This window comes from Bufo bufo, chromosome 5 (assembly GCF_905171765.1).
Source record: "Bufo bufo chromosome 5, aBufBuf1.1, whole genome shotgun sequence".
Lineage (NCBI taxonomy): Eukaryota > Metazoa > Chordata > Amphibia > Anura > Bufonidae > Bufo > Bufo bufo.
The window spans coordinates 205,638,044-205,710,132 of NC_053393.1; the positions used below are offsets into that span (position 1 = coordinate 205,638,044).

General features: G+C 43.8%; 1 protein-coding gene and 1 long non-coding RNA gene across 2 annotated transcripts; one reads left to right on the forward strand and one right to left on the reverse strand.

Annotated features, from left to right (window-relative positions):
• The first annotated feature begins 3,803 nt into the window (after positions 1-3,803).
• On the forward strand, positions 3,804-5,486 carry LOC121001122. The gene is made up of 2 exons (XR_005778982.1): positions 3,804-3,948; positions 4,416-5,486. It is a non-coding gene; the product is annotated as an uncharacterized LOC121001122 (long non-coding RNA).
• A 139-nt stretch (positions 5,487-5,625) lies between these two features.
• Positions 5,626-38,048, reverse strand: CDV3 (CDV3 homolog). Its single transcript, XM_040432053.1, has 5 exons — positions 37,705-38,048; positions 13,915-13,991; positions 8,088-8,221; positions 7,771-7,930; positions 5,626-6,066 (listed from the first exon to the last, which is right to left on the reverse strand). Exons 1-5 carry the CDS (start codon positions 37,918-37,920, stop codon positions 5,940-5,942), a joined length of 714 nt encoding a protein of 237 aa, XP_040287987.1. The 5' UTR covers positions 37,921-38,048; the 3' UTR covers positions 5,626-5,939.
• Positions 38,049-72,089: the final 34,041 nt, after the last annotated feature.

A 72,089-nucleotide genomic window follows, 5' to 3' on the forward strand; every position in this document is an offset into this window, starting at 1 on the left:
AAGGAGCGTGACGTCATAATACTACCCAGAATGCACTTTTGCTACTGGTGTAGTATTAACTGCTCATATCTAGGTGGCACTGTTGTATAAGCTATAAGCATCATACCATTAAGGGTAAACTCACACATGCCTGAAATTTTCAATATTACACACTTCCGACATCTGGAGTCCTTGTCTCAGAGCAGAGGGACAAACTTTGATACATGAATGTATACTTTGAGGAACATCTAGGACAATTCTCACACTGTGGAATTCATGTTCAGATAGGAAAAACAATGAAGCCTCAGAATCCGAAGGTGCGGTGTATCTTCTAACCGTCTAAATGTATAATATATTGTTACAATAACACTAGCTTTTGAACGGCACAGTAATCTTCTCATGGACTTTGGCCTACATGAAAATCCATACAAAAGAGTGAATATAAATCAACATTGCTCTTAAAGGCAATGAATACCCATTATAACTAAAATAAGTAGATATAACCGTTTACACTTATGAAAAAGCACAATAGGAGGTAGATGCTTCCTCCTCAAAGGGGTATTTCCATTTAAAAGGTCTTTGATATAAATGGCTTCTTATCCGTTTTTTCCATTCCTTCTCTACTACCACTAAAATAGACTTGTGAACTGGGAAACATCTATGCTTCTTTTCCCTCAGACCCTCAAATACAGTGTCCTTCACTGACCTATCCTCCTTGGTGTCCTCTAACGCCAGGGTAGATCTAATAACTCAGTAATTTGTCCGTATCTTCAGCCGGAAAGAGGAGGAATCATCAGAGTCCCCATCTGCAGAAGGAGATTCGCTGTCTTCAGACTCCTGCCTCACCGCTTTTCTCTTCTTTAAGGGACACTTTAACCTCTGACATAAGAGACTTCAAATCCCTCAGAATACCCAGAGTCTCTTCCGCCACAGTTTTTTCAATGCACTGCTGACAGAGCTCCTTAGTATAGGAAGATGTCAGCGAACACTTGCAGATAGGGTATTCTTTATTCTTTTTCTTGGCTAGCACTTTCTTAGGCACCGTCTACGGAGAGGAAACATACCCATATCTAAAAAAACAGCCTTAACCCTTTAAGGACCAAACATTAGAACTCAATACCGGTGGCAGGATCTCAATGTCTGCACTTTCAGACCTCCTTTCTTCCTCCATTATTGTAGGTAACTCTGCATACAATCAATATTGTAAACGATTACCATGTGCCACCAGAGTGCCCCTCTCACCTGAGAGATCCAAAGCATCCTGCAGACCCACCACACCACAGACACCACTGAGACAGGAATTCTGCTGTCTATCCCCAGCAACTTCACTCAGACCCCTCTGGATCGCTGCCATACCTGCTGCCGCTCTTGAACACGCCGAAATTCCGGTCGCCTGCCCGGAAGCGCACGGCCGTGGAACGCATCGACTTCCTGTGATGTCATCATTCTGTGCCCGCGTACCGTGGCGTCCTGGCTGGTCTGCGCTTCACTGGGGCCTTCTGGCCACACCTGCTACAATGGTGTGGTCATCCTCACCTGAGGGACCGACACCTCCTGCCTGCTAGGGAGACCGGACCGCCGATACTCTTTCCTATTCCTTCAGCCCCCAAACCTATAGGAGGGGAACTTGTGGCAGGTAAGAATCTTGCCGTCACTGACCCTCCAGTATCTACCGGGGCTTCCAGGTCATGACAACTCAAACTGCAGGCTTCCCGCACCAGGACAGGAAACCTCACTGAGGTGGGAGAGTGGCTCCACCTTTTTTATGCTGCAGGTTTCCTGTCCTGGGAGCGGAGCCATCTCTCTAAGGTGCTGTCGTGGGGGAGGGGGGAAAACAAATTCTAAAATAAATGGAGGCCCTAAAACTCACAGGGTACTGAGGCCAGTTAGAATTTTGGATAAGTAAAAGCATTCCAGTTATTAACACAAAGTGACACGTGTCAAATCTGACAATGGGACTGCACCTTAAGGTCAAAATAGGCTTTATCCTTAAGGGGTTCAAATCATTGCTGTACATTGCAGGACTCTTCATTGTGTCCTTGGTGCCTTTTGAGCATGTGCCTAACTGGCTAATTACTTATTGTAATCATGTAGTGATTATTTTTTCTTCCATCTAGTAGGGAGAGATGTGAATTAACCATTTTGATGAAATCTTGAGACTCATGGAATGGAAAATTTCTGTAAATTTACATTACCTTTAACTCAGACGTGACTCATTAAATTATTTCAATCATAGTTTTTATTTAGGTTGTCTTTTTGCCCAGTCCGTGCCCAAGACCCTCTTTATGGACCGTCCAATTTTCCATCACACAGTATGATAAAAACCTATATAGATTCACATGTTTTGTAACAATTTCTCTAAAATGGAACCAGAATTGAATTTAAAAAAATGTTTTCTGCTTGAAATATACCATAGGAAAGGAAACTATTGAAGTCTATCACACATTTCACATAAATAACATTTTCAGCTTCTTTATATAAATTATATACCTGCATCAAGGAACTAATGTTTGCTGGCACAAGTTCTGAATGGCAACCATACATTATGCTGTGGTGTCCCTACTTATACTTGTTACACGGTTCTAACAATACTAAACCTTTCAGAAACAAATCAGAGGAGTTCATGAACATACAAGTGCTGTCAAGACTATATCCAACAGTTCCTTAAAAGGGTTCTCACTTCAGTAAGTTGCATTTATCTTGTAGAGAAAGTTAAAGGGAACCAGTCATCAACTTTATGCTGCCCATACTAAAAGGCAGCATAAAGTAGAGACAGGTGAGTTGATTTCAGCAGTCTTTCATTTAAAAGTAAGTGGTTGCAGAGAACCAACATCAGTCATTGCAGACAGGGCCTGGAAAAGTCACGGCCACCTGAAGATTCATGGTTATTCACGAATTCTTGCTCTCCCTGCCCACCTGCTAATGACCGACAGTCTTCTACCTAGTTTTCTCCCTTTCTCTCTAGGAGAGAACTGCCAATCATCAGCAGATGGACAGGGAGTGCAGTTAATTCTGAATAACCATGACTTCTCAGGTAGATTTGACCCTTTTCAAGGCCTAGGATGTAATGATTATAAAGCTGGTTCTCGGCAACCACTTATTAGCTCATGAGTGACACCGATGAAATCAGCATTTCTGTCACTACATTATGCTGTCCTCAGTGAGGTCACCGTAAAGTTGATGACAGGTTCCCTTTAATACAAGCCACTTACCAATATATTATCCATATTGCTTCCTTTGCTGGCTGGATTCATTTTTCTCACATTATAGACTGCTCATTTCCATGGTTACAGACCACCCTGAAATCCATCAGTGATAGTGTGCAAGCACTAGCACAGGAAAAAGCATCAGCCTCTCTGGTGGCCAGGACCATGGGAGCACATATAGGCCAGGCTTTTTCCTATATTGTGCAAGCACGACCACTGATGGATTGCACGGTGGTCTATAACCATGGAAACGAGCAGTGTATAAATGTGACAGAAAAATGAATCCAGCCAGCAAAGGTAGCAATATGGATAATATATTAGTAAGTGACCCGTTTTAACTTTCTCTACATGATAAATGCCACTTACTGAAGTGAGACAATCCCTTTAAGCCACAAAATCTTTTAGGGGATTCCCAACCCTCTGAATCTTTTTTTATAAACAGCTGTCAATTATATAAAACAATGTAAGGAATAATACATTGCATCCCATGCAGACTCTTCCCTTGTTTTTGCAGCTCCAGCAATGACATGTCATCTTAACATGTGATCTTAGTGGTGTCGACAGCTCACCAAAATAACTATTACTCCTTTTATACCTTTGTAAGTGGTTTGTTAAAAAAAAAAAAAAAAATTGGGCAGAAAACCCCCTTTAGGTTGTAAAGCCAGAAACTCATACTACTATTGTGTACAATACAAAAAAAAAAGTGTTATAGCCAAAGTCAAGCAGTTTATGCCAGAGAGACAGATAGAAGGGGGGGATGGAGGTGGAAGAAACAATTAGAGCATGATTTGCATGGGTGGAAGGGGTTTTATGAAGTGTATCAACTATATGAATTGAACATTAATCTAGTGGACCATCTCATTCACAGTTATACAATGAAGCACCCAACAACATGGTAATGTATAAAAGGTTACAAAATTCAATTGTTATGGGGCCACTAAGCCTAGTTGCCACAAATAAAAGATCCACCAACACATCAAGATTCCAAATTTCCATAAAGTCACAGTGCTAAAGATGCGGCCTAGTAGAAGACTTGCAATGAGGGTTACGGCTTCATATCACCAGTCCCTATGAACTCATTAAAATTATGACCATGTATGTGGGTGTTATAACCATATCACCAATAATGTTGGTTAGCAAGTCAAATGTGATGTAACTTCTTTCTAATAGACCTAATACAGAACTGAGGATATGAGAAGCAACAAACAGAGGGGCAGACCATTTATCAAGACCACTGATCACCACAACTAGCCTCTGCCAAGCCTTTAATGGATGCTTACAGACCAACTGTATTCAACTGCATAGTAATGGAACTGTTTTAGGTTAGTACTTTTAATTATATTCCCAATCCCTATAACATACATATTTCTGCTATGATCCCACCCATAGTTGGTAACTGCACTGTACATAACGATCACAGAATGCATATGTTTTGTGGATAAATGCAAGCAGACAATCCTTTAAAATTATAACACCCACAATCAAAAATAGCCATTTCAAGATTTTGTTCAACATGGAACAGGAGAGAATCTTTAAAACCTGACAAAACAAGCATGTTGTCAACTGGAATTCATAAACTCCCATATTTTAAATATTTAGAAGGCTGATAATTCTGACTAAAGTCATACTTTGCTTAAAGGACCGATTTAGTTCTTTAAAATTGACCAGTCTAACCATAGAATAAGCCATCAATATTAGATCGGTGGGAGTCAAAGAATCGACATCTCGGACAACTAGCTATTTAAAGGAGCATGGGCGTTTTAGTGGGCTATATCTGTTAGTGGAGGTGTTGAGAAGATAGGTTACTTGGTTCTTTAAAATTGATGGCCTATCAAGCTAGTTGACATGGTACCTTGCAACTCCTTTTTACCCCCTATAAAGTACAGAGATCCGGTCGTACACTGAAGATGTAAGAGAAGGAAACCTATATATTGAAGCTTCATTAAGATAGTGAAGGGACAAATTATGGTATTGTAATAGTTATCATGCAACTTCCCATTAGTCTGGTAAGCCAATTTGTCATTTCCTTGCTTCTGGAAGGCAATTTTACTCTAAAAAGGCAACAAACTACAGCTTTGCACTAGATTCTATGAAGACCTGTATATCAATTACCCATCTACATAAAAACCATGAGGAAGCCATTAAATGGTCTACACTAAATCTCTTTAAGGTCACTTGACTGATTGACACATGAAGCAGACAATGTAAAAAAAGAGGGGATTTTGTCTTTGTAGGTGTACCAAAACAGAAAGGGGAATCTAGTAACCCATCAACTCCCTGTCCCAATACAGCTATTTTAAACATACAATCTCGGTTGTGTGTAAGATAGTCATCCATGTGGTGTTTACTATGGGAGTAGCAAAACTGAGGTAGTCAACCTTGGTGAAGGCTCAGCATAAAAAGATTTTAATAACCACTGAAAGCTGCTTTTTCATTTTCCATCTAGATGTGCAAGGTTTACAACCATAGGAATTATTGTTGAACTTTCACAGCCTCGCATGTTCCCATATTCAAAAACAAAGAAGCAAGGGAAGGGCGGTGTGTGTGTGTGTCAGGGGGGAATGGGTTGGGTTCATGTAGCAAGAGGGAAAAAAAGGAAAGTTTATAATCTGGAACTTTGGAGGATCGAGTCACATGTTTCATCCAGTGCGCAGGGGAGAAGATCAGACAGTACAGATGATCTCAAGTCCAACAGCTGTAGTTTGTTTTCCTTATGGGCAAGTTTACAAAGTTGTGTTAAATGTTTTTGCAGCTTTATTGTTCACCAAGAACTGCAAACTGGTTGTCTAACTGAAGCTGAAGAGCCTGATTCTTCGTAGCTTCTTCTCTGGCGCGGTTTTTATGTTTTACAATTTCGAATGTCTTCTCCATTTCTTTATCCCTATTTTGTAAAACAAATTAGACAGTTGTCACGGGTGTAAATGCATGATACACAATATCTCAGCAGAAAGGTTCCTTTAAAGGGCTGTGTCACAATTAAATGTTATTTTAATATAATTCAGCATGGAGAAACTAGTTACTTTTATAATTTACTTTCCGTTACAAAAAAGTTCCAGTTGTGAAATTCTCTGTACTTCATTACAATTTCACTCCCTGGTGTTTACTCTGTATAATAATGTGCATGACCACCAACTGTATTGGTCACACATGTTCATACTTCAACTGCCACCAGCCAGCCATATCTATTAGAAGCTGCAACAGTCGCAGGGAGAGCACTGAAGCTGAAACACCCCTCCTCTCCAAGCTGCTATGAAGAAAATGTAAAGTGGCATAAAGTGAAGAGAAAAAAAAAAAAAAAAAAAAAAAAAAAAAAAAAAAATATACTAACCTCCACTGACACCACCCACTGCTCTTCACTTCCTATTCTAGCTCGATGCTACCATTAAAGGGGGTTGTCTAGGCTTTCTAATATTAATGACCTATCCTCAGGATAGGTTATCAATATCAGATCAGCGGGGCTCCAACACCCGGCACCACCGCCGATCAGCTGTATGGGGAGACGGCGCGCGCAGTTTCCATGTGCCATCTTACTTCCTGTCCACTGCTGTAGGTCTATGGAAGAGAAGAGAGTTGGCAAGTGCACACTGCGCTTGCCCTCCCTTCAAGCAGCTGGTTAGCAGGGGTTCCAGGTGTCATACCCCCGCAGATCTGATATTGATGACCTATCCTGAAGATAGGTCATCGATATTAAAAAGCCCGGACAACCTCTTTAAACTGTGAACGACAGTGGCTGGCAATCATGGAGGTGAGTAATCCTTTATTTTTAAACCATGCTAACATTTCATATGGGAGGAAAATGTACGGTTAACTAGTAACCCCCTTGTAGGTAATCATACAACTTTTAAAAGGTGTTGTCAAGACAACCCATGTCCATATTCCCAGCTAGAACTTACGAAATCATGGGGGGTGGGGACCCACACTAGAGACTCTCCTCTATTAGATGGAGGAAACGCATGGAACTTACAAGATTTCCTACTCATTTAATGGGCGCCATGCAAGACCCTTTGCTGGGGAAAGTATGTTCTGATGAAACATGCCCTCACAAAATAGGCTGATTGCCAGGAATACCAGGAGAAGGCCTTAGGACTGCAATACAGTTGACCATTTCAGAAGACCATCATTTCAAAATTGCAACAGCTGACATTTTACTCACATAGTCCTGAAATATTCTGCAGCACTTTACAGACATTATCACTTGCTGTCTCCAATGGAGCTCACGATCTAAGTCCCCATCAGTATATCTCTGGAGTGTGGGAGGAAACCAATGCAAACGTCTTTGGTTGGAGTTGATCGTAGGACCCCCAACACGGTAAGACACAAGTGCTAACTACTGAGCCACCATGTCTGCCAAAAATGTAGTTGGTCAGTTTGTCCAAGTTAACTCTTGGATTTTTCTTAAACATCTCCTTTATCTGCCAGAACCCTCTCACCATTAACATGCAGTGCAAATTGATATATACTTTTCTGGGAAATTCAAAATAACTTGCAATGTATTCATTTAAATCTCTGCTCTTTCTGAGTTCAGTAGACAGATGGGGAGTCTTATTAGTGACTAATAGGAGAGGAATCACTTTTAACTACTTGCCTGCGGGTTTCTATATGCTTGGCAGTGGCTTGTAAAGATGGGAACTGGGTATCACTAAAGATTTCTGGTGGCCCTTGTGGTTTTCGTTGTGGAGCAGACATTCTGGCAGCAGGGGGTCTATATACACCAGAGGGCTGTGCAGGTTCCGGAGTTTCTGTAACTGAAAAGGAAAAAAAAAAAAAAAAAAAAGTATAAATTCAATTTACAGCTACCAATAGTAAGTAGAACCATTATCTGCACTAGTACTCATTCATGAGGTCCAGGCATGTATACACACTGCACATGTTCACGATTTCATGAAGAGGATGCTGTCTTACCAACACTTGCAGGAGGAGGAGGAGCTGCAGTTTTATTCCAGGGACCCGAGGTCTTGTCCGAGCCACTGCCTCCACTCTCTTCCCAGTCCGCACCCTGTTCTTCCTTCTCATTTTCATCATCTTCCTTTTCATTGCTACAAGCAGAAATCCAGGGAGAGCAACATGAAGGGCAGTACATTAAAATCATACTGGCATACAGAATTCACAAGTACAGACCGCTCTTTATGGAAGGCAGTCTAGTTATATGCAAAGCCTTTTGGCATACATGAAAAATGCAAAACAAAAAAGTGAAACTCAAATGTTTCCGACAGGCCAAAGCTTGTTGAAAATGCCTATTGAGGCATACCAATGGTTTCCATTTAATAAAAATTAAGCAAATACATTTTGTAACTTGCAATAGTGCAGAATATTTCACAACATTCGTTTTTGTCTAAGCAGTTTCTATTTGTAATATTTTTTTCTCTGTACAGCCACCTTTCTCTGTGGGCAGCCATCTTGTCTGAGCTACAGTTAATAGTAGCGATGAGCGAATTTCATATTTTGAAATTTGTTGGCACTTAGTTTGCTGGTAAAAGCAGAAATGCGTTATGGACTCCGTTACCACAGACCATAACGCAATTCTATGACAGAATGCATAACGGAATGCCTTTAGAGGCATTCCGTTATTCATTCCATCATAATAGAAGTCTATGGGCTGCAAAACTGATCCGTCCCGTTATGCAGGGGAGTCCTCTCCTACATAACAGAAACGGGACAGATCCATTATGCAGCCATAGACTTCTATTATGACGGAATGAATAACGGAATGCCTTTAAAGGCTTTTACCACCAAATGAAGCATGAACGAATTTTATAACATGAAATTCGCTCATCTAGTTAATAGCATTTAATTGTAATCCTGTCTGTGATTAGAGGACTGTCGAAAAGTGATCTGCACAGAACAGAAAGGCTCAGGGTTTTATTAGGCTTTGTGGTCAGTGTGAAAACTACATTATTTTAGGATTTTTAGTATAGATTTTTGGAATATAATATATATTTTTTAAAAACTTGTTTAACATAAAAACTTGATTTAAATGGGTTCTTTTCGGAAGACAGTGTAGCCAGTTTATCAAGAGTCTCTCAATTTTCTACCCAAGTTTTATTGCATTTAAACAGGTTGTCCAGCCTTGGTGACTACAACCAAAGCCAAAATTTTCTAGCCTCTTACTTGGAGACTTCCCATACTGTTTTATGGCTTTACTGTTGGTATTTTCAGCAAATGCACTATCATATCAGACAGGAATAACAGTGTTGCAAGCTGTGCTATACCTCCTATCAGAACTAAGGATTTCAAATGGAACCCATTATAAGCCAACGGCTTAAGTCTGATGCTGAAGTTATGCACTGTACAACAAAACCAGCCTATGTGGAGGAGGGTTCATAAAAATAAAAAAAAATTGAAAAAAGGAGCATAAGTGGGAAACAACTGGAGGGAATGGAAAGGAAAAGGAAAGAGGGATAGGTGAGGAAGAGAAGAAGGCGCCAAAGGATACCCCAAAGTGTCAGAAAGAAATGGAGGGAGATGCTGCTGCTCGAAAGTCCAGGCAAACCTGACTAGCGGGCCGCAAGGAATAATCAATAAATAGAAAAAAGGAATGATTAGTGGAGCGCCAAGTGATCAAGGTCTAGTGAAGGGGTGGCAGGAGGAAACGTGAGGAGGAGGTGAACACCTCTTCTAGCTCTAAAGCACCCCTATATACCTTGAAGGGAAAATTATGTTTGTGAACCCATGTATCCAAAGGTTGAAATCACAAAATAGTATCATGAATAAAAAAATAAAAAAACTAACATGAGGCTATAGCCTTAAAATCAAGAACTACTGGAGTCTTCAGTAAAAAGAAAGCACAAACAATCTTGTTTAGTACTCAAGTCACCAGGGAGGGTGGTGCAAGATAAGCACATAACACTTGACACCAAACGTGAGGTCGCCTTATAGGTTGGTAATTCCTTCGTCGTCCTATTAAGAGATGACCCAACGGACTTCCAAGGTACGAAGTAATTTTCTTTATTGTTACAAACAGCTCGACACGTTTCGGGGCAATTAAAAACCCCTTCAGGAGCATCAAAGGTTACATACAAAAATACTGTATTTTATAGTCTAAGAACACATTCACACGGGGATTCACTTCCTGTCCTGAAACCCAGAACCGGAAGTGATCTCCATTTGGTGGAACGTATTCAGTATAACCATTTATAATTAGTCTGAGGAAGCTTACGCGAAACGCGCGTTGGGGCTTGTCGGATCACTACTTTGGTATTTATTGATGTTATTTTCTATTTACCATATTGTTCATTTTATTGTCCATGTACATTGTATCTCATGCACTTTAAATGTATGTACTGTATCTGGCTCCAATACCTTGTCCATGGTTGGCGAGGTCATTTATACATGTCCCCCATTTGGGTATTTATTAACTATCTAGTGCCTCCTTCGCCTTGACCATTGTGTTTTTTTCATTTTGTCCATTTTGTGATCCTTTCCCACCCTTGTGTCTATTTATCCACCAGTGTTTTGTATTGTTTGTCATTGTATTTTATTGGATTTTCCCTCCCATTTTGGGAACCATAATAAAGTTTGATATACATTGTTAGTCGTGCTGTGCCTTTCTCTCTTTTTGGTGTTGATGTTTATGGGCTATGGTTGCAAGATCTGATATAGTGGATATAAAAATATAGCCTAAAGTTAATTGAACTAAAATTGCAAACGGAGGTCTTCCCCCAAAAACACACACAATCAAATCTACATGCACAAACTTATGGAATGAGGACTCTAAAAGGAGATCCATCTACGGATGTAGTAAAAACACCAATAAATTTAAGGTGCAAGTATAAACTCCAATTTATAAGAACAAAAGGAAAGGAGGGTGCTAGGTGTAAACCAATGGATGGGGTGGATAGTTTACTTCACATCTGCATAAAAAATATAAGGAAATGTAAAAAATATTAGAATAAAGCGTAACAGAAGGATAAGCGCATGTCTAGTCAGAACTCTAATTCATTATCTGATGCATAACTCATAAATTTTCTCAGTAGTGACTGTATTCCAGGGGTTCTTTCATGCCAAATGGAGCAAGTGTTAAACCTATAGATCCAGTGCATCTTTCCTACAGAGCTGAGAGTAGGATTGGAGAGACTAGATCTATGGGGGGTCAGTTTCAGACCCAAGAAATTGCCCTCGTGTACTTCAGAGAAGTGTTTGGATACTCCATGTTTTAAATACTCTCGCTGAATGTTAGAGCGGTGTTGATTGAGCCGCTCTCTTAATGTTTGGGTGGTGCGGCCTATGTATTGCAGGCCACAGGGGCAGATTCAAAGGGGTATTCCCATCTTCAGTTTTCATACTTCCCTTCGTCCAGCGCGACGTCCACTTCCTGGATTTGGCTGGGCTTGTGACGTCTTCTCCCGGGCTTGAGTGACATCTTCTCCCGGCCAGGTCGCGCAGAAGACTGAAGTTTTTTTCCTGGCCGGGCAGCGCGATGTCCTGAACGCGCACGCATGCCACGCCATGGTGACTTATTCCTGGCCTGTATAGTACAGAGCCGGCATGTGCGTTCGCGGCCCTGTACTATACTGGCCAGGAAGAAGTCATCATGGCGCATGCGCGTTCAGGACATTGCGCAGCCCAGCCGGGAGAGAATCTTCAGTCTTCTGCGCAAGCGTGGCCCGGCGGGATTCGACAGGAGAGGTTGCCGTAACCAGGGGAGACGAAAGACAACAATCAGGTAAGAGGGGACTTATTTTCTCAAAAAGGGTGGGAATTAGGTAATAAAATGTATTTAGAAAAATGATCACTGTCAAATCATTAAGAGATTTAACAGTGATCATTGTGATGGGAATACCCCTTTAAGTTGCACCTTCTGTTACGCTCTATTCTAATTTTTTATGCAGATGTGAAGTTATCTATCCACCCATCCATTGTTTACCTAAGCACCTACCTTTTGCTCTTATCCATTGGAGTTTATACTTACCTTTATATTAATTTATCTATTCATGTATTGACCCAGGGAGTTACCCCTTTTAAGAAACCCTTTGAGGGGGCAGAGAGAAATATTCCCTCAAAGGGTTGCTTAAAAGGGGTAACTCCCTGGGTCAATACATGAATAGATAAATTAATATAAAAGGTAAGTATAAACTCCAATGGATAAGAGCAAAAGGGAAAGGTAGGTGCTTGGGTAAACAATGGATGGGTGGATAGATTACTTCACATCTGCATAAAAAAAAATTAGAATAAAAGCATAACAGATAGAAGGTGCAACTTAAATCTGCCCCTGTGGCCTGCAATACATAGGCCGCACCACCCAAACATTGAGAGGCTCAATCAACACCGCTCTAACATTCAGCGAGAGTATTGTAAAACATGGAGTATCCAAACATTTCTCGAAGTACACGAGGGCAATTTCTTGGGTCTGAAACTGACCCCCATAGATCAAGTCTCTCAATCCTACACTCAGCTCTGTAGGAAAAATGTACTGGATCTATAGGTTTTTTTTTAATTATATTTTTATCTGTTATATAAGAAACATACAAAATCAGACCATCCAAAGATCCATAAAACAATATAATAACATTTTACCCCAAGTACAGGGAATCTCCATTTACCCACTTCCGAAGTATGAGAAGTCTGGCTTGAAATAGTACTTTGCCTAAAACCAATCGTATCTCTTTATTTCATTTAAGATGTTCTGTAGCCCCTAATATACAAACTACTGGGTCTTCAAAGACATGAACACCCAGAAATACTGATATCATTTCTGCAATCTCCTTCCAATACCTAAAAAGTTTAAGGCATCTCTCCAAAAGCAAGGTATTAGATCCGCCTTCTCTCCCTTACATTTGGGCACTTATCAGAAGTTCTTACCCCCATTTTCTTTAACACCCAAGGAGATCGAGCACCTACATTCCCTTTTGGTCTTATCATCAATTGGAGTTTATACTTGCACCTTAAATTATTGGTGTTTTAACTAAATCTGTAGAACGGATCTACCCATGTGTTCTTAGACTATAAAATACAGTTTTTTTTTATGTAACTTTTGATTCTCCTGAAGGGGTTTTTAATTGCGCCGAAACTGCGTCGAGCCGTTTTGTAACAAAGAAAATTACTTCGTACCTTGAAGTCCGTTGGTCATCTCTTAATAGGACGACGAAGGAATTACCAACCTATAAGGTGACCTCGGGTTTGGTGTCAAGTGTTATGTGCTTATCTTGCACTACCCTCCATGGTGACATGAGTACTAAACAAGATTGTTTGTACTTTGTTACTAAAGACGCTAGTAGTCCGTTCTTGAATGGTTTTAAGGGCTATAGCCTCATGTTAGTTTTTTATTCATGATTCTATTTTGCGAGTTAGGTGAGGGCAGCAGCACCATCATTACCCGTCCTGGGGAGGAGGGGCATATCACTGTTTGGGTGCTAGATTAACACCTTGTGCAACCCCCCCCCAAACACCCAGCCTGCCAGTGACAGATTATCACATGGATGTAAACATGAGGACGTGATGGTCACGACGGCAATAACACTATAGTGTTACTGTGAATAACATGTCCCTGTATGTGTGCCCTCTTCCAGTCATTTTAGGGCCTGCCGTAAATGACAGAATCTTGTAACTCCGGTACAAGACCTGTCCACTGACTGCTCTGCTTTACTGTGTGTAGTGAATGCCGTTAAAGGGGTTAACCAACATTATACAACTGCATGCAGGTTTGTAACAATATCCTATAAGCTCTTCAGAAGATACTGACTCGCTCCCATATGTAGTCATAGGTTAAAGGTGAATTTTAGCAAGGCATTACCTTATTTGCAATGAATGAATCCTTAGGCCACTGTAGTCGATTTCTTTTTGCTCAAATTCTTTCCATTCATCATCTACCTACAAAGAAAGATGGGGACACAAATGAACATTACAAAAAACACAAATCCAACAGGACACAAAACATAAATTTCCATCCATCTTATACAGTTAGAGTTGTCTCATCTCATACCTATTGGTGGCATATCAGTAAAATATGCCACCAATGTCAGATAAATGCGGGTCCCACCACCCCGGACCTATGTCCAGAACGTGCCCCCCCAAAGTGAATGAAAGTGTGGCCACCCTACATTCACTCTATGGGAGTTCCAAAAAAGCCAAGTGCTGGCTTGGTTATTTCCGAAAGTCCCATAAAAGTGTAACAGAGAGGTGGTTGTGCATGCGCAGGGGCATTCCTCCATTTACTTCTATGGGCTTTCCAAAAATAGCACTCTTGTTAGCTATTTTCAAACTCCTATAGAAGTAAATGGACAGTAACACGTGGGGCCTGTTCTGGAAACAGGAGCGGGGAGCCATATCAGACATCGGTGGCATAACCAAGCATTATGCCAACAATATCTGAGATGACAATCCCTTTAAAGGGTTCTCTGCTTTTGCTATATTGGTGACCTTCCTCAAGATAAGTCATCAATATCAGATTGGCAGGGGCCCAACTGCCAATTATCTGTATGAAGGGAACGCAGTGCTCATACACTAATAGGACTGAATACGAGTGAGCCATGACTGGGACGGAGGACCTGGAATGACAATGCTCGCCGCTGCAATGTCCATGGGGAGAAGGGGAACATTGTAGAGAACGTGATTGTACGAGCACTGCGTGTCGGCTTTAAACAGCTGATCAGCGGGGATGCTGGGCAATCAATAGGCTTGATCAATAGAGCTTCGGATCATAGATCCAAAGTCGATTCGTTCAAAACCTTTGTAGTTAATGCTGGTGCTGTACAGCATTAAAATTATTGGCTCAGTGGTGCCAAACTTCATCTCGCGAAAAGTCGCGCAAGTCTTAGGTGAATTTACTACTATATGCATATCTGCATATTTTAAAAAACATTTTAAAATAGGAATTCAAAGCCAGCTTTGGTACTGGCTGGTACCTCGGTACCAAAGCCCAGCTTCTGATTCCTATTATAAAATGTTTTTTAAATACAGTTTGATCTTGGAGTTTGATCTCCCGGACCCTCACACAGATAAGATATGTGCAGAGAAGAGGGCAGTAATACTGCATGGTAGGGGTGCACCGAATTCCGGCAGCCGAAAATATCGGCCGAAAATGTACCTAATCCATTTCGGCCGATATTGTTACATATCGGCCCGAAAGATATGGGGGGTGTGGGATTTGTCCACCCATCTGCGGGCCGGGGCGGTTTACTGCATCTTTATTTTACCTTACAATCGTGACGCTCCAGTAACAACTCTGCAGGCAGAGCGGAGGGGCGGCGTAACGTCACTTACTCACGTGACGCTCCTGCTCCGCCTCCTTCATTCATAAAGTGGGCGGAGCAGGTGCGTCACGTGAGTAAGTGAAGTTACGCCGCCCTCCGCTCTGCTTGCAGAGTTGTTACTGGAGCGTCACGATTGTAAGGTAAAATAAAGATGCAGTGAGTGATGCTGTGAGCAGCAGGGCCGGGGCATCGGTCTATGGCACTGCTATGGGGAGGGGGGATCTGTGCACTGCTATGGGGAGGGGGGATCTGTGCACTGCTATGGGGAGGGGGGATCTGTGCACTGCTATGGGGAGGGGGGATCTGTGCACTGCTATGGGGAGGGGGGGGATCTGTGCACTGCTATGGGGAGGGGGGGATCTGTGCACTGTTATGGGGAGGGGGGGATCTGTGCACTGTTATGGGGAGGGAGGGATCTGTGCACTGTTATGGGGAGGGAGGGATCTGTGCACTGTTATGGGGAAAGGGATCTGTGCACTGTTATGGGGAAAGGGATCTGTGCACTGTTATGGGGAAAGGGATCTGTGCACTGTTATGGGGAAAGGGATCTGTGCACTGTTATGGGGAAAGGGATCTGTGCACTGTTATGGGGAAAGGGATCTGTGCACTGTTATGGGGAAAGGGATCTGTGCACTGTTATGGGGAAAGGGATCTGTGCACTGTTATGGGGAAAGGGATCTGTGCACTGTTATGCCCATAACAGTGCACATATCCCCCCCCCCCTCTCCATAACAGCGCCACCCACAGATCCCCCTCTCCATAACAGCGCCACCCACAGATCCCCCTCTCCATAACAGCGCCAATCATTAAAAAAAAATGTATTTTAAAAGTATTTGGGTAAAAAGGCAGTTTCGGTTTCGTTTTTCGGTCAAGGGCATCCTGAATTTTCAGTTTCGGACCAGAATTTTCATTTCGGTGCACCCCTACTGCATGGCATTGTCCTTGTAGTCCAACAAGGCGCTTATGTCACCACAAGTATGTGTATGTAACAAAGAGGCGGCAACATTAAAGGATAACGGTCATATTTTTAATTATTTGCTAGTTTAGAGTTAGGCATGTATACCTGAGTTAGTCTGTCAATGATCGCCAAAAGATCTGAAGTTACCTTATAATAGCAGCTTTCATTAATCCTGTCCCTTTCCACTGCTCCCTTAAAAGACCGTTGCTATGGCTCATCTGTCTCCGGCTAGGAAGACAGAGGGGCGGTCCTTCACACTGCATGCCTGCATTAGGCTTCAGAGTGAGGAGGCGTGTCTCAGTAATCTGATTGGCTGGCAGGAAGCTGCTGGCTACAGCATGTTTGTAAGTGAAGTGAGGAAGGCAGTTTTGGCCTCAGAGAACTGGCAGAGGAGCCATCTTGAGAAGATTCTTATAATGTAGGATTCAAAACAGCTGTAACTAAGCGGAAAACTCAAGGAAAACAGTGGTAAGTGTAGAAACTAAAAATTGCTTTATGCATAATGCTATTTTTTTAATGAAAATATGACAGTTATCCTTTAACTGTTCAGCAATTAACTTCTCGGCATTCTTGTCAGAGGAGTCTGAAACTTTTGTGACTCTTAATGTGAACATGTTTAAGAATAGATTGTGCCTGAAAAGATTTCAAGCAACGCATTGTGACTGGCATAATGTAAGCAATCTCATGCACATGATTATATGCTCATAGGCTTGTTGCAGGGATACAAACTATGGGGCGCATTTATTAACCCCTCCAAGACCAAGCCACATTCTGCAAATCTGAAGTGTTTCACTTTATGAGGTAATAACTCAAACGCTTTTACTTATATAAGCGATTCTGAGATTGTTTTCTCATGACATATTGTACTTCATGTTAGTGGTAAATTTGAGTCAATATGTTTCACCTTTATTTATAAAAAAAAATCCAAAATTTACTGAAAATTTGGAAAAATTAACCATTTTTGAAACTTGAATGCCTCTGCTTTTAAGACTACATGCACACAACCATATGTTTTGCGGTCCGCAAAAACCCAAAAAAACAAACACACGGATTACATTCATATGCCATCCGTTTTTTTTTTTTGCGGATCCATTGTAACAATGCCTAAAACGGACAATAGGAAATTTTTTCAGCGGGGCTATGGAACGGACATACTCATGCGGACAGCACACTGTGTGCTGTCTGCATTTTTTGCGGACCCATTGAAATGAATGGGTCCGCATCCTATTCTAAAAAAAAAAAAAAAAAAATGGAAGGGACACAGAAACAAACAACGTCCGGGTGCATGTAGCCAAAAGCAGATTGCGATACCTCATAAAATAGTTATTGTACATTTCCCAAATGTCTACTTAATGTTGGCATCATTTTGTAAACGTCATTTTATTAGGATGTTAAAAGAAATTCTTAATTTTTAAGAAAATGTAAAAAAAACACTTTAGCGCTATTTGACATGTATACTCGTCATGGAGCACTGCTACTTGGCGCTCCATGACGAGTATACACGTCATGGCATTAAACTGTCACCATGTCTGCAGACATGGTGACAGCACTGGGACCCCGTCTGTTACACACAGCCAGGGATCTCAACTAACCGGCTCAGGACCAATGAGGGCGGTTCCGGGCCGGCAATCGCTCAGATTGGCTAGTCTGTACAGTTCTTTAGGTGAAAAATGTCATAAAGGGGTTAAGGACCAGTTCAGTTATGAAGTGACTTTGTGGGGCTTACATAGAAACCACCCATAAATGACTCCATTTTAGAAACTACACCCTTCAAGTTATTCAAAACTGATTTTACAAAATTTGTTAACCCTTTAGGTGTTCCACAAGAATAAAAGTAAAATGGAGGTGAAATTTCAAATTTTTTGCAGATTTTCCATTTCAATCTATTTTTCCCTGCAACACAGCAATGTTTAACAGCCAAAGAAAATCTCAATATTTATTACCCTGATTCTGCAGTTTACAGAAACACCCCATATGTGGTCGTAAACTGCTGTATCAGTACACAGCAATGTGCAGAGGGAAAGGAGCGCCATATGGGTTTTGGAGGGCAGATTTCACTGGGATAATTTTAAGTTGCCATGTCACATTTGAAGACCCCCTTATGCACCCCTAGAGTAGAAACTCCCAAAAAGTGACCCCATTTTGTAAACTACGGGATGAGGTGACAGTTTTATTGGTACTATATTGGGTTACAAATGATTTTTGATTGCTCGATATTACGGAGTTCTCCTGACAGGATAGAGAACGTGTTGCTTTTATAGAGAAGGTTGATACGGACACAATACCAAATGTGTATTTTTGTTTCAGTTTTACATAATAAAGCATTTTTGAAAACAAAAATAATGTTTGGGTCTTCATTTTCTGAAAGCTAAATTTTTTATTTTTCTGCCGATCGTCTTGTGCAGGGTCTCTTTTTGCAGGAAGAGCTGACATTTTTATTGGTACCATTTTTGGGTTACATAGGATTTTTTTTATAATTTAATAATGACACTTTTTGGGGGCCAGGTGACCAAAAAATATAAAAAAGGCTACTTTGGCACATTTTCTTTTTTTTAACAGCGTTCAACTGAGGTAGATCATGTGACATTTTTATAGAGCAGGTTTTTACAGACAGCGATACCTAATAGGTCTACTTTTTTAATGTATTTCAGTTTTACACAAAAGTTTTTTTTTTTTTTTAAATATGTTTTAGCATCTCCATTTTCTGAAGGCCATTTTTTTTGGGGGGGCGATTGTCTTATGTAGGGGCTCATTTTTTGCAGGAAGAGATGACGGTTTGATTGGTACAATTTTGAGTTGCATATGACTTTGATCGCTTGGTATTACACTTTTCGTGATGAAAGATTAAAAAAAAAATGCAATTTTTTTTGCATAGTGTTCACCTTCTAAGGTGAACACTATAAAAAAAATTAACTGTGCAAAAAAGTCATAATATTTTTATAGATAAGTCATTACGAACGTGGAGATACCTACCGTATTAACACCAGCAACTGTTGTTGAAATTGCGGCAGGGCCCGGTGCAGTCACTGTATTCTATAACACCTGCACCGCACAGCAGTATTCATATGTAAAGTGTAGGCAATCCATATGTAAAGTGTAGAAATCTTCTGTGGTAGGGCAATCCACCTAGTACTCACTATAAAACTCCGATACTAGCAGGCAGGCCACTCCATCATGCACATGCTCCTCCCACTTTATTAATGAGGCAGGCGGAGCATGCGCCTGGCGAAGTGAGTGACCGCCCAGCCTGCCAGTAAGGGATTTCTACACTTTACATATGGATTGCCTACACTTTACATATGAATACTGCTGTGTGCAGAACCCGCAGCACCTCCTCCCTCCCCACTGATGCATCGCAGGTCACGCTGTGCAGCATTGCGGCCCGCGATGTATCAGTTTTAGAGTAAAAATGGCAGCATTTGCCCTTAAGACGCACTGCCATTTCCCCCCCACACTTTTGGGGTATAAAAGTGCGTCTTATAGAAAAATATGGTAATAGGTCAGATTTTTTTAAATTTCAGTTTTACACTATAAAAGCTTTTTTGAAGAAAAAAATCATTTTTGTGTCTCCATGTTCTGAAAAACATTTTATCGTTTGGGCAATGATCCTATGTAAAGGCTCATTTTTTGCGGGAACAGATGACCGTTTGATTGGTACTACATTGGGGTACATTTGTGATGTATGGTGACAAAAAGTGTCATTTTTGGGAGTTAATTTTTTTTATGGGGTTAGGCCAAGTGATATTTTTATAGAGTGCTTGCCATGGACATGCCAATACCTAATATGTATACTTTTTTTTAAATGTATTTCAGTTATACACAAAGCATTTTTGAAGGAAAAAAAATGTTTGTGTCTCCATTTTCTGAAAGTCATTTTTTGGACGATAGTCTTAGGTAGGGTCTCATTTTTTGCGGGAAGAGATTACGGTTTAATTGGTACTATTTTGGGGTACATATGTCTTTTTGATTGCTTGGAATTAGACTTTTTGCTCACTTATTTTTTTTACGGCGTTCACCTGAGGTGGTAGATTATGTGACTTTATAGAGCACGTAGTTACGGACGCAGTGATACCTAAAATGTCTTATTTATTTAAACACTTGGTGAGGGGGGGGGGGGGGGGGGGGGGGGGGGCTTTTTTTTTTTTTACTTGAAACCAATTTTTTATTATAAAAAAACGAAATTAGTACTTACCGGTAATTCAGTTTCCATGAGATCATCACAACGGCACGTTATTCCCTCCCATTTTTTGTTCTGTGCTCTCACTAATCTTATGCTCTTTTTCTTACTCACCACCTTTTTTTACTCTGTGATTTTGGAGAGTAAGAAAAAGAGCATAAGATTAGTGAAGTAAGATATTACCTCATACCTTCCCGAGAGCACAGAACAAAAAATGGGAGGGAATAACGTGCCATTGTGATGATCTCATGGAAACTGAATTACCGGTAAGTACTAATTCCGTTTCTTCCATAGCATCATCACGATATATCAAGGGGTGGCAACCGCCTGAAGGACTTTACGTCCAAAAGACAGATCAGAAGCCCTGGAAAGGTCGAGTCTGTAATGTTTTACAAATGTATGGACACTGGCCCATGTGGCAGCTTTACATATGTCATCAAGGGAAGCGCCAGCCTTCTCTGCTTGAGAGGATGACATGGCTCTGGTTGAATGGGCCCTCAGGTTAACAGGACATGGGAGATTCTGAATCTCATAGCAGAGAGATAGTGTTCTTGATCCATCTGGCCAGAGGATTTGGAAGTTTTCTGGCCTTTGTTTTTCCCAGCGAACAGGACTAAGATTGTCGGACTTCCTGAAATCCTTGGTAGCCTCGATGTAATTTAACACGGAGCGTCTAAGGAGTGGAAGATTAACTCTGTTATTTGAGGGGTTTTGACAGAAAGAAGGTAGGATAATCTCCTGGCTGCGATGGAAGTTGGATACAACTTTGGGGAGGAAACCTGGATCTAATCTGAGAATTATCCTGTCGTCCAAGATACGTAGATAGGGTTCTCTGAGGGATAGCGCTTGTATTTCCCCATAGTCTACGGGCGGATGTTATCGCAATCAGGAAGGCCGTCTTTAGTGATAGATGTTTAATTGAGCAGTCACTTATAGGCTCAAAGGAGGGCAACATCAGTCCTGAGAGTACGATGTTTAGATCCCAGGAGGGAACTCGTGAAGTAATAGTTGGACGAAGTCTAGAGGCTGCTCTCAAACCTTTTAATTTAGCGGTGGCCTGCAATATCCTGATCAAAGAAACAGCCAAGAGCAGATACTTGGACTTTGAGGGTGGAAGGTCTCAGTCCTAAAGTCAAGCCCCTGCTGTAAAAAAATCCTGAATTTTCAGAATGTTGGGTCTTTTTAAATTTGGAGCAACGTCCCCCGACCAGGAACAGAACCGCTTCCATATCTTTAAATAGATTGCTGAGGTCACCTTTCCTAGAGGCTTTCAGTGTATTTATTACCTTGTTCAACAATACCTGTCTTTTCAGGAGCTGAGCCTCAGGATCCAGGCAAACAGTCTCAGGAACTGTGGATTGGGGTATAGGACTGGACCCTGATGCAGAAGGTCCTTCCTGATGGAAAGAGGCCAAGGTTCCCAGATAGAGAGCTTCTTGAGAGAAGAAAACCAGCTTCTTTTCGGCCAGAACGGGGCTATTAAGATTAATGTGGTTCTGTCCTGATGTAATTTCAGAATCACCTTTGGGATCAATGGAAGTGGAGGGAAGGTGTAACAGTCTCCAATGCCATCTTGCGGCGAACGCATCCAAGGCTCATGGGTTGTCCCTGGGGTTTAGGGAGCAAAATATTCCCACCTTCGAGTTTGCCCTTGAGGCAAAGAGATCCACTTCGGGATTTCCCCATTTGTCCACCATCTGGAACACGTCTTCGTTCAGGGACCATTCTGTCTGGTCTAGCCTGTGGCGACTGAGGAAGTCTGCTTCTTAGTTTAATACACCCTTGAGGTGAACTGCTGAGAAGGAGCTCACCCTTTGCTCTGCCCAGGTGAAGATCTTGGATGATAGTGACTGAAGAGCCGCTGACCATGTCCCTCCTTGGTGTGAGAGATAAGCGATGGCCGCCGTGTTGTCTGAGGGGGATCTTCACATGGTGACACTGAAGAATCATCTCAGTCACTTTTAGGGTCTCCCAGACCACCATCAGTTCCCTGAAATTTGATGACTGACCTGATTGATTGGGGCCAGATCCCCTGAAACAGATGGTCTCCTACCTTCATGTACCAGCCTGAAAGACTTTCATCTGTAACAACCTGCATGTAGGGAGTCTTCTGGCACGGTGTCCCCTTGGACAGATTGAGGAAAACTTCCACCAATCTAGGGACTTCTTTACTGGTGGTAGGATAGATACCTTGCAGTCTAGCGAGAATTGTCATTTGTCCCAGATCCCGAGGATCCAGTTTTGTAAGGGTCTGAAAGGATTCTGACTCCAGGGTACTGCTGGTATGCATGAGGTTACTATTCCCAACAGGCTCATTGCTTCTCTTATTGAGCAAGTTCTCTTCCCCTGGAAAGTTCGGATTTTCCGTTGCAGAGCTGAGATCTTGTCCTGGTGAAGAAAAGTAGCCTGGGCCTGGGAGTCTAGGATCATTCCCACAAAGCGTATTCTTGTGGAAGGTGAAAGGATAGACTTGTTCCCATTTACCATCCATCCCAGTCTGTCTAGTGTTGATAGAAGGGTGTCTAAGTCTAATCCCATCTGACGTGGACTGTTGCTGATCAGAAGAAAGTAGTCAAGGTACGGAACTAGCGTCAGGCTAGCTTTCCTTAAGAATGCCACCATTTACACTACTTTGTAAAGATCTTCGGGGCCGAGGAAATTCCAAATGGGAGTGCCATGAACTGGTAGTGATGGCAAACCGGAGGAATTTTTGGGAGTTGGTATGGATTGAGACGTTATAGTAGGCATCTCGTAGATCTATTGTACACATCAGGACGTTTGGGGATAACAAGGGTACTGTCGACATCAGGGATTCCATCCTGAACTTTCGATACAAGATGAACTTGTTTAAAGGTTTCAAATTTATCATACAGAACGAACCCTCCTTTTTCTTTACCAGAAAAAGGTTAGAGTAGAATACCTTTCCCTGATGTAAGAGGGGAACTTGAGCAATCACATTCTTTTTTAGAAGGTCTTAAAGAGGACCTTTCACTACTGTACAAACTAAAAACTAACTATAATCAGTGGGCAGAGTAGTAAGTGCAGGGGGACCCCTGGGCGCCGCTCTGCCCACTGATATTTTTAGTTTGTACAGTAGTGAAAGGTCCTCTTTAAATTTCCTTCCATAGACTCGTTTGGAAGCGTGTTGGGGGGGGGGGGGGGGGGGGGTGAGGGGGGTTTGAAGACCGCTCGATCCTGTATCCTGAGCCTATGATCTCTCTTGTCTAAGCATTCTGGGCAATCAATTCCCAGGATGTCAGGAAGTTTGAGAGCCTTCCCCCCCACCACGGCATCATTGTTTAGCGCTTGGTTTAGAGTGGGAGGTAGGGAAGCCTCTTCCTTTACCCCCTTTGGGGTAGCTCCAGCGCCCGGTCTTCCCTTTCCCCAAGTAAGATCTGTCTTGATTTTAGGGGGAACGAAAGGGATAATGGCGTTTATAGGGCCGGTCTTCAGGAAAACCCTTCTTTTTATCAGAGGCCTTTTCTAAGATCTTATCCAATACGGGGCCGAACACATACTCTCCCGAGAATGGAATAGAGCAAAGCTTCATCTTAGATGTTTTATCCCCTGACCAACATATCATCTAGAGCGGTGTTTCCCAACCAGTGTGCCTCCAGCTGTTGCAAAACTACAACTCCCAGCATGCCCGGACAGCCTTTGGCTGTGCGGGCATGCTGGGAGGTGTAGTTTTGCAACAGCTGGAGGCACACTGGTTGGGAAACACCGCTCTAGAGTGCCCTTCTGGCGGCGTTGGAGAGGGCACCATCCCTAGCTGAGAATCGGACCGACTCAGCCGAGGCATCAGCCAGAAAAGCGGTGGCTGATTTGAGGAGGGGTAGGGAATTTAGGATCTCCTCCCTAGGGGTTTTATTTTTAATATGGTCCTCTAATTCATTAAGCCAGAGGAACATAGATCTGGCCACGGAGGTTGCCGCAATATTAGACTTGATGTTAAACATTGCGGCCTCCCATGACTTCCTCAAGAGGCTGTCGGCTTTCCTGTCCATGGAATCCCTTAACTGGGAAGCATCTTCAAAAGGGAAGGGATGTTTTTTTTATTCACCTTTGCCATCTGGACATTGATCTTAGGGATCTCATAAAAAAATTGACTCCTCTGGATCAAATAAATCGATTTTTGATGGCGGCGGATACCCCTAAACTTTTTCAGGGTCAGAACACTCCTCCAAAATCACATCCCTAATATTTTTGTTAATAGGGAATTACACAGGTCTTCTTAACCCGTAAGCTCCAAACATTTCCTTTTGGATAGAATGGCTTCTCTGTACCTCTTCCACCCCCAGTTGATCTAACTGCTTTTAGGAGGACCGACATGTCCTCCATGCAAAAATAAAACCTACGATTACTGTCAGATGATCCTGCGTCCGAGTCCCACTCTCCCTCTTCCTACGATTTGACCGACGGAACATAGTCTAACACAGCCTCAGAATCGGAGGATCTAAGCCTCTTCGTTTTGGGGTGGGGAGTATCCACAGGGTTGGAAGATAGATGAGATAAAGATGACCGTATCTCTTCCTGAATCATTGTCTGAAGTTAGTATTTCAGGGAAGGAGCTTCATCACGGACAATATTGGAAATGCAGGCTTACATAACTTAGGATAATTGTCAGGAAGCCGGGCATTACAGGAAATGCACTTAAGGGACCTTTTGATTTTCTTTTGTGCCTCCTTGGTTGGAGACCTAAAAGAAAAAATTTATCCATGAGATGAGGTGGAAGGGGGGGGGGGGGGGGGGGGGGGGTAGGGGGTTTGTCAGGGCCATCATGAGTGGTAAAATACTGCACAAATAATCCCCCAGTAAGAGGAGAGGGGGATCAAAGAGACTCCCTGACCATTATAACTCCCCCCCCCCCCCCAAGGGAACTCACAGATGGAGGCAATGGCTGGTCCGACACCTTTGGCGTCCCCGTTCCGGACATCACGAAGCCCGAGTACTGCTGCTGGGTACGCGGGCTCAGGTAACCACTCTGGTGTTCGGCTGTTGCTGATGCACGGCAGGGAACACTGTGTTCGGATTTTTAGCCAGTGAGTACGACGCATGCCTCCCATGTCAACCCAAGAAATATTTGAGATCTGCACACCCTAGACGGTGGGTGCTCGTAGTGGACAGACGTCAATGGATTCACTTGAAAAATCCACGGCACACCAATTACGTTTTCATTAGTTATTCATTTTTAATTCATAGTTGTTTTGTACATCAATTCAATGTTCCATCCAGAGCAATTATATACGCACTATTTTTTAGTAAAGCAATACAACCCCTAGGGGTTGTATTGCTTTACTAAAAAATAGTGCGTATATAATTGCTCTGGATGGAACATTGAATTGATGTACAAAACAACTATGAATTAAAAATGAATAACTAATGAAAACGTAATTGGTGTGCCGTGGATTTTTCAAGTGATCCCATGTCAACCCGTCCGGCGGAAGTGACGTCATGAAAAAGCGCCCGAAGGGCCGGGCGCGCAAACACGGCTTGACATGCTAGAGGTAAGGCGGGAGACATCGCCCCGGGAGCAGGCCCAGCATTAGTACTAGGACCGCGGGAGGGCAGGGGAACACCATAATCCAGGATGGTGTACTCTGGAAAAAAAGAGGTAACCACACAGGATGGTAGAAGCTTTATCTCCCTGCATACAGGGAGACCTTTCTCTGCCCTGTCCGCTGTAGGGACAGGAAACACTGGTGTTGGTGGTGGGAATTTAATCCTCTGTTCCTGGCCCTACAGAGGTCAAGGGTCAATCTCCTTATATGCCGCCGTGATGATGCTATGGAAAAAACACTTACTTTTTATATTTGTCCCACTGTGGGACTTCACCTTTTCAGGGTTTGATCCCTGTTTCAATTCAGTACAATACATCCTGTATTGTACTGAATTGAACTGTCAGCACCATGGCAACCATCAACCCCATGTCAGCGCGGAGTTGGGGGGCCAATGGAATCATAGGGAGCCCCCTCCCTCTGTAAACCCCGCACATGCTGCGATCAGCGCTGACAGCGGCATGTGAAAGGGTTAATCCGCCGGCATCACCGCATACAGCAGGGGCCCGGCTATCAGTAACAGCCAGGCCCATGCTGTGGATCAGGCGGGTGCAGCTCTTGCACCCGCCAGATCATATCACATATATGCACATGAGGATGCGGCAAGAAGCCACATTCCCTCACGTACATGTACGTGACAACGCGTAAAGGGGTTAAGACAGTAGTTTTAGACGCTGGTCTTAAGGCCCTGCACCGGCAGTGGATCCACTGGCGATATTTAGAGGCGCCAGCCTCTACATAACTTTGGCAGATCCACCGCTGCTTCTAAATATAAGATAGCTTCCTAGCTGTCTTACATTTAGACCATTTTCTACACCTAATGGTAAATGAGATCCCCTTCCCCACCCACTTTTTTAGACCTGACATGAGCGGTGGAAAGTCGCAGATTGTGGTGAAAAATCTGAGCCAGAATTATGCCTAGTTTAGGCGTATTTCTGTTTAATAAATGTCCCCTTATGTTCTGCTATTATTTAGGGAGCCAGAAAATGAACAATCACAAGTTTGGTGGGGGGACACATACATGTATTCCAGCGCATGCCTATAACAGTTAGGCCGAATGCACACGACCGTGGAACACGGACATGAGCAGTCCGTGGTATCCCAACCTGGCATCCTGCTGAGAGCGTCATTGGTTGCTATACATTTACCTCATTCACTACAACCCCTATATTAGATAAAATATTTAAAGTGCCCTGTGTGCAACATAAAAATTCACAAATAAAACAGCCTTTTCTCCTTATGCCCCATTAAAAAAATAAGATGTTAATCGAAAAGTCCCATGTAAACCAAAATACCAACAAAAACTAGATCTCAGTCCAACAAAAACAAGCCACATGGCTACATTGACGGAAAAATGGTTTATACGTTATGGCTGTTCGAATGAGGCAAAAACAACTTTTCTTGAAGACGTGTTATTATTGTGCAAGAGCTGCTCTTGTGACGTAAACTCATGGCATTATAAAGTTATATAGTGCTGTGGGTTACTGCCCACACTCCGCTGTAATGAATTGTACTCACATAATACAGTTAGTAGATCATTACAGTGGCGTTTGGGCCACAAGTCCATGTCACAAGAGATGTTCAGACCAGGAAACGGCACTCACACATGGAGTGTGTTTCCCGAAATTAACACATTCCTCGGAAACTAGCCTAAGGTTGGCAATCTCAGTTGTCCACCCATCACATGACCAGGGATTACTGCGTAGAATTAAATGTTTGCAGTAAAACTCAAATTGCCATGACTACAACCCCAGAATCGCAAAAAATTCAACACTGCCGATTTATTAATTTTTTTAAATTTAAAATTTGCTGCCGTGGCAATTTGCGAGTCATGTTGCGACGCCATTTAGTTCAATGGCTGCACTACTATATAGAGAGCACTGGTCGTCCAAAAGGTGTTGTGGCCAAGATTATGGAGTAGCCCCAGCCTAAGGGTCCATTCACAGGCATTTTGTATGCCGGCGATGTGTGGTCCGCAAAATGCGGAATGCACAATGCAGGTGTCAGTTTTTTTTGAGGATCCGCAAAACACATACGGACGTGTGAATGGACCCTTAGGCTGGGGCTACTCCATAATCTTGGCCACAACACCTTTTGGACGACAAGTGCTCTCTATGTAGTAGTGCAGCCATTGAACTAAATGGCGTTGCAACGTGACTCACAAAGTAGAAATTTTAAAAAATAAATAAATCGGCAGTGTTGAATTTTTGGCGATTCTGGTGTTGCAGTCATGGCAATTTGAGAGTTTTACTGCAAACATTTAATTCTACGCAGCAATCCCTGGTCATTTGCGGACAAGAATAGGACATGTTCTTTTTTTTGCGGAACGGAAGTGCAGATCCGCAAATGTGGACAGCACATTCCGGCCCCATTGAAAATGAATCTGTCCGCACCTGTTCTGCAAAATTGCGGAACGGATGCGGACCCATTCTGCAGAAAAGTGAATAGACCCTAATCCTTCTGTGATAGATTTCATCTGGAGGCAGGGACTATGTTCAATAGTGTTCCTGTGCGGATTTAAAATAGAGGGATGCTCAACCTGCAGCCCTCCAGCTGTTGTAAAACTACAACTACCACCACACCCTGCTGTAGGCTGACAGCTGTAGACTGTCCAGGCATGCTGGGAGTTGTAGTTTTGCAACAACTGGAGGGCTGCAGGTTGAGCATCCCTGCTCTATATGCTTCCTACATTTGCCTAAATTAACAGGTGCCACACTGCCAGTATCTAAAGGGACCTTGCCAGGTAAGTTCCCACGTCAGTATTTCTGGACCTCCCAACTCCCGACAGGTTGCTCAGGTAAATAGTCATTAGATGCAAGCCTGGGTGAAAACAAGGGCAGTCCCCAAAAGACTACAGCACAGGTGCCACTCACAAAGGGCTTTGAGGCCTAGCTCTGTAGGGATCAGTGTTTGCCAATGCATTGTGAAAAAAGCCACCTGAACTCACCTTTGTACATCATTCCATGGTTTGAGGGATAATGCCATCTCTCACGAACAAGGGTAAGCAAACAATGGCACTCCAGCTGCTGTGAAACTACAACACCCAGCATGCAAACATGCTTGGCTGTTCTTCTAACTCCTATAGAAGCGAATGGAGCATTCTGCGAGATCAGAAACAATGGCATGCCAAAGTTGCTGATCCCCGCTCTAGACTATGCCATCACTTTACAATCGGTGGAGTTCTGACAGCTGGGACCCTCCACCGATTCTGACAATGGAGGGGCAATAGTGCTGGGTTACAGACCTACTAAAAGGAATGACAGAATGGAATGCCCATAGACTAACAGGAAAGTGAAATGCCCATAGAGAATAATGGACCAGAGTGGAATGCCCATAGAGAATAATGGAAATGTAATATTTGAATTAGAGAAAACCATTTGACATCTAATAATTATTTAGCAGACATACTCTCCAAGTTCAGTGAGATTATTTAATGTTCAGATTAAGTGGAATTATCACTGTTTTCTGCAGAATGACAAGGGTGAATTACACAAAGGAATGCCTATAGACTATAATGGGAAGTAAACTATGAGCTCATTTGCAGGTAAATCTGTGTTATGTAGGACATTAACCTTTACTGCAAGTGTTCCCTCGGTAAAGTAGCATAATGTAAAATAAAAATTAATGGAATGCCCATAGACTATAATGGGAAGCAAAATTTGATTTGGAGTCTGAACCATTTAACATATCAAGTAAATCTTCAGCAAGCTTACTCTTCAAGTTCAGTGGGAATATTTAAAATTGAGATTAAGTGGGATTATCATTGGTTTCTATGAAATGACAAGGGGAATGAAACAATGGAATGCCCATAGACTATAATGGGAAGTAAAATATTAGTTTATTTGCAGGTAAATCTGTTATGTAGGACATTAACCTTTACCGCAAGTGTTCCCTGGGTAGATTAGCACATTGTAAATTTTAAACTGAGATTAAAGCAGTTTTCTATGGAATAACATGTGAATGACAGAATGGAATGTCAATACAGTATAATGGGAAGTAAAATGTGAACCATTCAACATATCAAATAAATCTTCAGCAGACAATCTCCAAGTTCAGTGGCAAATAATAAAGTGGAGATGAAAGGGGATTCAAAGGGTATAATGGGAATTGGAATAACCCTAGAAAATAATGGAAATCGAATTTTTGAACTAAACACACAACAGCTTTCCTCCCCCTCGCCAACTATAGGCCCAGGACTAGGAATGGGCTCTGATTTTGGGGTGGAGGATACATGGGGGTCAACTACGGGTCCATACACACTACGGAATTTCCAACCAGAGAAATTCAGTTCGGAAATTCCAAATGAGTCCTGCCCCGACTGATTTAGTCGGTGCTTGGGCAGCACAGCCATTGCCGTTCACTATAGCTGGCAGTGCATTCCGCTCAATATTCCGCTGAAAGAATGAACATGTTCATTCTTTCGACAGAAATTTCAGTGGAAAGCTTCACCGCTGAAATTCTGTAGTGTGCACTATGCAGCGGAATCCCATTGATTGCAATGGGACTCTGCTGAATCAAAAATTCCAAGTGTAATTCCTGAGCAGAATTTTACTGGGAAAATGTAGGGGGAACTGAAGAAACTCTTATAGCATGTTGGTATTACTGAGAATAAACACTGACAAGTTTATAGAAAATGTGTAAATACCTATTTTATTTAAAACTTTTCTTATTTAAAGGGGTAATTCACGATTAGAAAAACTACAGTTTTCTTCCAAAAACAGCACTACACCTGTCCTCCGGTTTTGTGTGGTATTGCAGCTCTGCCAGTGCCAAGTGACTACCACCCACAACCCGAGGACAGGTGTGGTGCTGTTTTTGGAAGAAATAAGCTCTTTTTATTCATGAAAAACCTTACATTTCTTTTGCATTCAAAATAATTTATTGAAAGTTTTTTTTATAGAACAGGAATCAAAAAATAGGAGGGAGGCAAAAACAATCAATCTCAATTTTAATAATCCCACTGAACTTGAAGAGTAAGGCTGCTAAAGATTTACTTGATATGTTAAATGGTTCAGACACCAAGTCACGTCTTAGTTTCCATTATAGTCTATGGGCATTCCATTATGTCACTACCTTTGCATTCTATAGAAAAGTTATAATCCAAGGTAATTTTCATTTTACAATATGCTACTCTACCCAAGGAACACTTGCGGTAAAAGGTTAATGTCCTACATAACAGATTTACCTGCAAATGAGCTCATATTTTACTTCCCATTATAGTCTATAGGTATTCCATTGTGTCATTCCCCTTGTCATTTCATAGAAACCAATGATAATCCCACTTAATCTCAATTTTAAATAATCCCACTGAACTTGAAGAGTATGTCTGCTAAAGATTTATTTGATATGTTAAATGGTTCAGACACCAAGTCACGTTTTACTTCCCATTATAGTCTATGGGCATAATATTGCTAAATAACACAGATTAACTTACAAAATAAAATCATATTTTACTTCCCATTATAGTCTATAGGCATTCTATTGTCATTCACACTTGTCATTCCATAGAAAATAATGATAACCCATCTAATCTCAATTTAAATGCTACTGTGTTCGGATAGTATGCCTGCTAAAGATTTATTTGATGTGTCATATGGTTCTCGACTCCACGGCCCATCTTTCTTCCTATTATACTCTATGGGCATTCCATTGTGCTATTCACCTGTCACTCCATAGAAAACAGAAAAAATCCAAAGTTATTTCAATTGTAAAAGATGTACACTCCTGGGCGGCTGCACTGGCACAGTACAGAAAGCCTGGAGGCAAATCAGGGAACTAATGTGAGTAGCAAATAATTTTGGTGACTGTAGGGCGTTGTGTGTGGACTTGGCGCGTCTCTCATCGCTGTCGTTCACGTGGGTAGTTGCTTGCAGTGCTGGGCTCCTACTGTGTGGAGGGCTCACAATTCCCCATTTTGCGCAAAAGCTGTGTCTGGGTGCATGCGCTGTGCTGGTCCTTGTGACTGGACTGTACCGGAGGGAGGAAGGAAGGGCTAACTCTTAATGGCAGACACAGGCGACAGTGTGGTTTCAGGAGGGCTGCCCCTGTGAGTGTGGCTGGTACCTTAGTAAGGACAGTTGGGATATCCTGAAGGGCCAGTGGAGTCCATGTGGCAGGGGTCCGGCACTACATGGCTTTTAGTGGTAAGAAGGGAACCCTCCTTGTTGTTTGGGAAAGACAGGAAATGAGTGGTGTTCATTGGTCTTGGTTGGAATTGTGACACTGGTAGCGGTGGTCTGCGCTGTGGCTGGCAGTAGAGAGAGTGCCCCCTTCACGGTAATAATGCTCACATGTGCCCCCTTCACGGTAATAATGCTCACATGTGCCCCCTTCACGGTAATGTCCAGATATTTCCCCCTTCACAGTAGTAATGCACACACATGCCCCCCTCAGTGTTTGCATTTCTTTCTGGCAAAGCTACCTGGTTCTGGCCCGCAAAATTTATACTATGTCTAGTGCAGCCCTCAGACTGAAAATGGTTGGGCACCACTGCTCTATGGGCATTCCATTGTGCTATTCACCTGTCGTTCAATAGAAAACAAGAAAAATCCAAAGTTATCTCAATTGTAAAAGATGTTACTATACACGGGGAAGATCTGTGGTAAAGGATAAATTTATATTTTTTGCAGATTTGCCTACAAATTATATGATACTTTGCTTCCCATTATACTCTATGGCAGGGCTGGCCAACCTGCGGCTCTCCAGCTGTTGTAAAACTAGAACTCCCACCATGCCCTGCTGTAAGCCGATAGCCGTAGGCAGACTGTGTATGCTGGGAGTTGTAGTTTTGCAACAGTTGGAGAGCTGCAGGTTGGCCATCCCTGCTCTATGGGCATTCCATTTGGCTTTATTATAGTTTATGGGCATTCTTGGTGTCATTCACACTTGTCATTCCATAGAAAATAATGATAATCCCATCTAATCTCAATTTAGATCAATGCTACTGTGTTCGGATAGTATGCCTGCTAAAGATTTATTTGATGAGTCATATGGTTCTCGTCTCCATGGCCCATCTTTCTTCCCATTATACTCTATGGGCATTCCATTGTGCTATTCACCTGTCACTCCATAGAAAACAGGAAAAATACAAAGTTACTTTAATTGTAAAAGATGTTACTATACACGGGGAAGATCTGTAGTAAAGGATAAATTGATATTAAAGGAATGAGAGTGGAATGCCCATAGAGAATAATGGAAATGTAATATTTGAATGAGAGACAAAACCATTTGACATATCTAATAAATATTTAGCAGACATACTCTCCAAACTCAGTGGGATTATTTGAAAATTAAGATTAAGTGGGATTATCATTGGTTTCTATGGAATGACAAGAGGAATGATACAATGGAATGCCCATAGACTATAATGGGAAGTAAACTGAGCTCATTTGCAGGTAAATCTTGTTATTGTAGGACATTAACATGATAATCCCACTTAATCTCAATTTTAAATAATCCCGCTGAATTTGAAGAGTAAACCTGCTACAGATTTATTTGATATGTTGAATGTTTCTGGCATTAAGTCACGTTTTACTTCCCATTATAGTCTATAGGCATTCCATTATGTCACTCACCTTTGCATTCTATAGAAAACCGTTATAATAATCCAAGGTAATTTTCATTTTACACTATGCTACTCTACCCAGGGAACACTTGCGGTAAAGGTTAATGTCCTACATAACAGATTTACCTGCAAATGAGCTCATAGTTTATTTCCTATTATAGTCTATGGGCATTCCTTTGTGTCATTCACCCTAGTCATTCTGCAGAAACCAGTGATAATTCCACTTAATCTGAATATTAAATAATCTCACAGAACTTGGAGAGTAAGCCTGCTAAATAATTATTAGATATGTCAAATGGTTTTGTCTCTAATTCAAATATTACATTTCCATTATTCTCTATGGGCATTTCACTTTCCTGTTAAAGTCTATAGGCATTCCATTCTGCGATTCCTTTTAGTAGGTCCCCTGGGTTAGTCCCGGGTCACTTCACTGTTTTTCCTCTGCACGTCGGCACCCTGGACATATGCTGTGAAGTGAACTGCAGGGCTTAGAATTAGTGGGGGTGCCAGGAAGTCAGACCACCACCGATCATAAAGGGATGGTATATCCTCACAACATGACAACACTTTATAAGAGTGAATTCAGAAACACTGAATCTCTTTACAAATACTTGGGACTGTAATGATTTCTCAATTCTATTTTATTGTGCCTTCAGACAGAACACAGAATTCAAAACTACTGGATTCCTGCTAGACAGCAGTGCATTATGGGAAGAGGTGACAGTCCTATGTATAAGGGCCCTTGCACACGACCATATGCCCTCCGAGATATATGGTCCGTGAGCGGGCCATATGTCCCGGAGGGGCATTGATCATGCACATGGGAGCACACAGCATCATAGATTACAATCATGCTGTGCACGTCGGGCTGCCCGCAGGACTATTGTCCTGCACTCATACGATCATATGAGTACGAGACAATAGTTCAGATGGCGGCCCGACGTGCACAGCATGATTGTAATCTATGATGCTGTGTGCTCCCTTCCACACAATCAATGCCCCTCCAGGACATATGGCCCACATGTCTCGGAGGGCATACAGTCACGAGCAAGGGTCCTAAGACTCATGAGATTCCAGGAAGGAAACTGCAGAAATGTAAAATGTGAGTTCTTATGAGAGGCATCCAACCTAAGGCTTCACCACTGCAGAAAGAGGGACCAACCATGTATTCTAAATGGTCCACTGGTCAAAGTGCTGCCAAAGAAAACTACAAAACGCATGACCAGGAAACTGAATACTGATTGTCAGGTCAGTAACTCGCTAGCTAGTGTTTTGGGAAACCCCCCCCCCCCCCATTTAAAATCCAATTTACACCCTGGGTCTCATTTAACAAAACTGGCTTAGCAAACAACCAGAGCTGACATTTCATTTCTTTAAAAGGGTTTTCCAAGATTTTAATACTGATGACCTATCCCCAAGTTAAGTAATCAGTATCTGATCAGGAGTCCAACATCCGGGACCCCCGCCGATCAGCTGTTTGAGAAGGCACTGGCTCTCCTATGTCCTATGAGTGCCACGGCCTTCTCTGTGCTCACCAAGTACAGCACCATACATAGTATAGAGGCTGTGCTTGGTATCGCGCTCAGCCCCATTCACTTCTATAAGGCTGAGCTGCACCTAGGCCACGTGACCGATGAACGTGTCATTACTGAACTAGGGAAAGCAGAGAGAAGGCCACAGCGCTACTGCAAGCGCCACTGCTATTTCAAAACAGCTGATTGGCAGGGGTCCTGGATGTTGGACCCCACCAATCAGATACTGCGGATAGGTCATTGGTGTTTAAATCTCAGAAAACCCTTTTAATACTCTGGAATAATAAAAAGCTGCATTCTGATTCGTCCAGCTGTTACACCTATTCTAGCTAGGTCAGGTGATGCAGTGGTCATGTAATGTTAGTCATCCCCCATGATCGCTGCAGCCAATCGCTGGCTTCAGTGTTGGGGAGTGCATGAACCCGGCCTACCACTGCCATATGAATGCTGAAGGCCCAGCAGGGATCGGAGTAGGCAAGTGTCTGCATTTGGATGGATCTTATGCCTCAGTATCCGTACAGGTGACTCGCTTAACTTTTTCACAATCTTGATACGTGGTTCTGCTGCAGATCTTAAGACTATTCACCCTGTGATTGCAACATACATAAGATATATTATTGGGAAATGTACCCAAGTTATACCACTATATGTCACTTATTCATCTTCAGACAAAAAAAGAAGACCGTATGCCGATGCATACCTCGCCCGACGGGCCTAAAGGTGACTTGCCATATGCTCGGTCAATGGCGCTTCAGGATATCAGCCGTGCGGTATGTGTCGGTAGCTTTCCTGGTGCACGTACTGCATGTTCGCTGCTAACAGTGCGACTAAACCCGAGAATCCATTCACATGTCAGATTTGACATCCCATACATGCGAATGGGCTTTCTTGTTCGCATGTCACAGAAGAGGGCTGTGCAGATTTTCGGCAATAGGTAACATGCTGCAAGGATTAGCCTCACTGAACGCCAATTCACAATGGTGGACCTTGTGCAGATCCCTCTGTACATCTGCAGCAGGAACCCCAGTGTCAGCCTCTTGGTTCTGACATTAAATCCTCTTTAATTTTGAAAAGATATGAGTTAAAGTGGTTGTCCCATTACAAGACCTTATCCCCTATACACAGGATATTGGACAAGTGTCTGACTGTTGGGGGTCCAACCGCTGATCACAAGAACAGGGACCTGTGTTCCCCTTCTGAATGGAGCAGCATTCATGCATTTCTGACTCTCCATTCAACTCTATCGGTCTGCCGGACACAGCCAAGCATTTGTAGAACTGAATGAACCAGAGGACAGGCATGCATGTCTGCCCCCGCACAAGAGAATACGGCCCTCGTTCTTGTAACCCTCAGGGGCTTCAGCAGTCAGACCCCTTCCAATAAGGCATTTCCCCTTATGAATAGAGGCTACATTTTTTATAATGGGACAACCCCTTCAAACATTGTTTGGACTCCTGACTGGGCAGATCATCTGCAATCCCCCCAATAATAATTTGCAATTCCCCCCCATGTTGGATCTATTATGATCTACTGATAGAGTAAAATACTTTTTATTTTTTTTAGGGTAGGGAGGGGGGTGTTAATGACTGACTTAAAGGGAACCTGTCACCGGGATTTTGGGTATAGAACTAAGGACATGGGTTGCTAGATGGCCGCTAGCACATCCGCAATACCCAGTCCCCATAGCTCTGTGTGCTTTTATTGTGTATAAAAACCGATTTGATACATATGCAAATTAACCTGAGATGAGTCAGAGCTTGAAAATATGACTCTTCTCTGGTCACACAAGTAAGATATGACTCTTATGTTAATTTGCATATGTATCAAATCGGGTTTTTTTACACAATAAAAGCACACAGAGCTATGGGGACTGGGTATTGCGGATGTGCTAGTGGCCATCTAGCAACCCATGTCCTTAGTTCTATACCCAAAATCCTGGTGACAGGTTCCCTTTAAATCTGCAGCAGTCTGACCCTCTACTATGGTACTGCTCTGTAACTAGAGTGTAGCTCGAGGAAAGCTGGGTGACTGCACAGACGAGGACAACTTCTAGCTTATTACACAGGCCATCAGCCAGCATCCTCAGCTACACAGACACTGAGCGACACCACACTGGAGGTGATGGCATGGCTGCTCGCCACCGCATCATCATGGCGAATGCCAAGCTACAAGTACAAGCCGTCTAGTGCAGGAGGATGAGAGCGTCACACACACCAGGCATTACAGGCCCACACAGGCCAGAATAGATGGAGCGAATAGCAGGGCCTCTGAGGAAGAACTGGTTACTAATGACTCCACGTCCTGCATAAAATAGCGATCTTTTGATGCTGGAACTTTGCTTAATCACCGATACGGGGAGGACTAAAGCGGCTGCACAGCTGAGATAGGAGGTTACCTAACACTACCTCACTAATCGCGCTGCCTATAGGCTAAGCTCCCTACAACCAAGCGCCATCATGAGCTCTGCCGGCGCCGATGCCAGCTGTGCCCGCACGTGTACAGAGCGGCGGCCCATGCAGTGACAGCTCCCGCCCGCCTCTACCTTCTCCTGCTGCGGGTCTTGCGCGTCACTCCTGTTCGACCTCTCTTTCCTGGCGCTCTTGGCAGCTCCACTCAGTGACGTTAGCACAGACTGTGCCCCGTCCGTCGTCCTCGCTGCCCCCTTGGTGACGGCCGAACTGCCTCCCTTGTCTTTCTTCTTTTTCTTGTCCCTCTTAGCAAAGAAGTCGTCAAGGCTCCTCTCGTTGGGCTCGGCCATATTGCAGACACTTGGCACACGCGGCCGTAAGTGCGTCTATGTGACGGAGAACACTGAGCGCTGCACGCACCGGTCACACCAACTGAGAAGAGCGGCGGGGCCGGAAGCGCTGCCCACACCCGGGAACAAACCATCCACAGCTCGTTCGCAGGGGGGTGGAACAAGTATCAGCTAGCTGTTCGCATAGGGCGTGCAAGATCACGTGTGTCTTCACGTCCCCTTCTTTTCTAAAAGTGGTATCGCCTTTTTTTCTGCCTGTAACTTACTCAACATGGAACGTGTCTGACCACTTGTGTTTGGATTATTTAATTATTTTTTTTCTTCAATAACTTTATTTATAAACCCGTCGTGGCCTGATTGCGGTTGTGTTTCTGCCAGAGAAGTTGTCAATATATTTCACACGTCTTTCTGCTGTCAGATTGCTTGCTTTGCAGATTGCCTTTAATTCATTTGTGAAATGAGTTGTGAAAATTACAGAATCTTGCTAAAAATGATATACTAATGTAGCCTTGTGTGTATTGATGCCAACATTACAAAAGGATTTCCACGGATAATAAACCATGAGGTAGTAATAAATCACTTTTTACTCATCCCTGGTAGCCAACCACCTCTCTAGCGCCACCTTGTGGAAGTGGATCCTTGTGAGTCAAAATCTGACTTTTGCCTTACGTCCTAACCAGCAGCACAGATGGGGTATTCCACCCCCCGCGAACTGGTAGGACCAATGGAATTTTATTGAATAAACGTGAAAGCCACACCCACATAACCCCTATAAAAGAAGGGGATCACCCTCAGCCCCTTGTGTTTTTTTTTTCTGTCCTCCAGGACAGTAGGACTGATGGTGATTCCCTTCTGGGAATCCCTGCAGATGCGGTTCCTGCGCCCTCACACTTTGCTCTGGGGAGTTCAGTTCGGGGCGCGGGTCTCTACTTCAGCGTCCAATAAGCAGGCCAATAAGACAATAGAAGCCATCAGACATAAAAATCATAAGTAAGGCATAAACAGACCTATGCCTTATACTTAGGATTTTTATGTCTGATGGCTTCTATTGTCTTATTGGCCTGCTTGTGTGTGGCTTCTCTCTGCAATCTATATACCCTTGTGCATTGACCCCTCAGCCTCCTCTAGGGTTGTTTTTTCCTCACTGAAGGTTTCCCCCTTCCTTGCTGCTGTTTTTACAAAGTATATTTTTATACATGTTAAATTAATGTATGTTAAATAAAGACTCTTTCATGTTTATATATACATGTGTTTGGTGCTAATTTTTGGTGGGTTCAGGAAATTATTTAAGGATCGCGGTACAAGTAGGAGAGAGTTTAAAACATCTTCAGTTTGTAGCCCTCCCGTTTGGTATTTCTTCGGCCCCACACACATTTACCAATGTTGTGGCGGCAGTAGTTGCCGCTCTAAGAATTCAGGGGCTAAGCATTGTACCTTATCTGGATGACTGGCTCCTTAGAGCCCCATCGCAAGCGATCCTATCCAAACATCTGCTGCTAGCTGTATCCTTCCTCTATCAGCTGGGATGGATAATCAATTGGAGCAAATCCAATATTCTCCCAGCAACCTCAGTGAAGTTTCTCGGCTTTTTAGTCGATTCAGTCAGGATGACTCTTCACCTCACTCCCAAGAAAAAATCTCAGGTCAGAGAATCGTCTCAGTCCCTTTCGGTCTCCCGAAGGGTAACTTATTGTCGTCTTATGCGGGTGTTGAGACTTATGTCCGCTGTTCCTTGGGCACTTTGGCATCTACATCCTCTTCAAGCAGAGGTTTTTGCCAATTGGAATCACCGGCCCTCAGGCCTCAACAAGTGTCACTCCCTGTCTTATCCAACCCGATCCTCTCTCAGATGGTGGTCTCACCTAGAGGACAGCAAGTCTCTGATCCAACCCTCTTGGATCATACTTTCTACTGACGCATCCCTTGTAGGTTGGGGAGCGCATCTTCTGAACCTGACAGTACAGGGTTCTTGGTCTCCTCTGGAGAGGTTGCTAACATCCAATCTCCTGGAGATCCGTGCTATCAAGCTAGCCCTACTCCATTTTGCTCACCTAATTCTAGGGAAGACAGTGAAAAGTCAAACCGACAGCATGACGGCTGTCCTTTACATCAACAAGCTGGGAGGCACTTGATCACAAAATCTCCTCAGAGAGATAGGTTTGATCTTGGATTGGGCAGAGATGAACCTCAGCCATCTTATGGCAGTCCATATTCGAGGATCTCTCAATATGATCGCCGATTGCATCATAATCTGCATCGACTCTTTGCCAATATACAAGCCCCTGGGGGGACTACCCGCTCCATCCTGTCACTGGATGCCTCTAAGGCCTTTGACAGGGTGGAGTGGCGCTTCCTCTGGAGGGTTCTGACAAGGATGGGCTTTGGGGAAAGATTTATAAACATCCTTAAATTACTGTATAGATCTCCCACGGCAAAACTGAGTCTTAATGGGATCTTGACCACTAGTTTTGATTTAAATAGAGGTACGTGGCAGGGTTGCCCACTATCTCCATTGCTATTTGATATTTACATTGAGCCCCTAGCTCTGGCCATTAGACAGGATGATCAAGTTAAAGGATTTGGAACATTAGGAGCGCAAGTCCGTATCTCTTTATATGCGGATGATGTTCTTTTTTTTATAGACCATACGGAAACAACTCTCCCCAGAATTATTCAAATGATTAAATCATTTGGTGAGGTGTCCGGTCTTCTTATAAACTGGTCTAAGACCAGTTTGATGTTAATAGACCCGTTACCTCAGAAGGAGGCTCTTGTGACTCAGTTGGACATCGTTGACACCTTTCAACACCTGGGCTTGATTATATCTCCCAGGGTTGAAAATTTTGCCCAACTTAATCTAATCCCCCTAATAACAAAAACTAGAGCAAAAATAGGGATCTGGCTGAGACTTCCCCTATCCAGAGCTGAACGAATTTCATTGGTTAAAATGGTGATACTACCACAATTTCTGTATGTGTTTAGGAATACACCTACCTGGATAGAAGATAAATACTTTAAACTCATGGAAAGAATAATTAATGATTTAGTGTGGGGAAGAAAACGAGTTCGGTTAAAACTGGAACATTTATATAAACCACTGGAACATAGGGGTCTAAATCTCCCCTATCTCAAAGGGTATTTTATTGCTGCCCAACTACTGATGTGTTATGAATCAAAAAATAGTGCACTTCTAGGGAGCTTAGTAGGGAGTTATGCCCATAATAATATACTTACCCTTCTGGAATCTGGGCTACTGAGTAGCCAAGAGCGGGGTTTTAGAGACTAAAAAATTACTTTTGAAAGTGTGGGCTACTACTAGAACATGGTTGAAGATAAAGGGTTCACTTACATTCACGCCTCTTTGGCATAATGTACACTTGCAGATGTTAGATGGTATTGCAGCGGACACATTTTGGCAAAAGAATAGGATTTTTTATATTTCACAAGTAGTTAAGGATAGAGAGATTAAGTCATTCACAGAGTTATCACATAATGTAGAAAACCTTTCATGGTTTAGGTACTTTCAGCTGCGTTCAGCATTATTTAGTCTGGACGACAAATCAGTGCTGGATATAGATAGTTAATCTTTTTTAAATGATTGGATAGGGAGGACACCTTTAACCACCTCCGGACCGCCTAACGCAGGATCGCGTTCCGGAGGTGGCAGCCCTGCGCAGAGTCACGCATATATGCGTCATCTCGCGATGGCCGAGATTTCCTGTGAACGCGCGCACACAGGCGCGCGCGCTCACAGGAACGGAAGGTAAGAGAGTTGATCTCCAGCCTGCCAGCGGCGATCGTTCGCTGGCAGGCTGGAGATGTGTTTTTTTTTAACCCCTAACAGGTATATTAGACGCTGTTTTGATAACAGCGTCTAATATACCTGCTACCTGGTCCTCTGGTGGTCCCATTTGTTTGGATCGACCACCAGAGGACACAGGCAGCTCTGTAAAGTCCCACCAAGCACCACTACACTACACTACACCCCCCCCGTCACTTATTAACCCCTTATTAGCCCCTGATCACCCCTGATCACCCCATATAGACTCCCTGATCACCCCCCTGTCATTGATTACCCCCCTGTCATTGATCACCCCCTGTAAAGCTCCATTCAGATGTCCGCATGATTTTTACGGATCCACTGATAGATGGATCGGATCCGCAAAATGCATCCGGACGTCTGAATGAAGCCTTACAGGGGCGTGATCAATGACTGTGGTTATCACCCCATATAGACTCCCTGATCACCCCCCCTGTCATTGATTACACCCCTGTCATTGATCAACCCCCTGTAAAGCTCCATTCAGACGTCCGCATGATTTTTACGGATCCACTGATAGATGGATCGGATCCGCAAAACGCATCCGGACGTCTGAATGAAACCTTACAGGGGCATGATCAATGACTGTGGTGATCACCCCATATAGACTCCCTGATCACCCCCCTGTAAAGCTCCATTCAGATGTCCGCATGATTTTTACGGATGCACTGATAGATGGATCGGATCCGCAAAACGCATCCGGACGTCTGAATGAAGCCTTACAGGGGCATGATCAATGACTGTGGTGATCACCCCATATAGACTCCCTGATCACCCCCCTGTAAAGCTCCATTCAGATGTCCGCATGATTTTTACGGATGCACTGATAGATGGATCCGATCCGCAAAACGCATCCGGACGTCTGAATGAAGCCTTACAGGGGCATGATCAATGACTGTGGTGATCACCCCATATAGACTCCCTGATCACCCCCCTGTAAAGCTCCATTCAGATGTCCGCATGATTTTTACGGATGCACTGATAGATGGATCCGATCCGCAAAACGCATCCGGACGTCTGAATGAAGCCTTACAGGGGCATGATCAATGACTGTGGTGATCACCCCATATAGACTCCCTGATCACCCCCCTGTCATTGATTACCCCCCTGTAAAGCTCCATTCAGATGTCCGCATGATTTTTACGGATGCACTGATAGATGGATCGGATCCGCAAAACGCATCCGGACGTCTGAATGAAGCCTTACAGGGGCGTGATCAATGACTGTGGTGATCACCCCATATAGACTCCCTGATCACCCCCCTGTCATTGATTACCCCCCTGTCATTGATTACCCCCCTGTAAAGCTCCATTCAGACGTCCGCATGATTTTTACGGATGCACTGATAGATGGATCCGATCCGCAAAACGCATCCGGACGTCTGAATGAAGCCTTACAGGGGCATGATCAATGACTGTGGTGATCACCCCCCCTGTCATTGATTACCCCCCTGTAAAGCTCCATTCAGATGTCCGCATGATTTTTACGGATGCACTGATAGATGGATCGGATCCGCAAAACGCATCCGGACGTCTGAATGAAGCCTTACAGGGGCATGATCAATGACTGTGGTGATCACCCCATATAGACTCCCTGATCACCCCCCTGTAAAGCTCCATTCAGATGTCCGCATGATTTTTACGGATGCACTGATAGATGGATCCGATCCGCAAAACGCATCCGGACGTCTGAATGAAGCCTTACAGGGGCATGATCAATGACTGTGGTGATCACCCCATATAGACTCCCTGATCACCCCCCTGTAAAGCTCCATTCAGATGTCCGCATGATTTTTACGGATGCACTGATAGATGGATCCGATCCGCAAAACGCATCCGGACGTCTGAATGAAGCCTTACAGGGGCATGATCAATGACTGTGGTGATCACCCCATATAGACTCCCTGATCACCCCCCTGTCATTGATTACCCCCCTGTAATGCTCCATTCAGATGTCCGCATGATTTTTACGGATGCACTGATAGATGGATCGGATCCGCAAAACGCATCCGGACGTCTGAATGAAGCCTTACAGGGGCGTGATCAATGACTGTGGTGATCACCCCATATAGACTCCCTGATCACCCCCCTGTCATTGATTACCCCCCTGTCATTGATTACCCCCCTGTAAAGCTCCATTCAGACGTCCGCATGATTTTTACGGATCCACTGATAGATGGATCGGAACCGCAAAACGCATCCGGACGTCTGAATGAAGCCTTACAGGGGCGTGATCAATGACTGTGGTGATCACCCCATATAGACTCCCTGATCACCCCCCTGTCATTGATCAACCCCCTGTCATTGATCACCCCCCCTGTCATTGATCACCCCCCTGTCATTGATCACCCCCCTGTAAGGCTCCATTCAGACATTTTTTTAGCCCAAGTTAGCGGAATTATTTTTTTTTTTTCTTACAAAGTCTCATATTCCACTAACTTGTGTCAAAAAATAAAATCTCACATGAACTCACCATACCCCTCACGGAAACCAAATGCTTAAAATTTTTAGACATTTATATTCCAGACTTCTTCTCACGCTTTAGGGCCCCTAGAATGCCAGGGCAGTATAAATACCCCACATGTGACCCCATTTCGGAAAGAAGACACCCCCAGGTATTCCGTGAGGGGCATATTGAGTCCATGAAAGATTGAAATTTTTGTCCCAAGTTAGCGGAACGGGAGACTTTGTGAGAAAAAAATTAAAAATATCAATTTCCGCTAACTTGTGCCAAAAAAAAAAAAATTCTATGAACTCGCCATGCCCCTCATTGAATACCTTGGGGTGTCTTCTTTCCAAAATGGGGTCACATGTGGGGTATTTATACTGCCCTGGCATTCTAGGGGCCCCAAAGCGTGAGAAGAAGTCTGGTATCCAAATATCTAAAAATGCCCTCCTAAAAGGAATTTGGGCACCTTTGCGCATCTAGGCTGCAAAAAAGTGTCACACATCTGGTATTGCCGTACTCAGGAGAAGTTGGGGAATGTGTTTTGGGGTGTCATTTTACATATACCCATGCTGGGCGAGATAAATATCTTGGTCAAATGCCAACTTTGTATAAAAAAATGGGAAAAGTTGTCTTTTGCCAAGATATTTCTCTCACCCAGCAAGGGTATATGTAAAATGACACCCCAAAACACATTCCCCAACTTCTCCTGAATACGGCGATACCACATGTCTGACACTTTTTTGCAGCCTAGGTGGGCAAAGGGGCCCATATTCCAAAGAGCACCTTTCGGATTTCACAGGTCATTTTTTACAGAATTTGATTTCAAACTCCTTACCACACATTTGGGCCCCTAGAATGCCAGGGCAGTATAACTACCCCACAAGTGACCCCATTTTGGAAAGAAGAGACCCCAAGGTATTCGCTGATGGGCATAGTGAGTTCATGAAAGTTTTTATTTTTTGTCACAAGTTAGTGGAATATGAGACTTTGTATGAAAAAAAAAATAAAAAATAAAAATCATCATTTTCCACTAACTTGTGACAAAAAATAAAAAATTCTAGGAACTTGCCATGCCCCTCACGGAATACCTTGGGGTGTCTTCTTTCCAAAATGGGGTCACTTGTGGGGTAGTTATACTGCCCTGGCATTCTAGGGGCCCAAATGTGTGGTAAGGAGTTTGAAATCAAATTCTGTAAAAAATGACCTGTGAAATCCGAAAGGTGCTCTTTGGAATATGGGCCCCTTTGCCCACCTAGGCTGCAAAAAAGTGTCACACATCTGGTATTGCCGTACTCAGGAGAAGGTGGGGAATGTGTTTTGGGGTGTCATTTTACATATACCCATGCTGGGTGAGAGAAATATCTTGGCAAAAGACAACTTTTCCCATTTTTTTATACAAAGTTGGCATTTGACCAAGATATTTATCTCACCCAGCATGGGTATATGTAAAAAGACACCCCAAAACACATTCCCCACCTTCTCCTGAGTACGGAGATACCAGATGTGTGACACCTTTTTGCAGCCTAGGTGGGCAAAGGGGCCCATATTCCAAAGAGCACCTTTCGGATTTCACAGGTCATTTTTTACAGAATTTGATTTCAAACTCCTTACCACACATTTGGGCCCCTAGAATGCCAGGGCAGTAGAACTACCCCACAAGTGACCCCATTTTGGAAAGAAGAGACCCCAAGGTATTCGCTGATGGGCATAGTGAGTTCATAGAACTTTTTATTTTTTGTCACAAGTTAGTGGAATATGAGACTTTGTAAGAAAAAAAAAAAAAAATCATCATTTTCCGCTAACTTGTGACAAAAAATAAAAAGTTCTATGAACTCACTATGCCCATCAGCGAATACCTTAGGGTGTGTACTTTCCGAAATGGGGTCATTTGTGGGGTGTTTGTACTGTCTGGGCATTGTAGAACCTCAGGAAACATGACAGGTGCTCAGAAAGTCAGAGCTGCTTCAAAAAGCGGAAATTCACATTTTTGTACCATAGTTTGTAAACGCTATAACTTTTACCCAAACCATTTTTTTTTTACCCAAACATTTTTTTTTTATCAAAGACATGTAGAACAATAAATTTAGAGCAAAATTTATATATGGATGTAGTTTTTTTTGCAAAATTTGACAACTGAAAGTGAAAAATGTCATTTTTTTGCAAAAAAATCTTTAAATTTCGATTAATAACAAAAAAAGTAAAAATGTCAGCAGCAAAGAAATACCACCAAATGAAAGCTCTATTAGTGAGAAGAAAAGGAGGTAAAATTCATTTGGGTGGTAAGTTGCATGACCGAGCAATAAATGGTGAAAGTAGTGTAGGTCAGAAGTGTAAAAAGTGGCCTGGTCTTTCAGGGTGTTTAAGCACTGGGGGCTGAAGTGGTTAAGAATGAAGATTTCAAATATATATAAACTATTACTTAAGGCACGGTTTTGTGATACACAGTCACCAGGACAAAGAGCCTGGGAGTTGGATTGTCCGAATATACAATTAGAAGGATGGGGGAATATTTTTGCTAATTTAGGCTCACTTTCCCAGAACTTTAACCATGTTCTAGTACATTTTAATATCTGCCATAGATTATATGTCACCCCGACATGGCTAAATAAATGTGGGCTAAGAGATTCATCTAAGTGCCCTATATGCGACACCTCAGGTGCGGACTACCTCCATATGATCTGGACCTGCTCAGAGCTCATAAAATACTGGAATAGTATTAATAACTTTCTTATTTATAAACTTAAAATACGAATACCTTTTGAACCACAAGTGTTCCTACTTAATGAGTTTTCCACAATAAGCAGCCATAAGTATCAAAAGATTCTCTTAGGCAGGATATTGCTGCTAGCTAGAATTTTGGTTAGTCGGACCTGGTTTGCTCGGCACAGTCCAGAATTAAATACATGGATAAATTTAGTTAACAAGGTAAAAAACTACGAGCAAATTCTGTATAGGCAGAGAGATGTGGATGAGAAGTGGAGTAAGATATGGGGCGGTTGGAAGATCTGACTGATTGTAATAATTAATACAATTTTTTACTTTTTATTATAATTTTTTTTTCTTCTCTCCCCTCCCCCTGTCTCTGCCCCCCCTTTTTTTTTTGGGGGGGGGGGGGGGTGCCAGAGGGGGAAGAGGAGGGTGGACGCATCACAGGTTCAGGGTGGGGGTGAGGGGGGTTGGTCTGGGGGTAATAGGGATAAGGGGAAAACATATTGAATATGTGGAGTGCTTACTTAATTTTCTTGTTCGTTGTAATATGTTTTGATATATTAATAAAGATAATGAAATAAATAAAAAAATATGATCGCCGATCGCCTGAGCAGAGGACTCCCCACAGGAGAGTAGACTCTCCACCCGGACATATTCAAAGAAATTACACTCAGGTGTGGGGTGCCAGAGATAGATCTCATGGCCATGAGGTTGAACACCAAGTTGGAGAGATTCTGCTCCCTTTACAGGGAGGACAATCCGGTGGCAATAGATGCGATGTCAATCCCGTGGGGGTTCAGGCTGGCCTATATCTTCCCTCCAATTTCCTTGATTCCGAGGATATTGATCAAGATAAGACAAGACCAAGTATCTGTCATAGCCATAATCCCGTTTTGGCCCAAAAGAGCTTGGTTCACCCAACTCGTTCAGATGAGTCGGGGACAATTCTGGAGGCTTCCCCCAGAGCATGCACTAGTGTCGAGGGACACTCACAGCTGCCCAAACCTTCAAATGTTCAACCTGACAGCCTGGAGGTTGACCAGTCCCTTCCTCAGTTAGAAGGGCTCTCTAGTGCGATCTTGAGAACTATATCCCACTCCAGGGCGGACTCTACTAACCAAGCTTACGTGAGAATCTGGAGAATATTCCAAAGCTGGTGTACCAGGAAGCAAGTGTCCGGTACGGAGCCGTCGGTTTCCACCATTTTAAACGTATTACAAGATGGGCTGAATAAGAACGTAACCCCCTTCCAACCTGAGGGTACAGACGTCAGCTATTTCGGCCTATCTCAATAGGTCTCTAGCTCAAGACCCGCTTATCAAAAGATTCTTGAGGGGAGCCTCAAGATTAAGACCTACAATTATCCAACCAGTTCCCACTTGGGATCTTTTGGTTGTGCTCAAGGTGCTATCATCTCCCCCCTTTGAGCCTATGGAGGACGTGGACATGAAGTATGTTACGACCAAAGTAACTTTCCTTCTGGCGATTACATCAGCGAAAAGGGTTGGGGAGCTCCAAGCTTTGTCAGCTTACGAGCCATATACCAAATTTCTACCGAACCGAGTCCTCTTAAGATTCTTACCTTCCTTTATCCCTAAGGTACCAACATTCCACAACAATAATCAAGTTATTTCTCTACCGGTTTTACTTCCTCATGCGCCCTCCGAGGAAAATAGAGGCCTGCATTGCCTCGATATTTTGAGATGTCTCCGGATCTACCTAGATAGATCTAAGGAATTCAGGAAGGGCCACTAAGCCTTCCATCAGTCGATGGGTTAAGGAAGCCATTCGAGCATCTATGGTTTCTCAGAATCTAGAGCCTCCTGAGTTCGTAAGAGCTCACTCGACTAGGTCTGTGTCTACCTCCTTTGCGGAAAGAAATTTAGTTCCTCTGGGACAAATTTGCAAATCTGCTTCGTGGAGTTCCCACTCCACTTTCAGAACCCACTACAGGCTTGACTCCAGAGTGGCCAATTACTCTTCATTTGGGCGTTCAGTGTTATCTGCTGCCAGGCATGAGGGCCCTCCCTTATAGGGTTTCTACTTGCCAATTCCCCATCTGTGCTGCTTGTTAAGACGTAAGGGAATCGTTAATTTCTAACGATAAGTTGTTTTCCCTTAGTTCTAACAGTAGCACTCAAATATCCCTCCCTAAAGTTGCAATTACTGTATTTTTTTAATTTATTTTTACTTTCTTCTTGTACATTACACAAGGGGCTGAGGGTGATCGCCTCCTTTATAGGGGTTATGTGGGTGTGTTTTTTACGTTTATTCAATTTATTATTCAATAAAATTCCATCGGTCCTACCAGTTCGCGGGGGGGTTGATTACCCCATCTGTGCTGCTGTTAGGACTATTGTTCGAAAATTAACAATTTTACTACCTTGGGATATGACAAGGGAATATTGCCAAGCCAAATATCCAAAACTTTGTTAGACCAGTTGATGGGTTGTATTGCGGACTTATTTGAGTGTTGTATTCTTGTAAGAACAACCCCTTTAAGTATTATTTATATTCCTCTTGGCTTGACCTTTTTTTTTTATAGTCAATAGGATTTTGGTAAATCAACCACTTACTATCAGATACAATAACTTTTCTGCCAACGCAGCTACAGTATGTTACAAATAGACTTAGTCCATTCTGAACTTTCTAGACTGAGACTGTGACATACAGGTATATACTTATCATATCCACAGTTTGGCTTCACTATTTATGTATAATAGACATCCTGTCAGTGATTGTGCCTCTGATGGACCTCACAGACTACTTTCACTTCTCCGGCAGGCTGTTCTGGTGGATGAACAGCCTGCCGGATCCGTGCTGCCGCTAGTGCACGCGTGCCTCCGGAGATCCGCACCACTCCATTGACTATAATGGGGGCGGTGGGCGGCGGAAGCACAGCAATTATGCCAAGAGGCGACCGGAATAAAACTACGACTATTCCTCTCCCTAGGCAGGAATCTGTTTTTTAGGGATGGATTTGATCTTTTTAATCATAAAAGTGTTTTGTTTTTTTTCAGGGATTTCTCAAGCCACATATCCATCTTTATACAATGTTTTGACCTGAAACAGCTATCTACAGGTGGATATTTGGCTTGGCAATATTCCCGTGTCATATACCAAAGCTTAGTTAAAAATAAAATTTTTGACTCTTTGAAAGCCACTTCCACGAAGTGGCGCTAGCAAGATAGTTTTCTTTCCTTGGGAGATACCTCTTTGCATATTATTTTCCCACGGCGTATTGCCAATAAGTCTCCATACCATGAAGAACTTCTAGTAAGTCCCCATACATAGTGGGTCTATTTAAGGAGACCCAACATCCTGCCTAAGCTTCACGTATTGAAAGAGTCATTGTCACGGCCTTTGGTGTGCGCTGTGACACGGTAGTCATGCATGCTGTTGCCAGCGGCAACGTGTTGTGGTTGCAGCATGTAGGTGCCTCCTCCTTTCTCCTGGTGCCTTCCCTGTCTGGTGCTGGAGGGGTTAATTTATCTAGCTGGTGGGGATTTAGGTGTGTCCTGGGTGTGGCCAGGAGGTTTATATTGTCTGTGGCCTGTTGGCTGGGGTCCGTGTTCCTCCAGCCTTGCTATGTGCTGGAGCTGTGCTCCTGCCCGGCCTCTACCAACATGGCTTCTGGTGAGGGGGCCCCTGGGTTCCTTGGAGGGGGAACCGCGTTGACCACCTGCCTGCGGAAGTGGGCTCCAGGGTTTCCCAAAGGGGGAACCACTAGTCAGTAGCAGTTGTTGTTTCATCCAGTTGTGGCAGGTAAGTGCTGCTGTTCCAGTGTGTGTTTGCGCTGGGTGCCTACCTGCCAATCTGGTTTATGCTACTGTCTGCTCCTTTCTTGTTACTAGGCCTGCTGGAGACTCCGGTTCATCCGTGTCATGGATGAACAGGTCGTCTCCTAGCCCTGACATTATTAATAGGACCCGAGGTTCCGGGTATGAGCGCTCCCACCATTAGGGTTCGCTGATACAGTTAGGAGGTCAGGGCTAGGATTTAGAGATGTGTTAGAAGGTGACCTGCTCCCTTTATTCCTGTTTCCAGGCCTAGTGGCACATCCCTCCAACCTACATTGTACAGTGTGGAGTTTCCCCCTATGCCCCACCATGACAGTATGTCCAACAAGGTGGCCCTCAAACTGGACAGATGGTAAGGTCTAGGATGGCAGAATAACTCCAGCTCCACAAGAAGCTGAAGTCCCACTAACCTCAAACTCCAAGCCCAAGTACTAGAAGAGCCCACACCCAACTCCACCTTGCTCACACTTTAACCCCATACCCACCAGAATGGGAAGGGACAACAACCTTAAAGGGGAAGTGTATAAACATGCTAAAAACTACACGTTGCTACCGGCAACAAGCATGCACAGCTAAAGTGTCACGATCCACTACCACCAGACCATGACATCCATGACAGTCATACCTACCTGCTCCCTTCTGCTCTGGATCTGCGTGCTGGCTCCTGCTTGTTTATCTTATGGTCCTTGTAACGGCATACAAGGGAATGCTCCAAACTCCGAACGGAAACTCACGAATAGCTGCTAGCAGACGAATAGGAAATGCACCCAAGCGGCTTACACTCCTAGCAATCAGTCTCTAACAGCATACAGTGAATCCCCCCAAGAACGAGATGAGGCTCCGTGTTGAGGGTCAAGCAGTGGTCACCCAGAGCTGTGCGTTTTATTGATCTTATATAACATTGGTACACCTTAGTACCACCCACAGGGTTTTGTAAAAACAATCAATAACCACGTACAATACAGTAAAACACTCCCACACAAAATCCTCCTCTATGCCTGTGATATAATTATGGTACAATGGGTTGATGTAATTATTACAGGCAGGAGAATACACAATGTCCTCTGTTCTGGAGACAACCGAGGAGTAATTCAATTATCTCTCAGGACAAAGGGAAATCGCCAATACACATGTGGAGACAATAGGACAGACATCACCACTCAAACATACAATGTCCCACCCATTACAGTAACATAGACATTTAACATATCCCAAAATGGCACGAATTAGACCAGGGGTTCAAAAGTTAGTAAAAGTCCTTTGTGAACAAAGGAAGCATGGCTGATGAGAGGGCCCATAATCCTGGGGCAAGAGGCTGGAAACCAGGCCCCTCCAAAACCCAGTGGCGAGGTAAGTTTCGCCACACATCTCCCCTTTTCCAAACAGACTAACAGGGTATCTGACCTTCTGCCGGTCAGTGCCCTTGTTAGTCCAGCAGCCCACCCACAAAATAGAAACAGCAGTACAGCCCACCCACAATAAATGGTTACTACACTTGAGCAAGGGATAAACTTGTCCATGTCCAGGTGCCTCACGGCTGTGTGGGGGATTGGTAGACTGCCTTGGTGGGTTGCTGAGTCGGCAGAGACCAGCGGTACTCTGCCCTGGTGCCAGCGCTACCACGGAAGTAGCCTGTTTGGAGCCTGGTTGTTGGAGGGGGAGACCGACTGTCTCCCCTTTAGATACACCGCTCTGCTGTTGTAGGGAGAGACCGACTGTCTCCCCTTTAGATAGACCACCATGCTGCTGTGGGGGGAGACCGACTGTCTCCCCTTTGGCTAAATAGCCCTGTTGCTGGGGGACAGGACTGACTGTCCCTACCCCCTGTGCTATGAGTGCAGAGACCACGGTCCCATCTGCACGGTTGTAGGGCTTACTGTCTCCCCCTGGTGCGTTAAACTGCCGCTGGGGGATGGAGACTGGGCTCCCAATTCCCTGTACATCACACGGCCGCTGGGGAATTGAGACTGGGCTCCCAATTCCCTGCATATCACACTGCCGCTGGGGAATGGAGACTGGGCTCCCAATTCCCTGCATATCACATTGCCGCTGGTGGACAGGACCGACTGTCTCTGCCCCCTGTAACTCAGCCTGCCGCTGGGGAATGGAGACTGGGCTCCCAATTCCCTGCAGGACAGGTGGAGAGACCTCGGTCCCATCTCCACTGACCACCTGGGGTTCTTCCCAGTAAACCTCCACAATATCCTCCCAGCTGAAGGGCTCTGGACCTGGGTCTGTCATCTTGCTCTCTCGCTGAGCCTTCCCAATGGAGTGGAAGAGATCTCGGTAGTCCTGCTCCAGTTCCCACTCCAGGGTTGCTAGGTGAGCCAGGTCTTTCTCTACCTCATGGGGGTCATCCCAATCCTCCCTAGCCTCCCTCTCATAGAAAATGTCCTGAAGTCTGGACTGTGCAGGGCTCCCGAAGTCAGGCTCTGCAAAAGGACTCCCATAACAAGCCAGGACCATCAAACTCCTCTCCCTCTGGCTTGTCATGCTCAGCTGTCCAGGGTATATACTGTGCCATATACCACCAGAGCGCCTGGTAGGCATCCTCCAGCCATAGCTCCTGCCATAACCGGTGCTCGAGTTCCTTCACCGATTCCTCCAGGATCTGCTCTCCCAGAAAGGGCATCCGCAGGGCCACTTGCTTCTGCAATCGCTGCTCTTCACTGGGGAGACTCTCGCCTCGCTGGTATTGTACATTATCCAGGGCCTGGTACCAGATGCCTTTCCTTAATGCATCCCGGCCATCCAGGTCTTCCTCATCGTATGCCACTGCTGGTTCCATCCTGCTGCTGTCAAGGACGCTGTACTGGGACATGCGTTGCCCTCAAATTGTAATTCCAGGGAATGATGTTTCTTTGTAACTGTCCTTCTGGGCTGTGAGAACGATCCCGCCGCTTGCCACCAATTGTAACGGCATACAAGGCAATGCTCCAAACTCCTGAACAGAACCTGGAGTCACGAATAGCTGCTAGCAGATGAATAGGAAACGCACCCAAGCGGCTTACACTCCTAGCAATCAGTCTCTAACAGCATACAGTGAATCCCCCCAAGAACGAGATGAGGCTCCGTGTTGAGGGTCAAGCAGTGGTCACCCAGAGCTGTATAACATTGATCTTATATAACATTGGTACACCTCAGTACCACCCACAGGGTTTTGTAAAAACAATCAATAACCACGTACAATACAGTAAAACACTCCCACACAAAATTCTCCTCTCTGCCTGTGATATAATTATGGTACAATGAGTTGATGTAATTATCACAGGCAGGAGAATACACAATGTCCTCTGTCCTGGAGACAACCGAGGAGTAAGTCAATTATCTCTCAGGACAAAGGGAAATCTCCAATACACATGTGGAGACAATAGGACAGACATCACCACTCAAACATACAATGTCCCACCCATTACAGTAACATAGACATTTAACATATCCCAAAATGGCACGAATTAGACCAGGGGTTCAAAAGTTAGTAAAAGTCCTTTGTGAACAAAGGAAGCATGGCTGATGAGAGGGCCATAATCCTGGGGCAAGAGGCTGGCAACCAGGCCCCTCCAAAACCCAGTGGCGAGGTTAGTTTTGCCACAGTCCTTGACTTGTTTTCTTCTGGCCAGGGCATGGACATGGTCATCTGCACAGTTGCAACCAATGAGTGGCTTCAACTGTGATGTGTTCCAACTAGCATATCGCATCTAAAACCAGTCATTAGCTGCAGTTGCACAGGTGACCATGTCCATGCCCTGGCCAGAAGAAAACATGCTGAAGACTGTAAGAAAGACAAGTAGGAGCCAGTGTACAGAACCAGATTGGTGGGGAGCAGATAAGTATGACTCAATAGGTGAGGCAGACTATCAAGCATAAGTAAAAAAAAAAAAAAGATTAATTACTGGAAAACTCCTTTAATGGGGTTTTGCAAGAATGGCACCTCCGACCCCCTTGGCTAGACTTGTAAAGGCATGCTTAGTCTACTTTCACACTGGCATTTTGGCTTTCCGTTTGTGAGATCCGTTCAGGACTCTCACAAGCGGTCCAAAACAGATCAGTTTTTGCCCTAATGCATTCTGAATGGAAAAGAAAACGCTCATAATGCATCAGTTTGCCTCCGTTCCATCTCCATTCCGCTTTGGAGTCGGACACCAAATTGCAGCTTGCAGCGTTTTGGTGTCCGCCTGACGATGTGGAGCCAAACGGATCCGTCCTAGGACATAATGAAAGTCAATGGAGATGGATCCGTCGGTAATGGCTCAGTTTGAGGACCGTTTGAGCGGATCCTTATCAAAACGTTTTGCACACTGAGCATGCTGAAGAATTGCCCCTTCCCACAGCAGCCATAAGAATCGGCCTTCTTGGCAAACTGTCTATGCAAACAAACAGGTAAGTATGGGAAGTTTTAATGCTTATCTGTCTGTCAATCTATCAATCTACCTACCTTTATTTCTTTATCTCTTTCTTTATATCTGTATATCTCTCACAGGGGGGCTGGTGGCACTTGGGGGGCAGATGGCTCTTTGGGGGCGCATGGCACTTGTGGGGGGCGGGTGGCATTTGTGGGGGGCGGGTGGCTCTTGCTTATCCCATCCCATCTTGTAATCATCCGCCATCTGCCTCTCCTCAGCCGACGTGCCACACTTTTTTAGCCGTGCCTTTCATCCGCCAACGTGTCTCACATCTGTCGCTGTTGCTCACATCCACCCAAATTTTATTTAGTAGAACTCCCACAACATGATCATGGTAATATTTCCCCCCTCACCCATGATGTCACCCATGCGACTAGGACCTCCCACCCAGGACAGGAAACCTGAAGAGATAAAATGGTTCACACCCCCATCACACCTCAGTCCAGGTTTTCTGTCCTCCGGATAGGAGGTACCTGAGGAGCTCTGGCTCCTACTGTTGCCTGGTTCTCACCTCGGGAGGCTGGGGAGGTCTGGCTCTACTACACCGTAAAGGGACCTATCCCTAGCGGCGTCAGTCTCCTAGGGGAGCCGCTGCCTGAGCCTGCTCTTCCTCCTGCCTCCTCCCAAGCCTCATTGGGGAGCCGATGTGGCTGTGTTCAGGCGGCTCCTGGTCCATTGCAGCGGGGTGCCCGATGTCCTGTTTCCAAGATGGCAGCGCGCATCTTCTCTGGCGTTCTGCGCATGCGCGCCGGGATGGCCCCTTCCGGCTCAATGATGTCATTTACGGGCACCGTGCTGGAAGAGGTGTGGGCATCCTCATGCTTTGGATTAGGCGTTTTTGGGCCAAGTGTTAAAAGGAGCCGAGGCGCGTTTTATAAATTGGCATCAGGAGAAGGCAGCCAGCCTTGTGTGCACACAGTGCTTTGCAGGATCTGGGTTTCCACCAGCATGTCGGAACCAGGTGATGCAGGACGTGCCGACACCCTGGAGCCCTCGAGGCCCACAAGCCCAGTATTGGTCCTGAGGAGTGGGGAAGCTTGACTCTACTATTGGTGAGATTTATCCTCTCCCAATTAATTTTGAGTGTTGTTTTGCTTTATTGTTATAGGTAGCAAAAACACCAAAGAAATCATCCGGAAAGACTAAACATAAAGAATGTGGAGGACTAGAGTAGCCTTAACAGTTTTTTTTTTTTATTATTTATTATTAAATATTCTTTATTTTTCCATACAAAAAGAAAAAACTGTGGGGAGAGAGCAGCTTAATTATCAGATTCAACATTAGTGCATTCAATCACTTCATATATACAAACCCGATTCAAAAAAAGTTGGGACACTATACAAATCGTGAATAAAAACTGAATGCAATGATGTGGAGGTGCCAACTTCTAATATTTTATTCAGAATAGAACATAAATCACGGAACAAAAGTTTAAACTGAGAAAATGTACCATTTTAAGGGAAAAATATGTTGAATCAGAATTTCATGGTGTCAACAAATCCCCCAAAAAGTTGGGACAAGGCCATTTTCACCACTGTGTGGCATCTCCCCTTCTTCTTACAACACTCAACAGACGTCTGGGGACCGAGGAGACTAGTTTCTCAAGTTTAGAAATAGGAATGCTCTCCCATTCTTGTCTAATACAGGCCTCTAACTGTTCAATCGTCTTGGGCCTTCTTTGTTGCACCTTCCTCTTTATGATGCGCCAAATGTTCTCTATAGGTGAAAGATCTGGACTGCAGACTGGCCATTTCAGTACCCGGATCCTTCTCCTACGCAGCCATGATATTGTGATTGATGCAGAATGTGGTCTGGCATTATCTTGTTGAAAAATGCAGGGTCTTCCCTGAAAGAGATGACGTCTGGATGGGAGCATATGTTGTTCTAGAACCTGAATATATTTTTCTGCATTGATGGTGCCTTTCCAGACATGCAAGCTGCCCATGCCACACGCACTCATGCAACCCCATACCATCAGAGATGCAGGCTTCTGAACTGAGCGTTGATAACAACTTGGGTTGTCCTTGTCCTCTTTGGTCCGGATGACATGGCGTCCAAGATTTCCAAAAAGAACTTCGAATCGTGACTCGTCTGACCACAGAACAGTCTTCCATTTTGCCACACTCCATTTTAAATGATCCCTGGCCCAGTGAAAACGCCTGAGCTTGTGGATCTTGCTTAGAAATGGCTTCTTCTTTGCACTGTAGAGTTTCAGCTGGCAACGGCGGATGGCACGGTGGATTATGTTCACTGACAATGGTTTCTGGAAGTATTCCTGAGCCCATTCTGTGATTTCCTTTACAGTAGCATTCCTGTTTGTGGTGCAGTGTCATTTAAGGGCCCGGAGATCACGGGCATCCAGTATGGTTTTACGGCCTTGACCCTTACGCACAGAGATTGTTCCAGATTCTCTGAATCTTCGGATGATGTTATGCACAGTTGATGATGATAGATGCAAAGTCTTTGCAATTTTTCGCTGGGTAACACCTTTCTGATATTGCTCCACTATCTTTCTGCGCAACATTGTGGGAATTGGTGATCCTCTACCCATCTTGGCTTCTGAGAAACACTGCCACTCTGAGAAGCTCTTTTTATACCCAATCATGTTGCCAATTGACCTAATTAGTGTTAATTGGTCTTCCAGCTCTTCGTTATGCTCAAATTTACTTTTTCCAGCCTCTTATTGCTACTTGTCCCAACTTTTATGGGATTTGTTGACACCGTGAAAATTGGAATCAACGTATTTTTCCTTTAAAATGATACATTTACTCGGATTAAACATTTGATCTGTCATCTACGTTCTATTACAAATAAAATATTGACATTTGCCATCTCCACATCATTGCATTCAGTTTTTATTCACAATTTGTTTAGTGTCCCAACTTTTTTGGAATCCGGTTTGTATACAGTCCTGATCAAAAGTTTAAGACCACTTGAAAAATGGCAAAAAATCATATTTAGCATGGCTGGATCGGGTTCCAAGTAGAGCTTCAACATGCAACAAGAAGAAATGGGAGTGAGACAAAACATTTTTTGAGCATTAAATTTAATGAAAACAACGAATAAACTGAAACAGGCTGTTTTTCAGCTGATCAAAAGTTTAGGACCACACCTCCAAAAAAAAACAAAACCCCCCCAAAACAGAAATCCAACTTCCAAACATGAACTCAGTAATGAGTAGCTCCGCCGTTATTGTTTATCACTTCCAAAATTCGTTTCGGCATGCTTGATGCAAGCGTTTCCATGAGGTGAGTGGGAACATTTCTCCAAGTGTTAAAAACGGCCGCACGAAGGCCATCTACTGTCTGGAACTGTTGTCCATTTTTGTAAACTTCCCTTGCCATCCATCCCCAAAGGTTCTCAATTGGATTTAGATCAGGGGAACACGCAGGATGGGCCAAAAGTGATGTTATTCCCCTGGAAGAAGTCCCTTGTCCTGCAGGCATTGTGTACTGTAGCGTTGTCCTGTTGAAAAACCCAGTCGTTACCACACAGACGAGGGCCCTTAGTCATGAGGAATGCTCTCTGCAACATCTGGACATAGCCTACGGCCGTTTGACGCCCCTGAACTTCCTGAAGCTCCATTGTTCCACTGAAGGAAAAAGCACCCCAGACCATTATGGCGCCCCCTCCACTGTGGCGGGTAGAAAACATCTCAGGTGGAATCTGCTTGTCATGCCAGTAACGTTGGAAATCATCAGGACCATCAAGGTTAAATTTTTTCTCATCAGAGAATAAAACTTCCTTCCACCTTTGAATGTCCTATGTTTGGTGCTCTCTTGCAAAGTCCAAACGAGCAGTTCTGTGGCGTTCAAGGAGACGAGGTCTTTGAAGACGTTTTTTGTTTTTGAAGCCCTTCAGTCTCAGATGCCGTCTGATGGTTATGGGGCTGCAGTCAGCACCAGTAAGGGCCTTAATTTGGGTCGAGGATCGTCCAGTGTCTTGACGGACAGCCAAATGCTGATGAAATTTTTTTGGGTCTGCCACTTGACTTTTTTGTGTGACTACCTGACAGAAAATGACAATGAATCCACATCTTTGCACAGATTTGGCCTTTTAAAGGCATGTGGTCCTAAAATTTGGATCAGCTGAAAAACAGCCTGTTTCGGTTTAATCGTTATTTTCAATTAATTCAATGCTCAAAAAATGTTTTGTCTCACTCTCATTTCTTCTTATTGAATGTTGAAGCTCTACTTGGAACCTTGTTAAGATCCAACAATGTAAAATATGATTTTTTGCCATTTTTCAAGTGGTCTTAAACTTTTGTTCAGGACTGTATTATAGATAAGGTAATGTCGATATCTCTAGAGACGGCAATACTCCCACACCTTGTTTCTATTTAATAAAAAAGGGAGGAAGTTAATTTTTCCCCCTACCCTCCCTAATAGGCCTTCCCTCTTCCCCTTCCTCACCCGCAGCCTCTGGAGCCCAGGTGGAACCGGAGCACTCCCGTCTAGCGAGTAACTTCGTAGGATTAAAAATCACTCAGGAGGCAGGTGTGTAGCCGAGGCCAGCACGCAAACTATGACCATTTAGCCCATAACTTTTCCCATTGTACCAACTGTTTATTTGATCTACATGCTATTTTTTCATATTGTTTCACCTTATTTATCAAGTTTTTCCATTCTGTAGGGGGGGAAGGGGGGGTCAGCTGATCCCCACTTTCTTGCAATTATTACTCTAGCTAGAAACATGCTCTTAAGCCAAACCTTAAGGTCCTGTCTATTAAGGTTATCAGGTCCCAATATTCCCAGAATAGCAAGCTCAGCGCCCATTTCTGGACCCATGCCCAGTTTATTGGTTAGCAGTTCATATACACTGCTCAAAAAAAATAAAGGGAACACTTAAACAACACAATGTAACTCCAAGTCAATCACACTTCTGTGAAATCAAACTGTCCACTTAGGAAGCAACACTGAGTGACAATCAATTTCACATGCTGTTGTGCAAATGGTATAGACAACAGGTGAAAATTATAGGCAATAAGCAAGACACCCCCAATAAAGGAGTGGTTCTGCAGGTGGTGACCACAGACCACTTCTCAGTTCCTATGCTTCCTGGCTGATGTTTTGGTCACTTTTGAATGCTGGCGGTGCTTTCACTCTAGTGGTAGCATGAGACTGAGTCTACAACCCACACAAGTGGCTCAGGTAGTGCAGCTTATCCAGGATGGCACATCAATGCGAGCTGTGGCAAGAAGGTTTGCTGTGTCTGTCAGCGTAGTGTCCAGAGCATGGAGGCGCCACCAGGAGACAGGCCAGTACATCAGGAGATGTGGAGGAGGCCGTAGGAGGGCAACAACCCAGCAGCAGGACCGCTACCTCCGCCTTTGTGCAAGGAGGAACAGGAGGAGCACTGCCAGAGCCCTGCAAAATGACCTCCAGCAGGCCACAAATGTGCATGTGTCTGCTCAAACGGTCAGAAACAGACTGCATGAGGGTGATATGAGGGCCCGATGTCCACAGGTGGGGGTTGTGCTTACAGCCCAACAGCATTTGCCAGAGAACACCAAGATTGGCAAATTCGCCACTGGCGCCCTGTGCTCTTCACAGATGAAAGCAGGTTCACACTGAGCACATGTGACAGATGTGACAGAGTCTTGAGACGCCGTGGAGAACGTTCTGCTGCCTGCAACATCCTCCAGCATGACCGGTTTGGCATTGGGTCAGTAATGGTGTGGGGTGGTATTTCTTTGGAGGGCCGCACAGCCCTCCATGTGCTCGCCAGAGGTAGCCTGACTGCCATTAGGTACCGAGATGAGATCCTCAGACCCCTTGTGAGACCATATGCTGGTGCGGTTGGCCCTGGGTTCCTCCTAATGCAAGACAATGCTGGACCTCATGTGGCTGCAGTGTGTCAGCAGTTCCTGCAAGACGAAGGCATTGATGCTATGGACTGGCCCGCCCGTTCCCCAGACCTGAATCCAATTGAGCACATCTGGGACATCATGTCTCGCTCTATCCACCAACGTCACGTTGTACCACAGACTGTCCAGGAGTTGGCAGATGCTTTAGTCCAGGTCTGGGAGGAGATCCCTCAGGAGACCGTCCGCCACCTCATCAGGAGCATGCACAGGCGTTGTAGGGAGGTCATACAGGCACGTGGAGACCACACACACTACTGAGCCTCATTTTGACTTGTTTTAAGGACCAAAGTTGGATCAGCCTGTAGTGTGTTTTTCCACTTTAATTTTGAGTGTGACTCCAAATCCAGACCTCCATGGGTTGAAAAATTAGATTTCCATTTTTTTTATTTTTGTGTGATTTTGTTGTCAGCACATTCAACTATGTAAAGAACAAAGTATTTTAGAAGAATATTTAATTAATTCAGATCTAGGATGTGTTATTTTTGTGTTCCCTTTATTTTTTTGAGCAGTGTATTTCTGCCCAGTATTGCTGGATCATTGGACAGCACCAAATCGTATGTAAAAAATCGGCCTGATCAGAGCGACATTTTGGGCACTTAGCTTCCGTTTTCCCATACATGTTCGCAATCTGTTGAATAGAGATATAATCGATGTACTATTTTAAATTGTATAAGTCTAAAGTTAGCAGAAGTGATAACCCAATTTATGTTTTTATATACCCTTACCCAGTAAATGTTCCTATCTCCTCCAATCTCCCGTTCCCATTTCTTTTCACTTTTAAATAGTGAAATTGTAGCTAATCCATCTTTTATTTGTTTATAAATCTATGATATAGAGGTTTTTACATCTTTCCGATAGAAACAGAAATCCGTAAAACTATTATCTACTACGTTTAAGAAGTGCTTATTCTTAATATTGAAGAGGAGGTGTTGTAATTGCGTATACCTGAACCAAGCCATATTATCTATTTGAGAACCGTAAATAATTTCCTTAACAGTTTGGATATTCCCAGCTTCACTGACGTGTGAAACAAGTACTATTCCCCTTTTTTGGCAGTATATACTATCTTCTCTTTTAATAAGTTCCTTTAAATTAAAATTGTTCCAAAGTGGAGTGAATCTTAAACCTTGTGTGATCCCTAACACCTTTTTAATCTTGTTACAGACTAATTGTAACATTTCACTTATGGGGCAGTCTTTCCCTCGGGTAGCCAAGTATCCTGATTCTAAGATACTAAAAATGTCTCTCTGGGACCCCTTATAGTTTCTAATTAAATATTGCACAAGGTCGTTCTCTCTTTGTCCCATGCACCATTGGATTTGTGCGGCCATAAACCTTGAATATATGGAAGGGAGATTCCCCCCCTCTCCTCTGCCAACCACAAGAACCTCTGCTTAATTCGGACTCTCTTCCGGCCCCATATCAGATCATTGAAAAGCCGATCAATATGATTGAAAGATGCATCCTTAATCCAAATCGGGCAAGCAGATAGAATATATAAAATTTGGGGGAGCAGCACCATTTTAATAAGTGCTATTCTATCCGATTGCCCTAGTGGCAGTTTCTGCCACACTCCAACTTTGTTTTTTATTTTCTCTTCCAACGGAGCTAGATGAAGTTTGCTAAAGTCACCCGCAGAGGCGCTAATCCTCACCCCTAGGTAATTTATCTCTGTGGCAGGAAGCAGATCTCCGTATTCCTCTATTCTTTCTATTTTAAGAAGTCCTATTGGGAGAAAGACAGATTTTTCCCAGTTGATCTCAAGGCCAGAAAGGAGTCCAAACCCATTAATTACCTTCATAACAAGGGCCACAGATGCACCTCCCTCTTTTAGAAATATAAGAATATCATCAGCATAAAGGTTAATTTTATCCTGGGAGCCCCTAAATCCCAAACCAAAGAATGCATTCATCCTGTCTAATCATACATATTGCGAACAGGAGAGGAGAAAGGGGGCATCCCTGCCTGGTGCCTCGCTGAAGCCCGAATGGGGATGATCAAGACCCATCAACACTTATTCGAGCAGTAGGGGAGTTATACATTAACTTTATCCAGCGAGTGAATTCTTTCCCCAGATTCATTTCAGACATCACCCTCCATAGTAAGTTTCACTCCACTCTGTCAAAGGCCTTCGCGGCGTCCAATGACAGGATGCCTTAGCAGCCTCTTATATTAAACCTCTATGTCAAGCATGTATAGATAATTTGGTTATGGAGGAGTCTCACAGCTTATCCAGAAATATTAAGGCCTTGGTACGGTCAGAAGTTAAATCTTCTATTAAATCACTTGGTCGGACTCTGATTTGGATTTTTCCTGGGAGGACGAGGATAGATAAGGATTCAGCGGGGAGGGCTCTTTTTCCAGCAGAAGATACTGAGCATTTACTTAAAGCCGTTAAAATAACCATGCAATTAGAGGATGTAAAACCTAAATCTATTGCTGACCAGGTTTTTGAGGGTTTCGGCCCTAACAGGCATAGAGTTTTACCCCGTTCATAAAAATATGAAAGCCCTTATCAGAAAAGAATGGAAAAATCCTGATAGAAAATTTTTCATTCCTAATTCTGTAAAAAGAAAATATCCGTTTGAGTCGGTACCCGGTGTCTGGGACAGAGCCCCCACAGTAGATGCCCCGGTAGCTAAAATAGCCCAAAAATCTGCTCTACCATTTGATGATTTAGGCTGCTTAGGAGATCTGTTAGATAAAAAAGCAGACTTCTATCTTAGACGTGCTTGGGAGTCTGCTTCAACAAGTCTTACAAGACAAAAACACAGAAATATAGTGGCAATTCTGGAGGAGCTGCTCAGCCCCTAACACTGTGGCGTGTCTTTCATTGGGGGAGCAGCCCGACCGCATGTGGACCGCAGTAATCGACTAACCCCAGCAAAATATGCATACAATGGAGGATGTCGGCGCGGTCCACATGCACCACAAGAGCAAACTACACAGAATGTAGCAAATAATCATGGGAAACAAAAAGAGAGAATGCACCAAACAGATATACCACTGACTATACTGGGAAGTCATAAATGCAGGTATTAAAAGCTGAGACTTTCGCCAATATATTCCAGTCAGGAAAATATCGGAGCCCATCATGTACCACGTCACGGTCACTCAGCATGGCAGAGGGTCCTAACCGCTGCTCTAACTATGGTGTGAACAAGGTCTGGGGGTGATATAATTCAGCTCACAGCCAAGCTTCCACACAAAAGCCCAGCATGAATACTGTGGTAGTAAAATGTGAATGAGGCCAGACTGTGAGCCACACCTACACCAGACCATGTGATGGAGGTTACCAGGTGCAGAAGAGTGTTGAAACACACTCAAATCTAACAAGAAAAAAACACAGGTCTGGTGTAGGTGTGGCTCACAGTCTGGCCTCATTCACATTTTACTACCACAGTATTTATGCTGGGCTTTTGTGTGGAAGCTTGGCTGTGAGCTGAATTATATCACCCCCAGACCTTGTTCACACCATAGTTAGAGCAGCGGTTAGGACCCTCTGCCATGCTGAGTGACCGTGACGTGGTGCATGATGGGCTCCGATATTTTCCTGACTGGAATATATTGGCGAAAGTCTCAGCTTTTAATACCTGCATTTATGACTTCCCAGTATAGTCAGTGGTATATCTGTTTGGTGCATTCTCTCTTTTTGTTTCCCATGATTATTTGCTACATTCTGTGTAGTTTGCTCTTGTGGTGCATGTGGACCGCGCCGACATCCTCCATTGTATGCATATTTTGCTGGGGTTAGTCGATTACTGCGGTCCACATGCGGTCGGGCTGCTCCCCCAATGAAAGACACGCCACAGTGTTAGGGGCTGAGCAGCTCCCCCAGAATTGCCACTATATTTCTGTGTTTTTGTCTTGTTAGATTTGAGTGTGTTTCAACACTCTTCTGCACCTGGTAACCTCCATCACATGTTCTGTGTAGGTGTGGCTCACAGTCTGGCCTCATTCACATTTTACTACCACAGTATTCATGCTGGGCTTTTGTGTGGAAGCTTGGCTGTGAGCTGAATTATATCACCCCCAGACCTTGTTCACACCATAGTTAGAGCAGCGGTTAGGACCCTCTGCCATGCTGAGTGACCGTGACGTGGTGCATGATGGGCTCCGATATTTTCCTGACTGGAATATATTGGCGAAAGTCTCAGCTTTTAATACCTGCATTTATGACTTCCCAGTATAGTCAGTGGTATATCTGTTTGGTGCATTCTCTCTTTTTGTTTTCCATGATTATTTGCTACATTCTGTGTAGTTTGCTCTTGTGGTGCATGTGGACCGCGCCGACATCCTCCATTGTATGCATATTTTGCTGGGGTTAGTCTATTACTGCAGTCCACATGCGGTCGGGCTGCTCCCCCAATGAAAGACACGCCACAGTGTTAGGGGCTGAGCAGCTCCTCCAGAATTGCCACTATATTTCTGTGTTTTTGTCTTGTTAGATTTGAGTGTGTTTCAACACTCTTCTGCACCTGGTAACCTCCATCACATGGTCTGGTGTAGGTGTGGCTCACAGTCTGGCCTCATTCACATTTTACTACCACAGTATTCATGCTGGGCTTTTGTGTGGAAGCTTGGCTGTGAGCTGAATTATATCACCCCCAGACCTTGTTCACACCATAGTTAGAGCAGCGGTTAGGACCCTCTGCCATGCTGAGTGACCGTGACGTGGTGCATGATGGGCTCTGATATTTTCCTGACTGGAATATATTGGCGAAAGTCTCAGCTTTTAATACCTGCATTTTTGACTTCCCAGTATAGTCAGTGGTATATCTGTTTGGTGCATTCTCTCTTTTTATTTCAACAAGTCTTAGGCCGGCCATTGCCACGTCTTGGGTCTCCAGGTCCTTAGGGCTATCGTTAGATCAGCTGGAGTCGCATATTAAGGACAAAAGACCTAGAGAGGAATTACTATCTTCCCTCCCTACCTGTTCTAAAGCTGCAGACTTCCTGGCGGACACCTCTACTGCCAGAACAACTGCCATGTCTAACGCAGATAGGTGGGCTATCTGGCTTAACTCATGGAAGGGGAATCAGGGTTCTAAGCCTAGACTTTGCTCTCTTCCATGTTCTAGGTTGTTTTGTTGCTCGCTTGATGAAATCCTATAGAGGGCCTCAGAAAAGAAGAGGGGTTTCCCGGTTCCTCAGAAAACGTCCTTTTTTCATAAATCTCAGGCCAGTTTTAAAAGACAAAGGAGTAGGCAGGGTAACAGGAGAGGCAGGGAGACATTTCCTAAAAGATCTGTTTTTTTTTTTGTTCAAGCCCCAGGATAATAGACCAAAGGACAAACAACAATGACACCAGATCTCAGGTGGGGGAAGACTGTCTCAGTTTCTCCCAGCCTGGAGGTCCATTTCTCAGAACAAATGGATCTTAAGTATGATAGAAAATGGATTCTGGCTGGAATTCCTTTCTCATCCACCAGATTTTTTTGCCCAGACAGCTTGTCCCAAAAATCCAGAAAGAAGAAATGCTTTGGAGTTAGAAGTTTTCTCCCTCTTGGACAAAGGGGTAGTTTGCCCAGTTCCCAAACAGAGAGGGGCAAAGGGTTTTATTCCCCTCTATTCTTGGTGAAGAAACCCAATGGAACATTCAGAGTGATTTTAAATTAAAAAAAATTAAACAAATCTCTGGTCTACAATTTTTTTGGTATGGAGACGATAAAATCAACTGTAAACCTCCTCTTCCAGGATTGCTGGATGGCAAGCTTGGATCTGGAGAATGCATATTACCATGTTCCAATCCATGCTTCCTCCCAAAAGTTTTTAAGAACAGCAGTCTGGGTCCAGGGAGAGTTTCTGTATCTCCAATACAGAGCGCTGCCCTTTGGGGTTTCTCAGGCTCCCAGAGTCTTTACCAAAGTAGTAGAAGAAGTAGCGGCTTTTGTAAGACTGTCTGGAATTGTGTTAGTGCCCTATCTGGATGATTTTTTTAATAGTCTCTCAATCAAAAGAGAGACTAGAAAAAGATATAAAATTTCTCTGCTCCACTTTGCAAAATCTAGGGTGGAAAATAAATTGGAAAAAAATCATACATAATTCCTTCTCAAGTTTGCATTTTCTTAGGAATTCAGCTGGACTCCCGTCTGCAAAGAAGTTTTCTTCCGCTTCAAAGGAAGGAGTCAATCAGGGCACAAGTATGGTCAGTCTTCCTTTCTTACCAGTGTACTTTCAGGGAAGCAATGGCGGCACTCGGGCAGATGACATCAGCGATTCCAGCAGTACCTTATGAACTGATCAACTCCAAAGAGCTATTCCTTGGATCAGAGTTTCCACCTTTCTTCAAAGACAAGACTCTCCCTGTTGTGGTGGACAATTCCAGAGAATCTATCCGCAGGGGTTCCATGGACATTTGCAAACCCAACTATAATTACCACAGACTCCAGCCCTTGGGGTTAGAGGCCCACTCCCAGAACAGGTGCTGGCAGGGGAGATGGGACTTGAACACGAGAAAAGCATCCTCCAATTTCAAGGAGTTAAAGGCTGTAGAGATGGAACTAAAGTTGGCTATACCAGAGGTAAAACAAAGGAAGTTTGTCTTCTATTCGACAATTCTACAACCGTGGCCTACATAAACCGTCAAGGGGGAACGAGAGTCCATTCCTTTTAACTTCTATGCCAGAAGATCTTTTATATAGCAGAGGAGAGAAGGCTTTTTCTGTCAGTAGTGCATCTGAAGGGGAAGGAGAACATCATAGCAGACTTCCTAAATTGAGTCTCCTTAAAACAAGGAGAATGTTGTCTAAACAAAGATTTTTTTTTCCAAATAGTCCAGAGGTACGGTCATCCCACAGTGAACCTTTTTGCCTCAAGAGCCAACAGAAATTATTTTCCTTCAACCATTTGGATGAGCCATTAGCAATAGACGGGTTAGCCCAGGACTGGAGCCAGGAGTTAGGGTATGCCTTCCCTCCATTTTACCTTATTCCCCAGGTATTAAAGAAAATAGAAAGAGAAAGGGCCTCGGTCACCCTGATAGCTCCATTGTGGCCAAAGAGGTCCTGGTACTCCAGTCTACTAAAGTTGGCAGTAGAGCCTCTGTGGACCCTTCCATTGAAAGAGGATCTTCTGTACCAGGGTCTGCTAGTCCATCCCAGCCCAGAAATTCTCCATCTCTCGGTGTGGATTTTGAAAGGGAAGTTTGGTCTAGAAGGGAATTATCCGCCAAAGTAGTCTCCACTATGCTGAAGAGTAGAAAGGTGGTTACCTAAAGAAAATATAACAAAGTTTGGAATGTTTTTTTCAGCCTTCTTAGGACGTAGCCCAGACTCCTTTAAGTCTCCTGAAATACCAAAGATCCTAGAGTTTTTGCAAGCAGGGCTAGACAGAAATCTTAAAGCATCTACATTGAAAGTCCAGGTAGCTGCTTTAAGTTATTTCTCTGATTCCAGATTAGCAGATCATCCATGGTTTAAAAGATTCTTGTTGGCAGCATCAATAATACTCCCTTCTTTAAGCCCCTTGTCTCCCCCCTGGGATTTGAATACTGTCCTTTCGTCCCTATCAAAAGCCGTTTAAACCATTAAGTGAGATTTCTATTAAAATGCTTACTTTCAAAATGGCCTTCCTTTTAGCTATAACATCTGCTAGACGGGTTTCAGAAAGTCAGGCTTTCTCTGCCTTTCCTCCCCCTACTACTTTTTTAGAGGACAAGGTGATTATTGGACCGCTTCCATCCTTTCAGCCTAAGGTGGTCTCCGATTTTCATAGAAGTCAGGATGTGATTCTTCCCTCCTTCTGTCCAAATCCAACCAGTATGTTGGAAGAAAGATTCAATTGCCTGGATGTCAGAAGGTGTTTAGTTTTTTACCTAGACTCCACATCATCTTGGAGAATAGATGAGAATCTCCTTATTCAGTTTTTGTGTAAAGCTAGAGTGCACAAAGTCTCTACTAGTGTTATTGCTAAATGGGTAAAATTTTATATTTCCCTGGCTTATTCTTCCCTTAACCTGACTCCTCCTTTGGGGTTTGGGGCTCATTCCACCAGATCTGTGGTGGCCTCTTGGGCGGAGAGAGCGAATGGTTCTCTGGCCCAGATATGCAGAGTTGCTACTTGGACCTTTCCCCATACCTTTTTTAGACATTACAGACTGCATCTTGACTCACATACAGCCTTTGGGAGAAAAGTTCTACAAACTGTAGCCCCCCCCCCCCCCAATTTCTTTGTCTTATCGTTTATTCTCGCATGGGTGCCGTCAAAAATTTCCCTCCCTACAAAAAAAATAAAAAAGGTTTATATATATATATATATATTAGCTGAAGGACCCGGCTTCGCTCGGGTATATTTAATCTATTTAATTTAATGTTTGTGTGTGTCGTTAAAAGATATCAACACTATCCACTATAACATTGACATCTACAGCACCCCACCCCCAAAACAGTGACCTCCACAGCCCCCCACCCCTTAACACTGCCCTCCCACAGTGCCCCGTCCCTTAAAATTGGACCTCCACAGCAGCCCGCCGCCTTAACAGTGGACTTTACTGGATCGGGGGCATGTCCTTTTGAACAGCTCACTCTAAGACAGCAGCACTGTACTGTCTGAGTGTGAGCTGCAGGGAGAAAGTCAAGTGAACTCAAAGATCTGAAACATTTTCTACATACACAAAAGACCCATTACTCTCAAATATTGTTCACAAATCTGGCTAAATCTGTGTTAGCGAGCACTTCTCCTTTGTTTTTTGGACTTTTAATAAATTTGTTTTTTCTTTTTCTTTCATGGTTCCAAACACTCCACCAGGGAAGATGAGGGGTTCGTTGTCCCTGAAATCGATAGCGAACTCCTCATCCAACTGGTGGAGGCACGTACCGCTTTATGGGACCACACAGACTGCCACCATTCCAACCATCAACGGACCCAGCGTCTCTGGAGGGAGATAACTTCCCAACTAGTTGACACCTGGGGGGATCTCTCCGCGGCGGCTCAAAGGGAATATGGTAAGTAAACCAATATATATTTTTAACACATAAATTTTTTTTCACAGTTAAAATGGTTACCAATCGGTGGCGATCGATCCGGGACCGCTTCAAGAGGGAGTACAACCTTGAGGTTCAGGCCCCGAGTGGCTCCAGAGCAACCTCAAGGCCTCCAGATATGTATACTGAGGCCTTGGGGTTCCTACGACAGACGCTGGCGATGAGAAGGTAATTTTTTAAATATTATGTTTATTTAAAATTATGGAAATAGCGTTTGATTTCCTCTCCCTCTGACTGTAAGGGGCTGTCTGAGACAGAGGAGCATTTTGCCCCTGTTTCAGACATTTTCCATAAGGTAGAATGTAGCCATAGCATAGAACCTGGATCTGTATTTGAAGGACAATTATTCATGTTCCATTTTTTTTCCCAACAGAATTGCCAGCAGCACTCAGGAGCCTGAGCCACCTCTTGAGGGAGAACCGGAAAGGATCGCCACCCCCAGCCCTCCTGTCCCTCATGCACCGGCTCAGGACAATCGGGGTCCCCTACCTGATCCCTCCTCTCAACAGAGGCTCTTCAGTTTCTGACCAAATTTGAGAGCCTGTTTCCGACGCTTTTGAAGGTTTTGCCGAACATCAGAAGGTAGTTAGTGATGACTTGATGCGCCGCTGGCAGGGGCGGAGTCGGCGATTCAACGCAGCCTTAACTACCATTATGGGCTAAGCCTAATCACTTTGATGGACTCAATGACGCCCAGGCAGTTGCATGAGTTCAAGAACATGATAGAGAACGGGTCGTGGGAAATTATGCACCACCCCCAACCCCCAGCCAAAACCTATCCCCCATCCCAAACCTATCCCCCATCCCAAACCTACTCCCATTCCCACCAACCTTTCCATTCCCACCCCCTCCCCCCGAGCATGTATTCCCTTTTGTTTCGTTTTCCACTTCTCCTCCCCACTATTTTCCTTCCACTTCGTTTCAAACTCCCTCCTCCATGCATGCTCTGGACCCCTCCACCTCAGAACCTTCCACTCTCAACACTCCAAAAATTCGCCCTGCATCTTTTCTTGGGGCCGTAATGTTTATGTCTATCCAGAGGACAGGGGGGGCTAGCCTTGCAAGCCCCTAACATTCCACCTCCCCTTCAAGATATTATCAGTAGTGTTGAGCGGGAGGTGCCATATTCGATTTCGCAAAATTTTGCGAATATTCGCTTGAATATTCGTCTTATATTCGTCGAAATCGAATATTCATCATTTTTGTATTTATCGCGATTAATATGCGATTTAATAATTCACATATTGCGATTTTTAAGCTTAGAATTAGAAGTTATAAATTATAACTTCTAATTGCCTTATAACTTAATAATAAGACAACTTTCCTATTCTTTAATCTTGGAGATCTAGATTTAACACAAATATAGCGCTATATTCTATGTCTTTATATTAATAAAAGAATCAAGATAGCGAAGTATTCTTTATTCTACATCAACGAAGATAGTGAAGTATTCTACATCAACGAAGAATACTTCGCTATCTTCGTTGATGTAGAATACTTCGTTATCTTCGTTGATGTAGAATCTACATCTTACTCAATTTAAGTTATTATCGCATTACGCGATAATGACAACTACGTCATTATCGAGTAAGGCGATTTATCTCCCTATGTTTAATGCTCCACAAAAGTAACTTAGCAATATGAATATAGTACTATATCTAAGAATAGTGGATTATAAAAGTTGGATTCGCAATGCGGTTAATAATAATAGCAAATATTATCGCATTGCGTTTGCAATTTAGCACTGCTAGATTCCATATTCGCTAACTTCGTTAATTCTAGCAAGCTGACCCATTCCATTAGAGACCCAGCAGCAGCTTCAAGTTAAAATCGCAATGCGATTAATATAACTTGAATTAATCGCATTGGGATTTCAACTTAGACCTGGTTTACTAAATTACTTTCATTTAGCGAGGATGACGAATATATTTATTAGTCAAAATGAAATATTCTCCATCTTCGCTAATTCAAGAAAGCCAACCATTGTAAACCAGGTACAAGTTAAAATCGTTATGCGATTTATTCAAGTTATATTATTCACATTGCGATTGCAACTTGATTCTCAAATCCGACAGTACATTCTAGCATGGGGGCGTTCCCATGGTGATGGGGACGCTCCATGCGCACGGGAAGTAGACA

Bases quoted from the DNA above. Each gene is read 5' to 3' on its own strand.
- CDV3 (XM_040432053.1), bottom strand. From the start codon at position 37,920: ATGGCCGAGCCCAACGAGAGGAGCCTTGACGACTTCTTTGCTAAGAGG. The intron at 13,992-37,704 runs GTAGAGGCGGGC...CTTTCTTTGTAG, and splicing joins AAGACCCGCAGCAGGAGAAG to GTAGATGATGAATGGAAAGA. The intron at 8,222-13,914 runs GTAATGCCTTGC...TTCTGCTTGTAG, and splicing joins ATTCATTCATTGCAAATAAG to CAATGAAAAGGAAGATGATG.